General features: G+C 39.7%; 2 protein-coding genes across 2 annotated transcripts; both read left to right on the plus strand.

Moving 5' to 3' along the window:
* Window positions 1-5,019: 5,019 nt before the first annotated feature.
* LOC113029344 (C-C chemokine receptor type 3-like) lies at window positions 5,020-11,458 on the plus strand. Its single transcript, XM_026180176.1, has 3 exons — window positions 5,020-5,049; window positions 5,584-5,777; window positions 10,318-11,458. Exons 2-3 carry the CDS (start codon window positions 5,611-5,613, stop codon window positions 11,192-11,194), a joined length of 1,044 nt encoding a protein of 347 aa, XP_026035961.1. The 5' UTR covers window positions 5,020-5,049; window positions 5,584-5,610; the 3' UTR covers window positions 11,195-11,458.
* Window positions 11,459-26,091: 14,633 nt separating this feature from the next.
* Window positions 26,092-32,991, plus strand: LOC113029380 (C-C chemokine receptor type 3-like). The gene is made up of 2 exons (XM_026180219.1): window positions 26,092-26,294; window positions 32,136-32,991. The coding sequence occupies exons 1-2, from the start codon at window positions 26,131-26,133 to the stop codon at window positions 32,989-32,991; spliced, it is 1,020 nt and encodes a 339-aa protein (XP_026036004.1). The 5' UTR covers window positions 26,092-26,130.
* Window positions 32,992-72,089: the final 39,098 nt, after the last annotated feature.

Here is a 72,089-nt window from a genome sequence, read left to right on the forward strand (position 1 = left end):
GGTTTTGCCTCTTTTTAGCAGATAGTTCTGCTTCTTCAGCTGTTTTCGGAAGACAATTTCCATTACACGGCATTCACCCTGCATTTTCAGAAGAAACACAACTTTATCTAGTTTGCTTCTATTGTTGAATGAATATTCTGGTGACAGTGTGCAATTTTGGGAAGCATGGTCACATGGTGGTTAGCACTGTTGCTTCACAGCAAGAAGGTATTGGATCCTCTGGGATCTTTCTGTGTGGAGTTTACACTGCTCCTGTTTGCATAGGTTCTCTTTGGGAACTCCAGCTTCCTCCCACATTCTAAAGTCATGCACTTAGTAGGGGTAGGTAAACTGCTGAGTCTACGTTACCTGTAGGTGTGAATGTTAGTGTGAATAGTTGTTTGTTTGTTGCCCTACAAACACTGGCAACCTTTCTGGGGTATACAGTACTCTGCCTTTCACCCTGTGGTAGCTTAGATAGGCTCCAGCACCCCTGTAACCCTGAATTGGATAAGCAGAAGAGAATGAATCGATGGACACTGTGCAGTTTGTCTTCACCTACAAGTCTACAACCTCAGCCACAGGTGGTAGACAGAATATTTACTTTTTAAAATGAAGGATTTTTCAATTTTGTTCCAATTATATTTTATTGGGTCAGTTTGGGATGAAATTAAATTAATCAAAATTCTACGGCAAAGCTTTTTTTTTCTAAGAATTTACTCCTACAGTAAAGATTAGATCCTTTTAAATATCAAATTTAATCATAAATATCTGAAACTTGAAGAGAGCTTAAATGAAAAACTAAGGGAGCATAGAGTATAAGGTGCTTATGCTTGAACAGGTTTTCATTAGAGATGGCACGATACCACTTTTTTATGTCCGATACCGATACCATAAATTTGGATATCTGCCGATACCGATATGAATCCGATATAGTGTTTTTTAATCAACAAAACTGTTTTTTAAAATATCTTGCTGCATTTTGCAAGTCTGCAAGTTCATACTCAAGTTTAAAACAACAACTACACTAAAACTATTCTGTTATACCTGTATACAAAAAAAATATTTCATAGTTCAGCAATACTGATCAATCTAATAAACTTAGACCTACACCATCCTCCCTATTCTGGTATTTTAAAGAGTACTTAGCGTAAATATTAAGCAACCTAACTAATAGGGTTCCAACTCCCAGCAACAACAAAAATAAATAAATAAAAAATAGGGAACCACCCCTCACGCTCCACCTCATGATGCTTAATCGACGTAATCAACCTTAATTTGATGCAGTGTGAAAAAAATGCACAGAAATCAATTATGTTTCAAGAAATATTAAATAGATTCAACATCTTTCTTCAACAAAATTGCAGACTGCACAGATGGTACCTTCCCAAAGGAAAATGTACTATAGCTTACTAGGGTATATATATTAGACTTAATAGTTACTATATACAGTAATTGACTTCTATTCATTTTACATCAAATTAAAACTTTGTGTGTCAGATAATTATTTATTAAAAGCTCGACATTTTAAATGAGAATAAGAAAGAAAAGTATGTCTTTGTGCCCCCTTTTCCCAGTTAATGCCCTATCGGCCCCCCTGGCTAAACTTTGCTAGATCCGCCCCTGCACAGTTACCAGCGTCAGCTACGTAGAAAAAGATCCTGGTGTAGAAATTAATATTAAATAAATTCTAACAACAGCTGATCAAGCTTAAACGTGCTGCTGTTGTTCAGCCGCTGGTTTCCTCTTTCTGGTGCAAAGTGGGCCAAAAACAAACAAGAGAGAAAAGCCGATCAGCTGATTTAAGCAGTTTCAGGATTGAAGTAGCAGCCGGAGAGCGAGAGGCAGTCGTTTGTTAAGCTTAACGCAGGAATGCTTTACATTCAGAGATGGACTTACACACTTGCTTTACTTCTCTCGGGGATAACTTTGTCGGAGATGAAATGCCAGGTTGCTAGCGAAGCTCCAAATGCTATCCAGACCACCGACAGGTCCCGCATGCCACAGCCGCTCTATCACGTGATGCATACTGCTCCGACGTGCTAACGTGCTGAGGTGAGTTACGGCGTGTTGCAAGTTTTGTGAGGTGCTTTCGTGATATTTAATGGATCGGATTACATTTTTTATTTTTCTCCGATATCCGATCCAGTAATTTAGGTCAGTATCGGACCGATACCGATACGTAATATCGGATCGGTCCATCTCTAGTTTTCATAAATTAAATTATTCCTTGTCTTAACAAAGCACAAATTTACTGTGTGTGTTTGAATCAGTCTGACAGGATGTGCCATAATAAAAAAATAAGCTCAGTTTCCTCCATGCTCAGGGCAAGTGGCAACTTGCAGTGTTGTAAAATGAAGCCAGTGCACAAATAAAAAAAGGTCATTTCCTTTATTGGTCACTTGGTCACAACTGTGGCCAATAATGAGGTGAGTTAATCTCTTAGACCTACATGTTTAAAAAGCTTCCAGGACTTAGTAACTTAGTAATCCAGGCATGTTTATGGAAAGCTGCCACCTTTATGAGAATTGTAGACTGGAGTTAGGGGCATACATACTTTGATTAGCAGGTGTCAATATGGGCTTAACTCCCCTAATTAGTGCTGATCTCTCCAACTGTTTGTGATATTTTAATAAAAAATAATAATATGTCCTACTGTGTGGTACAAATTGGTTGGGTGATCTCTAAGTGCTCTTAGAGATCACCTAACCAATTTGTACCACTTCTTATCCAATATGTTGGATAAATAATATGTTAGCGTGATTACAGGTCTCTGTGCAGCTGCTGTCAAAGACAGCACGAGCAACAGGAAATGATGTTAGAATGATTGGGGTACAAACGAGGGGCCGACCAGTGTCACGAAACACAATCATTTTATAGACTTATTTAAATGTGTTTTGCGTTTTGTTGTACGTCTTTTTTGTGAATATTACTTCCACAGATCTATCACAGCTCATTTAAATATACTTTATATATGCTCATAATTCATGTGCTATTTTGACAGCTTACTCTAAATACATGTGACGCATGACAGCTGCAGTCTAAAGCCTTTCAGTCATTTTAAAATTACACACAGTGCTGCCCACTAAAAGTCAAAGCTGCAAAGTGTTAGTCAAAGATTTTCAGTTCAACAGAGATACTTGGAGTAAAACACTGTCTTCTTCTCCTCCATAGGACATGCAACGCACTTGTGGTTAACGGGTGATTGAAAAAAACAAACAAAAACCAAATTGAACTCTGACGTAGACGAACCCGTACATGAGTTTCCGTACATGAGGACAATTAGATGCTTTGAAATCCTGGAAAAAACTATTGTAGACGTTTGAGACTTTCTAAGAATTTCACAGTAACAGTAAAAACTTGGTCCTGGTAAAGAAAAAAGTTAGTCACAAAGACCTGGAGATTTTAGGTGAAATGATACTACCAGCTCAGCATTTCCCGTGGTTGTTGTTCTGTGGTTGTTGTGGTAAGTTTGCGACAAATGTGTGAGAAGCACCTGCAGACACACACTGCATACCAACAGCTACGCGAATACACACACCTATTATGTATACTAATATATATGTAGATAGATAAATAGATCTATATCTATGTATATATTTCCACCCAAACCATCTCTGTGCTAATTTATAGCTGGTTTATTGAAGTAAAGCACAGATGGGACAAATTTTGGTGCAGACGAAACCTGGCTGAAGAGAAAATGCAGAAGAGGCTATAATGAGATTGAGTGCAATTAGCAGACAGTAGAATATGAAAAAGAATGTGTAAAACACTCCTTATCGCTGAATGAACACGTGATTTTCATGTTTCAGGTCTGTTATTAGCTGTACACTGAATGTCCCTTCACAGTCTGTTTCCATTTTGTCACGTTGTTCTTCCGCAGCGCAAACCTTTGCAAGACTTTGAAGTATTTCTAAAATTATAATGTTTCCATTTTATGCAAAATGAAAATGTGGTGGATAAAAATAAACCGCAAACCACTTCAGGAAAATAAGCAAAAAAAAAAACAGGTGGGGGTGGGTTGATGGGGGTTACTCAGCTGCACCTGACTTCACATACCCTGACATCACGGTTTATTGAAACCTCTTAAAAAGGTGAAAGATGACATTTTTATTTTGCTCACTTTTCACTTACTGTTTGATCAGCACAGAAAATTACTTGGTTAATTTTAAGTTTGGTTTGATTGAACATATACGTCTACAAGGATCCACACGTCACGAGTTGGGAAACAGACCAGTGAAGCTTGGGTTGGAGTTCACTCCAGAACACATCATCATCCACGAGAGAGTGACACCTCTCTGGGGCGGAACAAGTGGTAGACGTTTGCGTGATTGAGGTCGACTACCTGCGGTCCCGATCTTATATATTTGTGATCTGCAAGAGGTAAAGGACAGTGTGTGCTTTGACATTACGTTTATTTGTTTTTCTTTCCCCAAATAAATGCTTATAGGGGAGCAATTTGTGTAAGATACAGCTGTGGTGGCCTTTATTTATAGAAGGGATTGGTATTCATATATAGAAGTATAACGAACCCAGGCCCAGTCTCGTTGTACTACGCAGTCTAGCTTTGACCATAGCTACGTGGGACCAGGGTTACAATTAATCGTACTTTACTCCAAGGTTCCTGAAGCAAAATTACATCACCAGTGCAGCTCACATGCATTGTGTTTTTGCAGTGCAGTTTTTAGTCTAAACACAGGAGAAGTGCTCGACTATGGAAATGGGGTGGGAATTGTTCCAAAGTACGGGAGCTTCTTGAACACACATTAGCAGAGTCTCATTAGAATACTGCTCTACCTTGTGTGGGTCACTTCTGTTCCAGTTGTATATCAAACAAGCTTGATCATTTTGCCACCTCATGACCCGATCCTTTGAAGTCTTCTCAGTCACTGCTGTGGCTTTCATGTCACGTCATAAACAGAACACCCTGCTCTGCTGCTTTGAGCACAATTGACAACAGCTCCTCCCTGAAGGCAGATAATGTAACTTCCTCTGGTGTTGGTAACTTAAACACAGATAACCAAACTCTATCATCAGAGTCGGACAGCAGCAGAAGAAATAGGACAGACAGTAAGTCAGTTCATGCTTACATTTGCTTTCATTCCTCAGGCTTCCTGTCTTTTTATTTTTAAAGCTTCACCTTCTTATATCATTCCAAATAGAGTTAACCCTATAATGCCCTCTGTATCATATTTGGTACATGAGTTTCTGAGACATATATCTCATCAAATTGTTTCAAAATGTTATGGACAAAACTTTGTTAACAGCAATGTTAAATAAAAGTTGCAAAACTCCCCCCAATGTCTCACATGCAATACAAAAAATATATAATTAAAAATATATCATACATAACACGATCTAGCAAAAACAAGTTTGTGGATTTTGTTATAAGGGTTAACCTCTTAAGCCCCAAGCCTACCTGATCTCCTGCTTTTGCCCCCGTATCAGGGGGCGTTGGGGCTTAAGAGGTTAATAAACATCTCAGTTCCAAAGAATAAGGATTTTCTGGCTTTTTTTTCAAGGGTTAAGACTTGATCGTTTTCTAATTTTCACGTCATTCTGAATGTATTGTAAACGGTGTTTTCTTACATTTCTGTTTGTCAGACTTTCCTTTAAGCATTTGACACAAAGATGGAATATACGACTGACCCGGATTATGACTACAGCGAATATACAGAAGCTGTACCATGCACCAGGGACAATGACAACAAACTGGGAGCGCTGCTGTCCATCCTTTACTACTTCATGTTTGCCTTCAGTGTCATTTGCAACGGGATAGTCCTCATCATCATCTGTCGGTAAGTTAGTCTAACAAAGCTGGATTATTTTGTTCTCTGCAGTGTTGGCATTAAATAAAAGATCTTGAATGAATTTCTACTGATTTAACTCTTGAGACTTGTGGCGGGTCGGTCACCCTCTCTCAACCTGCACAGACACCTGAGAACTGTCCACCCATCAGTGCAATGGGACGATAAAACACAGTCAGTTAATCAGTCAGTAATGAAGGTGCCAGCGTGTCTACTGCAACCGTTGCTGCTGCTTTTGCTGCAGTATCTACAGCATCATGCATATACCACCACAACCACCTAAACCAACCCAGAGCTCTATGAGACTCTGTGAGAACTCAGTGAATGAAGACCCGCCAATGATTGCACTTGATATCCAAGTGTTTTCAGTTGTGGATGATAAAGGATTCAGGAAGTTTATTCGTGCACTGAATTCTATTTTATATTGTTGTTGATAATAAATTAATTCAAGCAATAAAACAACTTATTGAGCGGCTCGGGAGCCGAAAGAGCCGGCTCTTTTTAGCGAGAGAGCCGGTTCTCTAAAACGAGCCGGAATTCCCATCTCTGCTGTGACTCACATTACTTTTAGGTGAAAATTTAAGCTGTAATTCCTAAGATGGTAATGCTGACTGATTTAGTAACACATGTGGTCTAGTCTGGTAAAGTTCTCGACTGGGTTCTTCATAAGATGTACGAGGGAAAAGAGTTGCCGTGTCTTAGAGTACAGCCACATTCAGCCTTTTCTTATTACACGAATACTGTAGAGTTCATGAAAACGACAATGTAAAAATATGACAAGTCTGTGATGGTTATGCTTCAGTGCAAGTTAAAAGTGGCTTGTTGCACCATTTCATGAAAGTTATAGGTGTGAAAATAAAATGAACCCAGTGGAGATGTCGGATCTGTCCTACAGTAAAACTAGTTCAACATCAGCAATCAGCTCATACAAAGGTGATTATCAGCTTAATTAGTCAGTCCTGAATCTGTGAACACGTTCATATGAAAGGTGGGACATTCTGACCAATTAGGTACATAAATAGATCTAGCAGTGTAACTGATTTTAAGACGGTAAGATAAGAGATATATTCACATATATTGGAAAGTGAAAGATTTACACTAAAAAGGAGCTGACTTAAACATAAAATACAAAATAGAGCTCCCAGTAAATCAAAGCCTAAATACAATGTCAAACAAGAATGCAGGTATTTGCTGTACGAGGCTTTAAAGGCAAAGCGGCAGCTCTTTGTGTGAGTGGAAAAGTATTTAAATGTATGTGAAGTGAGAAAGGAAAGGTAGCAAGAATAGACTAGTTAATAAGCCTATTAACTAGTAACCAGTATTAACCAGTATTACAGTTCTATCACTAAAAGGCCATAGTGCCAAATAACCATTGCTTATGTCATTGAGTTAACATTTGATTGTGTACGTAAGAACGTTTTGGCATTGTTGAGCTCAGCTGCAGCCTGAGTGGTGGTTAACATTTGGACAGCAAAAACTAATGAATCTAAAACCAAAACTCAAAGACGCAGACTATTTGCAAATCTCAAATTAGGTCAACAAACACCTGCAGGCCAAACGTGTTCAAGAACAGGCTGCGGCATAATTTACCATGGTGAAGTACACCAGTAAACAGCAAACTGCCTTTGAAACACTGAAACCTCAAGATTAACTCTAAAATGATTTCACCTGCCTGCTTTGTAGCAGAGGCTTACAGTGGAATCCAACAACAGCAACCAAACCAAATATATTAACCAGTCAAATTAAGCCGTCATAATTTTAATAGCTTTAAAAATTTGTGATAAGTGTGCCTTGCTCTTCTTTTAAATTTATGTTTTTAGTTAAAATCAGTAAAACTAAGAGTATTAGCCAACCTTTAGCTCTGTCAGCATGTATTTGGTGTCGTATTGTTTCCATACGTACAGCAGTGTCACCTTTATTTATGTTCAGAGTTTTAATAATTTTTTGCCAAGATCTTTTGTTGGTGATGATGCACCTTTGACTACACGGTGGACCATCCATGCATGACAACATCTCATGCTCTCTGAAACACTTTTTCAGATCCATCCATCCGCTGATCCTTATCAGGGATAATGAATGATGACATTGTTGGGATATATCAGCGCCATCAGGGGAGGAAAAAGATTCAGTGATGGAAAACCTGATCTTTCCATATATTCAGTTAGTCAGCTCACCTGTGTGTATGCATCCACATGTCAACACATCTCTTCCTCCCAGGTGTTGACATTTTGTTGTGCTTTCATGAGAAACAGTGATCATTTTGATTCTTATCTCTTCAGAATATGCTGATCTCATTTTTGTTCGTCGATGAAAGTGGCATTACATTTCATCATAGTTTTTACTTAGTTATCGTTTTGTTTTCATCAGAAAAAAAAGGTTGTTAACAAAAATGATCAATGAAACTAACGCTGGTGCAGTAGCTTGACAAAACCTCAAACCCCAGTCAGAGATAAGGGCTAAGTAAGTTTCCTGCTTCAGGCTCTGTGCAAATGCACGTAGGAAGGGGGATTTCAAACCATCCCACTTACTCCAGTCAGTGACAATTTCTGAAGCTGAAGAAAAATACATTTTATTAATAAAAATAAAATTAATAAAGAACATAATAACCTTAAAATTCAGCATTGTTTCTATAACGCAAAATATTGCACCTGAATAGAGTTATTCATCTTTGTGATGCTGTTTATTTCCAACATGATAGTTGCACATTGCAGCTCTGAAACTTTAAACTAGATACATTAAAGGATACTGTCCCATAGCCTAATTAAGATAATGTGAAAAACCACTTTAGTGTGTTTACTGTGTTCTACTAGCTGCAGTTCCAGCACCGTTACATAAGACATAGCAACAGATTACAGATTATAGTTTCTGCATACCAACTGAGTATATCTTATATAGATATGCACGGTTTGCAGTAACTCTACAGCTGGGCCTGTTTCATGATGTTACTGAGATACAGCTTAATGACTTGCACATATAAAATACAGTCTTCCAGTAGAGAATCTACACTGGCCTGAAAACATGTTTAGAATTGGTGAAAACGTGACACTGACAGCTAATTTTAAGCTAAAGCTTTGAACAAAACCACCTACTAAGATTACGTGCGTTATCTTTACCATGGTGAAGGCTCTGAGGTAAAAAGACAACAGTTTTCATGACTAGTGGTTTTTGCTGAGTCTAAACTCACTTTGTGTTACACCTCTCTTTCCAACTGATGCAACACGATAAAAGCCAGGTTTGTATGGCAGGCACTAGATGCAATACTTCTTACGCTGATGTGCTCAACATTCTGAAAAAGGGTAAAGCTGAACTCAAATGGCATGGCCTTTTTCCATCGTAGAGTTCTGAGAAATCTACAAAGTTTTAATAGAACTAGTTTGCAGTAGACAGAGTTAATTGATTAACCATCCACCTCTGTAGTGTACCCCACCTCTTGTCATATGTCATCTGAGACGCGCTCCAGGTCCCTTGCTTTGTTTGTCACACCTGCGTTGAGTCAGTTAATCACTGACCCTTGTGTATGTTCATATGTGCAGCAGTATCCCCAGTCTTCAGATTGTCTCTGTACTCACACTTTCCAGTGCCTCCTACTGTTGCTTCTTTTTGATTTCCTGTTTATGACTGCAGCTTGTACTTGACTTCTGCTCTTTGACTCGTCTGCATCAAGTGTGTCATTACTTTGGTTTTTTAGGATTTTTGTATTGTTTTGTTGTTTTTAGTGCTTTGTTAATGCCACAAATGGCCTGCAGGTCTTCTTTGAGTATTAAACTCTGGATTTTTGTTCTGCGTTTAGCTTGAACTCTTCATTTCATCGTGATCAGTGAATTGTGGTACATGCTGAGATTTGATTTTCACCCAGGTGTCATCCACGTACTTGAACCAATGACTTGAGTCATTGGTTCAGTCATTGGTTCTTCATGTACAAGTTGGCCACAATGGGTGAAACTGGGGAATCCTTGGCACACCCATGTTTCTGCCTGAAGGTCATAAGTATCTTTGCTACTGACCGGTGACAATGTTTTTCTTGTGATACTCTTTCTGGTTTAGCAAAGCCGTGCATCTACTCTTGTCTGCCAGAAGGATGATAATGTTGTTATTGGTTTTCTAATATAATATAACAATACATTTTAAAAGCGCCAATGGCGGAGGAGCATGGCGAAAGAGTTTGAAATATTACTCTTTCTGGGTCACAAAATAAACTTTCAAGACATTTTCTTACTGAGGGTACATCTGTGGACTCTCTAACATGCTTGTCAGGGGCACAGCAGCAGAAGCTTAGAAGGTGCTGTCCTACCAAGAAGTCAATGTACTTTCCACTAATTGTATTTGTGCATTCCAAAATATTATTTTATAATTTAATATCTCTGCTCAGACTCCATGGTAATGATGACATCCAGAAATGCCACTGATTTTAAAGATGTGCTGATTTACTTCACTGAAGGTTCCACTGATCTCTGTTACCTGGAAAACACCTGAGGTTAGATTGTTTCATGATGACTGACCTGTGAATCTTTTTATGTTGACTGCTTTCTAGGTTTGATCAGCTGACCACTGTGACCAACATCTTGCTGCTGAACCTTGTGATGTCCTCCCTGATCTTCATGATCAGCCTTCCTTTCATGGCAGTCTACATGCAGCTCTCTAACTGGATCTTTGGCGAAGTTATGTGCAAGATTGTTAGTACTGTCTACTATCTGGGTTTTTACAGCTCTGTACTCTTTCTAGCCCTTCTGACCTTTGATCGGTACCTTGCAATTCTGTACCCGTTGAATGACTCACAAGTGAGAAATCGAAAGTATGCAGGAATCTCCTGCACTGTTGTGTGGCTAGTCAGTGGGTTAGCATGTATCAGACCAATGATTATCTATAGTAGTTTCTTTTCTAGTCTTGATAACAAAACTTTTTGTGAGGAGTACCCTCGAAACCTTACCTATGTCGATATGGACAAGCTGAGAAAATCTGGGTTTTACCTTCAGCTGAGTGTTTTCTTGATTTTCCCACTGATTGTTATTTTCTACTGCTACAGTAGGATTGCAATCACTGTTATGTCATCCAGGATTGCAAGCAAATTCAAGACAGTCAGGCTCATCTTCATCATTGTGCTGTTGTTTTTCATGTGCTGGACTCCTTTCAACGTTGTACACTTGATGAACATTAACAATGAAGTTAAGAGTGAGTGTGAGGACAAACAGAAACTGGGTTATGCACTTCAAATTACTCGCACCATTGCCTACTTTTACTTTTGTATCAGTCCTGTATTCTATACTTTTGTTGGGAAGAAATTCCAGAACCACTTCAGGCATCTGCTGGTGAAACACTTCCCAAAGTTAAAGAGGCATATGTCTGTTAGTCAAAACAGCAGAAGCTACGTGAACACAAAAACGACACCAAATGATTATAGGGATATTTAGCGAACCAGCTTGCGGCCATACCACCCTGAGCACTCGTCTGATTTCGCAAGCTAAGCAAGGTTGGGCTTGGTTAGTGCTTGGATGGGAGACTGCCTGGGAATAACAGGTCAGCCCGGGCACCATGGCACGGTGGTTAGCACTGTTGCCGCACGGCAAGAAGATCCTGAGTTCAGTTCCACCAGTTCTCCCCGGGTACTCCCGCTTCCACCACAGTCCAGAGACATGCAATTAGTGGGGATAGGTTAATTGGAAGCACTAAATTGCCCATAGGTGTGAATGTGAGTGCAATTGGTTGTGTCCTGTCTCTGTGTTAGCCCTGTGACCTGTCCAGGGTGTACCCTGCCTCTCGCCCTACGACAGCTGGGATAGGCTCCAGCGCCCCCCATGACCCTGAAAAGGATAAGCAGAAGTGAATGGATGAACGAGCAAGTCATGGTTTTACAACCAACTGAAGGAAGGGATGAGTTCATCAAGAGTGAAACTTTCGGTTTCCAGGAACTAGCGTCTAGGACTCAAACTTCTATATCTTCATTATTCGAGCCAAAGTCCTTAAACCAAAAATCTAATTGCAGAAGATTTTTAAATTTTATTTCATGTAGCTCCTGGTGTACAAATTGTCTGCTATCAACCACAAACCTAGTTTGCCACCAAGTTATGTAACAAATGATATTGTCCCTAAGGAAAATATTTGTTCTCTGTATATTCTGTACATAGCCTTATGAAAGATGGTATATAAGCTTTAAAAGGTTTATTTTTGTTTTATTCTGACCATGGCTGCCCTCTTATGGTCAGAGTTCAGCTCCATTACTGATGAAGCTGAGAAACTTCAGCTTTGAGAACTATAAATACTGGATTTATATTTAAGAGCAACATATTGACAGATCTTTACTTGTTACAGAAAAAGACTTTGCAAGAGTGCATTCAGAAAGTAAAATTTAAGTAGGAATGAACAAATGAACACATGACTGTAGAATAAGAGATGATCCAAAAATCTGTTACGTTTAAAAAAAAGTAATCTATAGATATTATATTACATTACAACCTCACAATAGTTTTAAATAATGAGGTACGTTATGTAGAAATAACCTATTCGAGGTCAGCCTTCAGACTGATCTAAACACACTGATTCTGGTTTTTCTCTACACCGGGCTATTTGATGTTTTTGATTTGGTCATCTCAGGCACAACGCTCTCGCGGAGGCCCCACCCACCTGGTGGTTTTCGAAAGCCAATCAGTGTGTATAAAATTATTCATTTTTGTCAATTTATTCAGTTTTTAAAATTAAGCCAAATTTAGAATGAAAGGAAACAGATTGTAGTTAGAAAGGGTAATTAATGGATACTTAATGTTCATTTCTTTTGTATTAGTAAACACAACGTACTTAAGTAAAGAAACCTGTTTATGACCATGCATTTCTTCATGTTGTTCTGCACATAATAAACTTCACTTCCAAACATTTTTAAATTGCTGATGTGATTTTTTTACAAGCAGTATACATCAGCAGTGTGTGGTGAGTTTTACAGAAAGTTTATCAGAGACGATCCCCTCTTCTCCTGATTCACACAGCTTCAACAGCTTCCTTCACTAGATCAGATTAAAACATAGTTTGTACTGCTTATCTGAAATATACATCGACAGCTTCACCTTTCTGCTCTCCTATCCTGGCTGAAGAATTGTAAATATTAAATTTTTTAATATTAAAATTAAAAAATGTATTGGTTAAGAACCCGTGTGTTTGAAAAAACTGTTGTTCATATGGTCAGAAACACAGGCCTACAGCTTGATTGTTTTGAAATCTATTTCAAAACAAACCCTTTCAATATCTACAGGTATGATTAAAAATATTAATCGGAGTATAGTAGAGTGCTGGTGAAACAGCTGTTTAAAGGTATTAGATTTAGACACTCTCATTGGTTTCTAATCTGAAAATGCAGCTGGACCTGCACCTGGTTAGCTTGCCCAGTCGATTGAATCGGACATGATCAGAGCTGCTGTCCACTCTCCATTATTGTCAAAGTTTTTGTTTTTTTCATGGTACAAATTTCATTCATGTCCATTATTAGTTTTGACAAGCAAGCAGTGCTGGCCTTGCTTGTCCTGACGAAACATCACTGCCATACATACAATATCTACAATGCTAGCATCACGTTTCCCATACTCACTTGGGAAATCTCCGTTAGCAAGTTAACGCGGATCGCCCCGTGCGAGGGGCTGTACGGCGTCAACGTGTTAGTGCTGTTAGCTCGTTAGCACGGTTAGCTCGTTAACGTGTTAGAGCCATGCAGCTCCTCCATGCAAGACACTCCTTTACTACAGTGGAGTATCTAGATTCTTTTTCCTGAAGCTTCCTGCTGAGGCAAACAACTGAACGCCTTTCGCCCTCCACCTCCTGCAGCAGTTCAGCTCCTATGCCACACTCCAGAGGCATCTGTCTGCAGTGTGGAAGGCTGATTGAAATCTGGCTATGTAGAACAGAGTCATTCATGATGGCTGACTTAAGGTCATTGAAAGCTCTGTCACAGTCTTTTGTCCACTTGACCTGATTTGGTGCCAACGCTTTTGTCAAGTCAGTGACAGGTGCTGTCCTCTCTGCAAAGTGGAAGATGAATTTACTGTACCATCCCACTAAGCCTATAAATGCCCACACCATCCTCTTTGTTGTAGGTACTGGATATGCATGGATTGCTTCCATTTTCCCCACTACAGGCTTCACCTGTCCATGTCCAATCACATATCCAAGGTACTCCACCTGGCTTTGTGCGATCTTACAACTGTGAGGATTGATAGTAAAACCAGCAGATTTGACCAGCTTCAGAACGTGTCGCAGGTGAGCCACATGCTCCTCCCAGGTCTGGCTAAATATCATTACATCATCTAAGTATGCTGCAGTGAAGTCTGACACATCCATCAAGACCTGATCCATCAGCTGCTGAAACATTACTGGTGCCCCCTGGAGACCAACAGGCATCACCCTCACCTGAAACAGCCCAAACAGGGTTTTGAAGGCTGTTAGTTCCTTTGCCTCTGGAGCTAGGGCCACCTGCCAGTAACCCTTGCTTAGGTCAAGAGTGGTGTATGTACTTACTTCTCCCCAGCCTTTCCAAAAGTTCATCAATACGAGGCATCAGATAGGGATCAAACTTTGAGACAGAGTTGAGATATCTCAAGTCAATGCAGAACCTCAGTGTTCCATCCTTTTTAGGGATAGGGACCAGAACAATTGGGCTACACCATTCACTCGTCAATTTCCTTATTCAGCTGTGGCACCAGGCATTCAGGAATTCTGTAGAATTTCCTGCAGGGCTGAGCTTTGTCCCTCAACTGGATTTGTGTTGTACCAGTTTTGTAAAACCAAGTTTTTCTGGAACAAATTTGGATCCAGAAGACCCCTTAGATCATCCTGTTGGGAAGGCTTGAGATGGGTCAGTGACACTAAACGCTGCACCGATTTTCTTGTGGGAAAAAAATGTTTTCCCTCTTCTTCTTCTTCCTTAACCACCTGAACAAGATGTTGTTTTACCTGCTGCGTAGGCTGCATTGACAGCTGCTGCTGGTGTTTCTTGTGTATGGTGGGCAGCTGCTGCTGCTGGAATTCTTTTAACAGGTTAATATGGAAGACCTGATGTTTCTTCCTCCTGTAAGGCATGTACAGCCTATAGTTGACATTGCTGAGGCATTTTTTAAATTTGTATGGTCCTTGCCACCCCTGCTAGTAGTTTGCTGTCCGTTGTAGGAAGCAACAGTGACACCTGCTGTCCTGGTTGGAAAGTCCTTTCCCTGGCCTTCTTTTCATACCAAGTTTTCTGTTTGTTTTGAGCCACTTTCATGTTTTGCTGTGCCAGTATTTTCATTTGTTTTTGTCTCTCTATCACTTTCAGCACATAAGCCACCACATTCTCTCCATCAGGCTTTGGATTCTCTCATTGTTCTTTTAGCAGGTCAAGTGGACCTCTCACCTGGCGGCCATAAAACAGTTCAAATGGTGAAAATCCTGTCGAGGGTTGTGGCACTTCACAATAGTCAAACAGCAAGTAAGGCAGCCACTGGTCCCAGTCTAAGCCAGTTTCTGTTACAAATTTGCGCAGCATGTTTTTTAGTGACTGGTTAAAACACTCCACCAGTCCTTCTGACTGGGGGTGGTAAAGGGTGGTTTTAATACCCTTTATGCCAAGTAGTTTATATACCTGCTGTAGAAGTTTAGACTGGAAATTTGTGCCACAGTCTGTGAGGACCTCTTTAGCTATACCTACCCTAGAAAACAACTGCAGCAGACAATTAGCAACATGTCTAGTTTTCACTGATCTTTGGGGAAAACATCAGGATAACGAGTAGCATAATCACAAATGACCAAGATGTAATGATTACCTGACAAACTTCAAGGGGCCCCACCTACATTCATTCCTATTCTTTCGAAATGTGCATCTATGACAGGCAATGGCTGAAGATGGACGTGGGCCACTCCTTCACTTAGGGTGAGTTGACATATCTGACAAGACTTACAAAACTGCTGTACCTCAGTATACATGCCAGGCCACACAAAGCAACAAGCCAGTCTAAGTAGAGATTTCTGAAAACCAAGATGACCTGCCCAAGGTGCAGAATGACCAAGTTCCATGACTTTGTGTCATGCCCTCTGAAGTGAAGAGATATCTGGTGGTATATCAAGTTCCAGACGGTGTTTGGGACTCTGGTCTACAACATCTAACCATAAATGTATCCCTTCGTCTTTGTGCCCAGCCAAAGTTTTTCAGTGGGTCAATTGCACTCAATTGAGCTCTTGTGGTAATCAAACTAGGGATTGCGCTTTCTGGCTGTGCCTACAGAATAATTTCTTGATTCTGTAAGTTTTGCTTCATGTCCAGGAACTTCAGTAGAAACCAAATCTAGCAGTGTAGGTATATCTAAGCCCAACATGACAGCATGTGGTAGCCTGGGTGCTAACGCCACCGGCAAAAGAAATGTCCGTCTACAGTCAAATACACCTCAGCCATCTTGATGCATGCTCGATCATCCAGGTAAGTAAATTCCAAAAAGTTGATTCTCTTTATCTGGATGCAGTGTTTTCAGTGGGAGAAACATTTCGTCACTCATCCAAGCGACTTCTTCAGTCCCAGCTGAATAATGACTGAAACCAGCAGCACTGAATGAACAATGGGCTGCGAGGTCAGTTCCTTGCTAACTTCAGGCATTATGCAAATGTACTCTTTATAAGATTGAGGAAACCTGCAGTCAGCTGAGACTGAAGAAGTCACTTGGATGAGTGACGAAACGTGTCTCCCACTGAAAACACTACATCCAGATGAACAGAATCAACGTTTTGGGCCACCTCAGCCATGGGATAATCCTTCTCCTCACCATGTGCGCAGCTTATTTTAGTCCTGTGCCACTCCTCTTGGTACTAGACTAGCTAGAACCACTGACTGAAAAGTTCCCTGTATCTAAGCACTAGTACAGGTACTGTTCTTACTGCTTCATGATCAGGACCTGGAAAAGTGGGTCTGGGGGCTGAACACAAAAGGAATGGCTTACTTTGTGTTGTTGCTGGGCAGTAGTGATGTGTCGGTCGCGAACGAAATAGCTCTTAGAGCCAACTCTTTAAAGTGAACGATGCGAGCTGGATCTTTATTGGGAGCCGTGGTTTTTTTGGTTTCTCTCTCTCTCTCTCGCACCCCTCCAATAGCCAAGCCCTCCTGTTCTCTGATTGGATAGTTAAATTGTGATTGACATGACATTGGCCACTTGAGTGCAGAGTTTCACACGTATTTTTTGGCTAAGTCCACACACAAGTCTTTTTTACACACACACAAATTCTTTTTACACATACAAATCCTGATTTACAAGTTCAAAATATTTATGACCACAATTTGTGCCCATAAATGTGAGCCTGAGCAGAAATACGATTGCTGATTGGGTGATGCATGGGGAGAACTGTACCGCTGAGTAAACAGTATCACTGTATCATACACCAGAAAACACTGTGTGGTAAAGTCCTAAAAATAGAGCATGTAATGAGCACCGTAACGCAAACCGTAAATTTGAGCCGAGCTAAATGTTTAAATCAACGTCAATTTCAGTCTTTTATGCAGGAAATAGATTCAGAGTTGGCCAACATTCCTTATCATACAGAGGTTCGTTGGCTGCTCTTATAGGAGTCACAAATGCACCAGTGCAACTTGCCTCACTGTCCCTGTTGCCAAGTAATGTTGAACCAAGTCGGCACAACAGTGTTCCCAAATGCGCGCTTTGCTGATAAACTGAGCGCACTGCACACCAAACTTAAATGCACATATTAAACAAATATGTAAGACTGCTTTCTTCCATTTGCGCAACATCTCTAAAATTAGAAATATCCTGTCTCAGAGTGACGCTGAAAAACTAGTTCATGCATTTATTACTTCCAGGCTGGACGACTGTAATTCATTATTATCAGGATGTCCAAAAAAATTGCTGAAAAGCCTTCAGCTAATCCAAAATGCTGCAGGAAGAGTCCTGACAGGGACTAGAAAGAGAGAGCATATTTCTCCTGTTTTGGCTTCCCTTCATTGGCTTCCTGTTAAATCCAGAATTGAATTCAAAATCCTGCTCCTCACATACAAGGTCTTAAATAATCAGGCCCCATCTTATCTTAATGACCTTGTAGTACCATATCACCCTATTAGAGCACTTCGCTCTCGCTCTGCAGGCCTACTTGTTGTTCCTAGAGTATTTAAAAGTAGAATGGGAGGCAGAGCCTCCAGTTTTCAGGCCCCTCTTCTGTGGAACCAGCTTCCAGTTTGGATTCAGGAGACGGACACTATCTCTACTTTCAAGATTAGGCTTCAAACTTTCCTTTTTGCTAAAGCATATAGTTAGGGCTGGACCAGGTGACCCTGAATCCTCCCTTAGCTATGCTGCAATAGACGTAGGCTGCCGGGGGATTCCCATGATGCATTGAGTTTTTCCTTTCCAGTCACCTTTCTCACTCACTATGTGTTAACAGACCTCTCTGCATTGAATCATATCTGTTATTAACCTCTGTCTCTCTTCCACAGCATGTCTTTTATCCTGTCTTCCTTCTCTCACCCCAACCGGTTGCAGCAGATGGCCCCGCCCCTCCCTGAGCCTGGTTCTGCCGGAGGTTTCTTCCTGTTAAAAGGGAGTTTTTCCTTCCCACTGTTGCCAAAGTGCTTGCTCATAGGGGGTCATATGATTGTTGGGTTTTTCTCTGTATCTATGAAGCGCCTTGAGGTGACTTATGTTGTGATTTGGCGCTATATAAATAAAATTGAATTGAATTAAATTAACTTGTTGCCATAAGAAGATGGCAAGCATCCAGGTCTGACAAAATGGCAAAAAGCAAAGAAAACTGAACATTTTGATTTGTTGTTACTTTAACTTTTGCAGAAAGCAGAAATTTTATTTATATTTTTGGGATTTTTTTTTTGCATCATGTTCATGTTTTGAATTTGTATCATTTTGACAGGAGATATTTTATGAAGACCAAAATATTTTAAGTTTATTTAATTTTTTATAAAATGGCATAATAGCAACAAAATCTTGAAGTTATTTTAGCATTTACTTTAAAGCACAATTTTCATTTATTTCTTCTGGGGTTTTGGCAGCATGTTCATATTTCTAACTTGCATAATTTTGACAGGATATATTTTTATGGAGAGCAAAATATTTAAAGTTGAAGTTTATTTTTTCTAAACCTTTTCTGGAATAATAAAAATGTCTGTTTTTATTCATATTTCTAGTTAAAAAAATAATTTTGGGGTTTTCAATAAATGTTTATCTTATTTGGCCTGCAACCTAAAGTGTGCAATTGAGTTTGACACCCCTGCATTAGATTATAACATGATGTATTGCTTGCCTATTTAAATATTTTTTTCATTGAAAAGGCCTGGGTTAACCATGGTTACTACATACTTTTATGTTTATATCACAATTCAAAAGTTTGGACACACCTTCTCATTTAATGGTTTTTCTTTATTTTTACCACGTTCTACATTATAGATACATACTGACTACTTCAAATATATGAAGCAAAATATATGGAATTATGTAGCAAAGATAATTGTTTTGTTGACAGCGCTGCAAAACCTTGGCATTTTCTTAAAGAGTTTCATGATGTAGACACCTGAAATGGTTTTCACCTCACAGGTGAGCATGTCAGGGTTCATTTGTGGAATTCTTGCCTTCTTAATGAGGTTGGCATCATCAGTTTTGTTGTCAGGCAGTCAGGCTTTGCTGGTGCTGTTGGGGATTTATTCCAAATTGAAGGCACACTGAACCAGCATGGCTACCACAGCATCCTGCAGTAACATGCCATCCCATCCAGCTTGCATTTAGTTGCATTTAGTAAGGGCTATTTGACCAAGATGGAGAGTGATGGAGTGCCAGAGGGCCTGACCTCCACTGTCACCTGACCTAAATTGAGATGGTTTGGGATGTGATGGACAGCATTGTGAAGGCAAAAGGGCCAACAACTTCTCAGCATCTCAGGGAACTCCTTCAAGACTGTTGGACTGCCAAAGGCTCCCTTTTAACAGGAACAAACCTCTGGAAGAACCACTTCTCCTGAGTACCGGTATCTGGTGCCATTATGGCACCAGTTCTGACATAAACGGTAGTAACCAGACCGAAAAGCAGCGCATATTTCGGTGCTTTTTTCCCCCTGAGATGTCACACACTTTGAATTCTAGCCAATCATTTTACCTTTGCAAGTGTAGTAGGCGGACCCAGGTACGTATGTTCCTTTAGAGCAGAGCTACAGATTAAAAATGCCCAAGGCGAAGCAGTCAATAGTCTGGCTGTACTTCACAGCAAAAGATGCAAACTCAGCAGCCTGCAACAAGTGCTTTAAGCTGATACTGTGCAAAGGAGGTAGCACCTCGAATCTGATGAAACACCTGGCGACGTGTAGCATTTTTTTAACAGCCGATAAATGCACCATATTTGATAGCTTGCTGCGAGAACTCACATCGAGCACATCTACTGCGGGTGTGGTGCCTGTTATCGGACCCGGAGTTAGCAACATCCCCCAAAAACCCGAAGAGGAGAGTCCTGGCCCCTAGCCCTGCCAGTGTAGCAGAAATGATGAGGATGATGATGCAGCAGCAGCCGTTCTTCTCTGCGTGAGTAGCTTAATGTTGTTCGTGTGTAATTTACGTTGAGTAGGCTAACCACGTTATTACATTAATGCATGTAAGGTGAACTAGCAAACATCATCATAGCTACATGCGGCTGTCTTCTTGTTTGATGGCAGATACTCCCTTCACCCTGGCCAAAAAGGCTAAAATGACCAAAGAAAAAGAGGGAAACAGTTAAACATGAGAGGTTTTTGGACAAAGTTTGTGTTTTTTCCATTGTTTAAGCACTGCTTCCAGCCTAGAGTGATACCATATATGCCCCATAGCTGCAGAAAAGGCTAACATTGCTTCCTTTTTACAAAAAAACAGCTGAACATGAGAGGTTTTTGGACAAAGTTTGTGTTTTTTCCATTGATTAAGCACTGCTTCCAGCTAAGAGTGATACCATATATGCCCCATAGCTGCAGAAAAGGCTAACATTGTTATCTTTTTACAAAAAAAACCCAGCTGAACATGAGAGGTTTTTGGACATATTTGGTCGCACCTGTGCGACCAACTGTTCGGGTAACAAAAAAAAAATCTCTGCAACTCTCCGTGTGGTCAACAACAGACACACATTTTGCCCCTATCGTGGACTAAACCAATCAGAGATAGTCAGGGGTGGGACCTCTCTGATTGGCCGTGGTCCAGTTGAAAGTGCAGGTGGAAGAAAGAGGTGAGTAGCTTGAATAAAGTGATATCAATTCATTAACGGATTCCACACAAAGACGTAAACACAGAGCGACCCGACGCATCAGAATCAGCTTTGTCTTTCTCGGCTTTCTCACCCGACGGCCCATACACGGTCGGAGCTCAGCGATTCTGATGCGTCCGGTCCGCTCTGTGTTTACGTCTTTTTGCGCTGATTCTGAGCTGCAGGTTTTGTCTCTCTCCAACCAAAATTCACAGAGCCAACAGCAAAAGAAGCGGCAAAAGAAGCAGCAAAAGAAGCAGCAAAAGAAGCAGCAAAAGAAGCAGCAAAAGAAGCAGCAAACTGCACTTCACATTTGATCAATGTTGTCATGAGTTTTGTTGTTTTGCTTCCACCACGATAAAAATCACCGTTCCTGCACAGCTCTCTCTCTGTACTTCAAGAACAGTTTCCCGTCTCAAATCTGTTTTCTGCATTATTCATTCGTTTATTACCCACCAGTCTACCATTGTTTACAGCACTGTCTTTTTCTTTTTTCACTTAAATGACCTCGGACAAGAAAGCCTAATTTCTGCTGTTCAATACTGAAGAAATTTAAACTTCTTAAAATTATGCAAAATTGCAGAATATTTTTAAGGTTATCTGCTATAAAAAGCCAGACCAGGAAAGTCTCCTTCATGTTTTTCTGTGTTTTATTCTCAGTTACTTTCACACGAAGGCATCTGCTGTGATTTTCACAATTCTGAAGAAGTCTCATGTGTATCAGTACTGATAAATGATCAGAATTATAATATTTCTGACTGTCTGAGGCTAAATTGAATCAAATCAGGACTTTGAGAACCGGAATCGAATGGATTATAGAAATTAGTGATGATGCCCAGCCCTAGTGAGCAGCCTAGGCCTGAGAGAAGTGGATGTAGCTGTAATAAGAAAAGAACTATTGATAACTTTTCTGTTAAGTTAAGGCCTGATCCTTCTGAAATTCATAGCCAGCTCTGACACGGTGTCATCAATCTTTGAATGCTGAAAAAGCACAGTGTATCCAGAAAAACACATTATATGCTGCAACAAATGCACTGCCCCAGAAAAGTGCAATCAAACGATGAGTTTATTAACAGCCCAGAGAAAACATCAACACATGTCTTCTGACCAAAATACATGTTGTGGACACTTATAAAGCAGTGGGGTACACGCCCCCCCCCCCCCATGGCGTCAATGACAGATTAAAATAGGTTCCAGACATTAGTCACAGTTAATCGTACATCTTGTACATCTTTAATAGCTATAAACAGACATACAAGGTAATAATCTTAAGCCCTCAGGGTCTCTGAGGCTAATTCTTGACTCTGCTCATCTGTTACCAAGTAGAATAAAATGCAACAGGTTTGCAACAAGAAGCTGGAAACATTTGGGCCTCTGCTCAGGCCTATTCCTAGATTATATGTATTATATGTACTGTAAGCATGCATTGCAGTTATCCTTCTATGTTCTAGTTTCCCTCAGCATGTATCACCTGGACAGTCACGCCAGTGAAGCCTAAGACCCTTAATGAACCGAACATCAACTCAAAATAAGCACAGATATGCAATGTGTATAAAATACTTCCAACCGTACTTGTAATAAAAGTTAACATAATGGAAGGATCCTCAAATGGACATCTTCAATCAACAACTTTAATCCAATATCAATACTGTGAGAAATATTATTAGATGAAATAATGAGGATGGATGGTTGGAATAATGCTGTAAAGAATGTTATTAATGCAATTATAATGATGCAGATTATATGGCAGCAATAAAAGAATTTCTGGATCTCCACATTCCCTCCTTTGACATTCCAAAAGGAATGTCACCACACCTCGTGTTGTATCACTCCTCGGCCCATTCTATGGCATCTAAGTTCCTCAGGTAGATTGAATCCACCCGTCCAGGGTCCGCAACCCTAGCCATCATTTTTACCAACAATCCGTTGACACAGGGAATGACACAACAACCACAGGTGACCAGTATCCCTAAAAGTGTAGCGAATGAAACCATTGCTGACATAGCCAAACCTTTCTACCGTCCAAACACGGATGCCACCCAGGACTCCACTGGGTTTCCGATACCCGAGTGCTCATGCATCGTTTTAGACAAATTTCCAGGCCCTCCAGAGCTCGGGTTACTGAGCCATCTGGGGCAGAATTATCTTTGGGGATAAAGGTGCAGCACATGTCTCCGAACATAGCACAGACGCCCCCTTTTCTCCGCCAACAACATGTCAAGGGCCATTCGATTCTGCACTCCCATCAGTCACTGTTCTTATGTCCTTGGAGCAAACTGTGACCACATAATTTCCTCAGGGATTAATAACGTATTCAGATTCTGATAACTCTATTAATGGTATTTATGTGGACTTCACAGCATATTAGTACAAGTTTCCTACATTTGACAAAGGACAAAAAATGCCTGTATTTCAACTGCATTTATTATTGTTTATGACCTGTTTAACTGCATCACAGAATTAATTAACTGATGTTAACAATAATGAGTTCCAGTCTAACCCAGTACCTGGGTGAGTTGTAGAAAAACATAGAGTGAAGAAATACAAATGGAGAATATATGAAAAAACAAACATCTTAAATCGTTGTACACTAATCAGTAGTTCAAGGAGTTCCTGGACTTACGGTGAGTCAGAAAGCACTCACCTCTGTATTTTGCATCACACAGAAAATACACACTAGGCTAAAGGAACAATGGTGCAATTTTCTTTATTTTTCCTCATAGTGGTCATGCTTTTCTTATCCGCTGCTTTGGTCTGCTGAAAAAACTACCAATAGGGCAAATGTCACTGGAAAAGATTTAATATTTTTGTAGAAGTTGTTACAAACAAAAGAGTTTGTTTTGCTCCGCTCCCTGAAGACCAACACAGAGAGACTGAGGAGGAGCTTCTTCCCGCAGGCGATACGGTCTCTCAATCACACCACCACACAGTACTGACCCACACATATGGTTCTTACACACACACTGGACTTTCTGGACTTTGGTTTTGCACAACACTGGTCACTATATTCTTCATTTCCGGTTAATACTTGTACAGCTGCTGTTATTGTGTATATATTTATTTATATTTAGATTTCTTCATACATTCTTATATAGTTCTATATTGTGTATTGTGTATTTTGTTGTACAGTTATTTTATTTTCAACTTTAATTTATATATTTATCTTTATCTTATTCTTCCCAGTTAAATTTACCCTTCATTCTAATTTGTGTTGTACAGTTATTTCATTTTTAACCTTAATTTATATTTTATTCCTTCCTAGTTAAATTTACCCTTTTTAATTTTTCATATTTATTTCCTATCTTATTCATAGCCTTTTCCTTTTTTGTTTTCTTTAGGTCACGAGCAGTTGTCCAAGCATTTCACTACATATCGTACTGTGTATGACTGTGTACGTGACAAATAAAATTTGAATTTGAATTTGAATTTGAATTTGAACAAAGGTGGTTTGAAATTAGCATAAATAAGGACACTACACTACACTTTCCTCCGCATTAATCATTCCTGTCAACTTCTTACAGTTTAACACATGTCTACATACTCTTCTGTACACACCCTGAACACATGCTAAGATTCAGGCTCCACAGTGAGATGCAAATGCTAAACGCAGTCTCGTGTTTAGGTGTCACACATCTAAATAAAGTTAATCAACTGGTTAGCTGTACAAACCTAACAGTAACTTATACTAGACATGAACCCACAGTGAGGTGCCCTGCAGCCATCTACTGAGTGACATCTGACAGAAACATGTTTTATGTCTATTTGTTCATATTTTACAAAATCATGTTAAAATTTTTTTTATGGAAAATCCATATAAGAACTAAATTGTCAGTAATTCCACTGCTACACATCAAAAAATCAAATTATTTAGGAAAGTTTAAATAAGTGTAAACAAATATGGTGCTGCCCTGATGCATCTTAGAGTAACACAGTAAACTGAACCTGCCAATCAGTGAGGTGGTGTCATGCTGTAGTGTGTTCAATGCGACCTTCTCCCTTTTGGCTTCGCACTGTCAAAAGTCTGATTGATTTAAGCAGAATTTTGTTTCAAAAGCAGAGCTGTGTGCAGGAGAATGAATCTCCTACAGTGCTCAAAAGCAGATTTACTTTTGTCTTTATGATGCTTTGTGCACTTGGCTCATACCTGCACGTGTAGGTTATTGGATTTACATATAAAAAATCAACTGGCCAAGTGTCAATGAATGTCTATTTACTCATGGGGTGTGTTCTGTACTCAACTTGACAACCTCCTCCAGGCAACTTCCGGTTGCTTGATCATTTTGTCTTTTGGATTGCAAATGTTTGATTTCTCTTACTAAGATAAGTGGTTATAATATCATGCACACAGAAGTTGCCTCTGTTCAGGGAGGAGCCCTGGTCCGAGAATGTGCTGACCACACACACACACACACACACACACACACACACACACACACACACTTGTGATACTTCCTCTATCTTTGAGGATTTATGATAGAGTGACTTGAACACACTGAGTCAAGCAAGTCCTCTCCTCTGTCAGACGAGCAGAGGGCAAAGACAGATAAGATCATTAAGATCAGTAGTATGATTCTCACATCTGTTTAGATTCCTCAGGCTTCTTGTTGTATTCTTCTTGTAAGTCTTCCTCCTGTCATACACAAGTAATAAAAAAATGTTTGTCCTTCTAATGATTTGTTAATAGTTGGTCTGACATGATACAGAACCCACACACACAGTGTTGTAGGTTGAGTTAACCCTAACCAGGGGGATGGCCGGGCACTCTTTCTCTACTGTGCTGTACCCGGCCTGCAGCTTGGGTTTCGGCACCACTGCGACAAAATAAAGGACCCACGCGCACAGCGTTGTAGGTTGACTGTTTTTATTTTCAAACTGTCTTTGCAGCAGCTGCCCTCCCCCTGCTTCATGCCATGAACAGTTGTAACATACTCAAATGGGGAGACATGGTCAGATGATGGAAGTCAGCTGTGTGAATCAGCCTCCCCTGATACCACACCCCAAACCAACTGCTCCACCCCTACTTCTGCAGCTGAGCCACAAAGCACACTGCACCATAGTTGGGTTTCTATTTGTGACAGACTTTTCTTCAAGCATTTGACAGAGAGATTTCTCTGTTAACATTTGAGAAGAAGATGGAAACTCCAACATATGAATATTATGACAGCACTGGGCTTTTAGCTGAACCATGCATGAGGGTCAGTGACAATATTTTGGGAGCTCAACTGTCCATCCTGTCCTACTTCATGTTTGTCTTCAATCTCACTGTCAATGGCATAGTCCTCATCATCATCTACCGGTGAGTTGTCCAACAAAACTTCGTACTGATTTAACTTGCTTGATTATATGTATTCAGATAAGCTGTTATTTACACTAACTTTCAATATTAGTTTAGGCTCAAATTCCTACAGTTGTGGTCAAAAGTTTTCACTCACTTCTTCTTCTTCTTTTCTACATGTTTCTATGATATACAACAATCCTAAGTTTCACAAACTTTAACTGGCAATTAAAGAGGAGTGCATAGCTAACATGACTAACCTGTTAGTGTTCACTGATTTGGCAATATCTGTCACTTCTGGTAAAAAACTTCAAGCAGCTATTTTGTAAGAGATACAAGAGAAAAGCAGCTTACGTGTCTCACAGTCCAGACAAACGTCATCCAACTCTTTTTTTATCACTGCATAATTCACCTTGTGGGTGGATTTATGTACATCACTGCTTAAAAAAACATAACAAGTCTCTCAAAGTCTGTCAAACTGGACAGTCAAACTTTACTGTTTGACCCTCCAGACATTTTACACTGCATCTCACCAAAATTATTATCTAATCCAATAAATAAATACAAATAAGGGTGAACTATTCTTATACACAACTTCCTCATACTACAAGAGCAGATGACTATGATCTATATTTGTTTTGGCTATACCACGTTTGGAAAATCAGACACTTATTGCACCCGCTGCATCCACAAAGCCACCAGCGTTGTGGAGGACATCACACACCCCTCACACACACTCTTCACCCTGCTGCCTTCTGGCAAGAGGTACCAGAGCGTTTGGGCCCTCACTGCAAGACTGAGACACAGTTTCTCCCCCCAAACCATCAGACTCCTGAACATTCAGTGACTGGACTGACACACACACACATCACACACATCCCAGGCCTGGCGTAGATGGCACTGTTTATGTGATGCCATGCCACATCTGACCTGATTGTGGTTTGGTTTATGTGGCCCAGGCTCATAGAAAACAGTTCTGGCCCGGATCTGGCATCAAGCTGGCACTTCGGACTGACTGGTGTCATGGCACCAGTCAGTCTACACAGAGGTAATCCACACGTGGGCCAGCACAGGACCACCAGTGTGTCTGCAACTGGCCTTGTGCTGGCCCATGTGTGGGCCACCTCTGGCAGATCTGGGCCACCAAAGGGCCATCATTTTTTGTGGTTTGTGGGCCATCTTCAAGCACATTGTGTGGGCCAGATCTGGGCCATACTAATTTTGCTATTCGGGATATTATATACGTCACTACCAAGCACTTATTTGCACAATGTCATACACACGCGCACAACCACGCACATCAAGTTACTCTTTGCACACTGCTCAGTCTTTTGCACATTTCTGTTGCACTGTCTTGTGTCTGTATCGTTCTGTACCTCTGGCATTGCACTGTTTTTTTGTGCATTTTTTTTGTGAAAAACTTGTAGCTTGCAGCACCATGGTCTTGGAGGAACGCTGTCTTGCTTCACTGTGTACTGAACCACTGCACATAGTTATAATGACAATAAAGCCATCTGACTTGACTAAGTAAAAAGTACTGTATTAAAAATCATACCTTTCATAATGATTAATTATGAAGAATTATCATACAGGTTTAAAAAACACTGAATTTAGAATCACTCAAAAAATGTGACTGATTGAAAATATTAATACAATTTAGAATAAATTTAAAGATATGTGTTTTTATCTATGTATGACATATTTCTGAGTTGAAGTTTTATTTTTTTAAAGCCTACATTGGCTGTTTTACTGCAACTGCTCTGTACTTTGTAATGATACCTAGCATTTATTAAATGTTCTACTCTACAATCTTACCTGGCTAAATCTAGGCCAACTGAGTTGATGCGAGGTGATCTCAGGGTCATACATATTACTTCAAGCTAAACTCATACAGCTATTTATTGTAGCATTTATTTTAATAACATATTTACTAATTTGAACAAATGGGTTTTAAGGATGAAGGGAAGTTTAAACAAAAAGCCTAAGCCTAGACGTAATTCCAATTTCCGAAATTCAGCAGTAGTGCTACATGTCGCCAAGAGTTCAACATTTTCTCCCTCTGTACCTGGATAGAGCCTGCCTGCAGCACCAAAGGACTCCATGAGCGCTGGCTATCTCTCTTTAGCAGCACGTGTCCCTCTCGTCCTCTTTATTCAGTGGACGATGATCGTCGATCGTCCACTGAATGAGTGAGCACACGTGAGCCTGAGGCATTTATACAGCCGTGTTTCGCATGTTTCGTGTATTGCTATGACAGGAGGAAGAAGAAATGGTACCTATTAATCATTTAGACAATCCCAATAATATAGTTATTTTCCACTGTGTTCTTTTTTATGATCAACTACAAATTTACCCCAAATTATGAAAATATAAATATTTTAATATGATAATCAACTCTAGAATATAAATATCCAATATCGGAGGAATTGATATTGCAGTACTGAGCCATATGACCTACATTTTTCCCCTCGTGCCAGCCCATCACTCCCAGGAGGTGTTTTAGGGGTGTGGTACTATGAGAGTTGAGCTGCAGTTGTGTGCATAAGGTTTGAAACTAACTTTTGGGACCCAGAGCATCACACCTCTCATGGGAAAGGAATCCGAGCTAGTGTGATTGAGACAAACTGGCTAGACTGGGAGTGAGGTCACTGAAGCGGTTAAACAGCTCCTTGGTGGCAGGACCAATGGGGTGAATGAAAGCCATGCTGAGTTTCTCGCGGTTCTGGATGTTGTCTGACTATTTTGGCTGAGATCCCTCTGTAATGTTGCATGGAAGTTGGGATTATGTCCTTTTTTAAGAAGGGGTATTTGTATTGTATTGTATTGTATCTTTATTTGTTTCAGACATATAAAACAAAAAACAATATATACACACTACATATATTTTCATTTACAGATACGAATATATATGTAGATATACACACACACACACGTATGTGTTCAGATAAACAAAAAATATATAATGAAATAAAACAAAATCGTCTGACATAATGTAACAATGTTTGGTCTGAAAAGGAGTAGGAAGAAGTATGAACATACTTATTAATTCCTACCCCTGCTCAACATCTTATTGATCCCACATAATTCACCTAATTCCCATCATCACATACTCCACACGATACACGAGGAGAACCTATATAAACTTGGCTACCGGGATTGATATAATTTGGATATAATTTGATATTTTTATACATACAATGGGTGATCATCTTGATAATTGGTAATTGAAGAGTGTGATCTAATAGGGGGGATACCATTTCTCAGTCTCCATGGGTAGGTTTAAACCAGGGTACTGGAAAGGAGACTGAGGTGCTTTGGAAAACAGGACATTTAAAAAACAAACAAACGAAAAACTACTTTTCAGACTTCTGAAACAAAGGGATTTCACTTTTGTTTAGCTTACAATGGGAACTTTAAATGAAAGATAAAACTATAATATAAAAAAAACCAAAGAATTTAAACATTGCATTTCAGTTTCTTTCACTATAAACAACTACACAGTGAACTGAATGAAAACTTTTTCAGCCGTCATGATTCTTGATAATTAATTTAAATTTTTTATGAAGCACCAATATAATGTTATACTAGACTGTAAAAGGTCATAAGTGCATAATAAAAGGTGAAAGGACATAAAACAGACAAAAATATAAATAAAAATATGGTAGCAATTTATATTAATCTTTATATACTCCAAAAGAATTCCACTCGGACATTTTTCCCTGAAAAATGGACGAAGTATGCAACAAAAGCGAGGAGCATGACAGGCTTTTAGACCCTTTGGAGCAGAGGTGGATTTGACACAAAATGTCATGCGGTTGTCAGAAATACAACGACCAGGGTAACATGATGAAGCCATACTACTTCCACAGACAGTGGAAGACAGTGACAGAATACCTCAGGGGCTGGAAAGAAGATGCTCTGAAAAGCCACTGTCTACCAGACGTCTTTTTTCCAGTTCTACCTTTGTGAGCAGGCAATCTAAAGATGTTTTTGGTGTTCACAGAAAACACAATAAGCAATGTCAGGGAGCAATTCAACAAAATCTGCTTGAGTGCTGGATCGAAAAGAGCAAGAGCCCCAGACCCATGTTGCGTTTCTCTCAGGCTTCTTTGGTTTCTAACTGCTTCTTCAGCACACTGTTGAGTTGACAATTTTTTCTTTATCTATTAACGGTGGGTTGTTTCCAATGGTTAGCTATAATTTAATCTCTTTTCCCATATATTTACTGTCAGGCAGTCCCTAAAATATGTTGCAGTGGCATAATTCCCGCCATCTGCTATATTCAAAGACTGAGACAATGAGGTTCCTTTGATAGAAAGTTTACATAAAAGGGTTAATGGTCAAGGTACAATAGACTCCTGGGGCAGCAGGAGTCAGTGGTTAAAACAACTGCCTCACACCCAGAGGGTCTGTGCGGAACAGTGTTGCCTCTGGATCAAAGCAAGAGCAACAGAACATGCATGTTCTGCATGTGTGTGCACTCCAGCTCACTCCAGCTCCAGATTCCTGCCATGGTCTAAAGACATGCTACCCTATGGTAGCTGGGATAGACATGGTACAATGATAAGATGCCAGCTGTTCAACAAGGTCCAAGTAATGACATTTGCTTGCTAGTAATGATGCCACTGTCAGTTGTTAGTGGTGTTGTAACAAAGCAGAAGCAATTCGAATTGACAGCAACTTAGCCACGAAGTGGTAATCTCCATAAAATCACAAAGAAGGGCTGGTATGCATGGTGGAGTAAAGATCCATTTCTGTCCTTGAGGTACAATCTACTCAATCTACCGTCCTGTTAACTATTGGACCTCAAGATAAATATATTTCCCGTTTCTAGGGCAGTAGGGTTCATATTAACACCAATTCTCTTAGTTTTGATTACAGCCTGGATCTGGACAAATGCAAAGAAAAATTAGGAAAAGTAATATTTTACTCTTAGACTTTCCTTCAACTAACAAATAACACTGGCTGTCTAGACATTCTGCACAGGATGCAAAACTGCTTTTCACCACAAAAAGCTGCTGGTGCGGTACTCTCTCTTATTATCAAACATTTTCAAAAGCTAGAAATGTTATTTTCACCCCTGAATTTTCTTTGTGTTAAACTAACATTACACACATTGGTCAGCACTACAGGACACCAAGCTCCAACATTTTCGAAACTTATTGGAAAAAGTGGAAAAACATAGATTCATGTGTTCCTGTGGACTACAAATACGAATAAGGTGCTTTTAAAAAGAATGACAATGTTCTCATGCCAAAGAAACCCTCGAATGTCGGTCTGCTCCACAGAGCTTTTTCAAAAAATGACCCCCCCCCCCAACACACACACACACACACACACACACACACACACACACACACACACACACACACACACACACACACAGACATATATGTAGAGAGAGAGAGAGAGAGAGAGAGAGAGAGAGAGACCACACCTACACCAAAAGGTTTCTGAGTTTGAGCCTTTGCTCTTATAGTTGAATAGTACATAATGATGTGTGTATAATAATGTAATAATGCTGTGAACTCTGAACTACAACTTTGTGGAAGTCGACCGTACTTATTTTCCATCAAGTCGAGAATCTAGAAATATCGTCTTTTTCTGCTCTAATTCTATGCTCCCCTCATGAAGTTCCTACTGAATTTCTTTGCGGCCTCCAAAAATACACCTTTACTCAGATTCTACGGGTATGATCACCTCCAGAAAAAGGTTGATTCTAAAGACGTATCACCAAACAATCCACAGATCCCAGTTGCCTGTAAACTGCCTGAGCTCAGAGAGAATTACAGCTGTTTTATAATGCTTTACTTATGAGTCATTTTACACATATAATAACTTTTCATGTTGACTCCCTTTTAGGTTTGAACAGCTGACCACTGTGACCAACATCTTCCTGTTGAACCTGGTGGTGTCCTCCCTGATCTTTGCGAGTAGTCTTCCATTCATGGCAGTCTACATGCAACTCTCCAACTGGATCTTTGGCACCGCTATGTGCAAGATTGTTGGCAGTGTCTACTATCTAGGGTTATATAGCTCTGTCCTCTTCCTAGCTCTTCTTACCTTTGACCGACACCTTGCAGTTGTGTACTCGGTGGGTCTGTTACAAGTGAGGAATCGAAGTTATGCAGTATTCTCCTGCGCTGTGGTGTGGGCGGTCAGTGGTTTGGCATGTGTCAGACCAATGATTCTCCATAAAATTTTTACGTCTAATATTGATAACAAAACTCTGTGTCAAGAATATCCTGGTTACATTCCAAATATTGATGTGGATGCCTTGAGATTATCTGGGTTTTACATTCAGCTTTTCCTTTTCTTTATCTTCCCATTGGTTGTAATTGTCTATTGCTATGCAAGAATCACAATCACGGTTGTGTCGTCCAAGATTGTAACAAGGTTCAAGACAGTCCGGCTGATATTCATCATTGTGCTGTTGTTTTTCATGTGTTGGACCCCTTATAATATTGTACTGATGTATGATGAACCAACAAGCTGCGAGGAAGAACAGAAACAGGCCTATGCGCTTCAAATCACTCGTTACATTGCCAACATTTACTTTTGCATCAGTCCCGTCTTCTACACGTTTGTTGGGAAGAAATTCCAGAACTATTTCAGGCAGCTCCTGGTGAAACACTTCCCAAAGTTAAAGAGACACATTTCTGTTAGTCAAAACAGCAGAAGCAACATGTCCACAAAAAGTACAAGAAACGAGTTTTAGAAATGTTATATATCAGTGTTTGCAAATGTTTCACGATTCAAGTTGGAGATTAGTAAAGTTTGATTACATATACGGGTAAATTCATACTATGATTGGAATAGAAAAATGGATGTGATGTATAAGAATTAAATCAATCTCGAGATTTCAAAGAACTAGTGTCACCAAAATGTTCCTGTGGTTCAGGTCAAAGCTGTTGTCAGATTCATATTGATGAGATAAAACTCTACATTCTATTACTTCAGTCACAATCTGCCAAATAAGTCATATTTGACCAGTGTTCAGGCCTAACAGCAGAAGTTCTTGAAATTTGACACACTAGTTCATGGTAGTCAAACTAATTTTAGTAATACACAAAGATAATCAGAGTAAATAGAGATGCAGTTTTTTTAATGATAATGTAAAATATCAGAAAAATTGTTGTTTTTTTTTTAACTTAACGGTTGTTTCATGTCTATCAGTCTTGAGTAAATGCACTCTTCTTGATTACTTGATGAAATCAACACTTTTAAATCAAAAGGCTGTAACTTTCTCCATTTCATGTCCCGGATATTTTTTAACACAGATGCTTTCCACTTGTTATTTGTTGCTGATGTGCTTCTTTTTTTCTGGTTTATAAACAATATACACACTACCATCGGCTCTGAAGCCAGCATCACTGTTCATATAGTTTCTTGAAAACTGTACATTGCCTGTATTCTTACTAAATAAAGAAAAAAGAATATGCTGTTAGAAACAGGAAAACGTACCATTTTAAAGCATTAAACAGAATTCATTATGACATTTACAATAAAAATGAGAAATGTTTTGTGCATCTATGTTCATTTTCAATTCCATTCAATGTTATTCATACAAGGCACCAAAATACAACAAGTCCCTCAAAGCCCTTTATATTTTAAGGTAAAGACCCTTCAATATTTGAGAGAAACCACAACAATCAAATGACCCCATCTAAGCAAGGATTTGGCAACAGTGGGAAGGAAAAACTCTCTTTTAGTGGAAAGAAACCTCTGACGAACCAGGCTCAGGGAGGGGCCATGTGCTGCAAATGGTTGGAGGTGATGGGAGAAAAACAGACTGTGGAAGACATACAGAGAATAATGATGATTAATGATTAAATATAGACTGGTGGGAACCAGTGAAGAGAAGCCAGTATGGGAGAAATATGCATTCACTTTCTGGTTTCTGTTAGTAAAACTGCTGCAGTATTTTGGATCTACGGAAGGCTTTTCAAGGAGTTTTTAGGACAGCCTGATAATAATGAACTATAGTAGTCCAGTAAGAAATGCACAAACTAATTATTTAGCATCACTCTGAGTCAGGATGTTTGTAATTTTACAGATATTGTGCAAATGAAAGAAAGCAGTCCTCCATATTTGTTTCATGTGCACATTGAAGGAGATATCCTGGTCAAAAAGGACTCCAACATACCTCAGTGTTACTGGAGGCCAAGGTAATGCCATGCAGAGTAAGAATCTCGTTGGATACCAGGGCCGAATACAATAACCTCAGTTTTATCTGAATTTAAAAGCAGAAAATTAGAGGTCATGCAGGTCTTTATGTCTTTAAGACATACCTGCAGTTTAACTAAAGATGTTATCACATCTGCAGTGTTTAGTCTGTTTAAGTCAAACTGGTTTGTTTCCCCCCTTTGCACAGAGCAATTGTGCAAGTGTGAACATAATAATTGCACTATGGTGTAGACACTGTACAGTTCCATAAAACTCCAGAGTGCTTTGTTTATGATCTAAGCGTGATCTAACCTCGACTTAACTACCAGGTGTACATTATAAGTTTGAACTAGAAAACATTTCACTCGCAGGGACCACTCCCTTGGTAACAATGAGCAATGAGGGATGAGGAAGTGTGATTAGTGCTGCGGTTTGGGGAAGGCATTGAAGGGGACTGGTGACGGCTCTCGGGCCGGGCAGAACCCCCTGTACTAACGAGAAATAAAGGGAGGAAAGGAAGAGAGGAGAGGAGAAGAGAGGAAAGAAAAAAGGGGGGGTAGGGTGGAGCATGAAAATGAGAACAGCGGGTATTGGATATTGGGAGCTTTTATAGGCTGAGGCCAGAGGGGGCGTGAAGGAGGAGTGGTCCCGCTCCTGAAATTCAGATGATATCTCCACCATATGCTTTGAATTCTGGGATGTGGCAAGTTACTATAGATGTGCAAGGGTCTGTACAGGCTAGCAAATATCCGTGGAATGAATGTAAGTTCTCCATGTTCTTCAGTAGTCCAGAAAACTGCACTTCTTCCTGTATTTACTTCAGTTGCTCCTGTCCCAGACACATCTGACCAGTGAGTGGACTGAACATTGGCACGTGGTTTGTAGTGACGTATGGAGTTCACTTAGACTGTTGTCTGTTTGAAAACAAAGCAAACTACTGATGGGCTGGTGTTCTGGTTGTGATAGAGCTGCCTGATGATGTACAACATACAGTCTCAATGATGCTGTGTGGCAGGTAGGTAGTGATGTTACATCTGACACTGAAGCCCAAAGGGGGTGTGTCCAAACGAAGTCTGTGTGTGCATGTATGTGTATTAAATTATGCAGGACCATATAGAGCGGTTCAATTGCTGGAGCTGCTGAACAGCTGCTTTTTGGCAAAGCAATTGTCTGGAAAGATTGGACACATTCATGGGGCTTCGTCACACTATCACTACAGGCAGGTAATATGCAGGACTCCAGAGGCAAAGAGTAAACTCCAAAGGCCGCTTATAAAACTTATAAAAACACAAAAACAAACTATAGAACACTAGAACTATAACCTATGGGGAGAATGCAACAAAGAACTGATGAAAACTGAGGCCTTAAATACACACAAGGTAATTAGAAAACAGCAGGGAACACAGTGAACTGAATTTGACATATGAAACAAGGGAAGCAAAAGTGAACACAATGCACACGGGATAAGAGGCCGAGACACAAATCTGACATAGACAAAAGGTAAACAAACATAAAGACCAGACTGCCTAAACACGGTAGAAAAACAGACTAAACACAGGCAACATGGGACAGGAAAACAACTGAAAAGGATAACTATAAATATTGAATATGAGCAAAATCCAACCTAAACAAACGTCATATGAGATAAACTCACTTGAGAGCCTCCTTGCATGAACATTTTGCAGATTAGAAACTGGAACCTTGCACCAGAGCGTGTGACTGAGATTGAAGTAAAAAGAGGCCAACATCCAGAGAGCTTTGGAATATCGTTCAAGAAGCCTAGAAAACTATTCCTGAAGACTACATTAAAACTTTACAAGAAAGCTTGCCTCAGATGGTTGATGGGTTATGCTGAATAATAAGCATGATTTCATACTGACTGTGAAATTCATTAGAATTATACAAACTCTGTTATTGCCTCATATACTATATTTCCATGTATTTTTTGTACATGTTTCAATAAATCATTGCACATGTTTCCGTTTTTGAAGCCAATGAGTCAACACTTTTGTACATTACTGTAAATGATGACATTTCCCTTTACAATAATATTGCAATAGTCCGACCCTTTTGCAGATCACAATACCATTGTTTTAAGAAAAGATCAACATCAAAAGAACAACATCATTCTGTCCTTAAATACTGTTTTAGACTTTTTCAAATTCATTTAGAGCAACACAACCTTGTCTCTGTGAACCTCAGTTCTGTTTGACAAATCCAGTCCAATAGCAAATAAAAACCACCCAAATACCGGGAACTAAATGCCAGAGAGCAGTACAGCATTTCAATAAGGAGAAATTACTTGGATTTATTGAGAGAAATTAATGTATTTGGTGATTAGATGACTGATCATGGCATCGTGTGTTGTTTAGATGAACAACCAAATATTTATTCTGTTTATTAGCTGTGCAGTTTAGGCTCACGTTAGGTGTTAAAATCTTCATGACAGAGATCACTCTTGCTAAATATTACCAAATCAACTGAGAACTGAATGTGCTGACACAGCTCTACACTCAGCTCAGAGTGCGTGTTGATGTGTTGAGCTTTCTTGCAACACTCTCTTCTCATTCACACACACACACACACACACACACACACACACACACACACACACACACACACACACACACACACACACACACACACACACGTCTATTCATATCGTTGTGGGATCTCATTGACATAATGCTTTGCCTAACCCTGACCTTACCCTAAACATAACCTAACTGTAAAACCTCCACTAAAACTACATTTTGGGTCTCTAAAATGCCTTCAAACTCGTGGGGAACAGGATTTCTCCAGGGGTTCTCCAGCTTGTAGAATTTTATTGCTCATTTATACTTTAGGCTTAAACATTTTAACATTTCAATTTTATATCGACCGCATCGTGAACAGTGTTACATTTGATTCACACTTCTCTGCATTTCTCTGACACAAAGATGGAAACTACATCATATGACTATGACTACAGCACTGGGTCGTATCCACCACCTGAACCATGTAGCAGGGACGGGGACAATATTCTGGGAGCTCAACTGTCCATCCTTTATTACTTCACGTTTGTCTTCAGCCTTTTTGGGAACGGACTGGTACTGTTCATCATCTATCGGTGAGTCGACCAACAGACTGCATGACAACAATCAGAACATGCAGCAAAATTCATGGGATAGATTCAGCTGAACAATAATTTGATAACTTCCTTTAGTTCTTACATTTTAAAAAATAGTCCTAATGGGAATGACTTTTCAAAGTATAAAAAAATTAAATTGAAAACTACAAATCAGAGTCACATTGACAGATATTGTTGTTACTTTTTATTTTAAATGTTTAAATGGTCCTAAAACTGTTAGTTTTCTTTTTTGAAATTATGAAAGTGCTCTAAACATATGGAAAGAAAATAAACTGATGCATAATATTGACCATGAAATCTGATCTTGATAAAAAAACCTGCCACTGAAATTAAGACTGAGTGGTTTAAGAAGTCACCTCATAGTTTTAGTCGATAATTCCCACAGACCTACTGAACTCTCCTGATGGGCACATTTTAAGATGTGTATTTATAAAATCTGTAATCTCTGGTGGCTCTTAGATGATGGTTTCCTTGTGGCTGTGTGCAGCAGGGCTGAGGACGTGGGTTACTGACCTGGTAGCCTGGCTGCCCCGGGGTGGGTTTGGGGCGGGCGTGGGGTTCTGGGTGCTCTCTGTCTCTGGGCTGGGCCCCGGACTGGGCTCAAACCTGGCGCGGGGGGCCTCTAGTGCATCGAGCCAACTGGGGGCTATGCAACTGGAGGGGAGGCTGTTACATCATTGCAGAAGTTCTCTGGTCTTCAGGAGTTCACTTGGTGTCTATTGTCTTGTGTAGTCTGGGAGATGAGTGAATGTTGGGGTGGGTGCAGTTATCTCTGTGGTGGGGTCGGGTGGGCTGCCCCGGACTCTGTGAACCGGGCGGTGCTGCAGCTGTGGGCCCCGGTCCGGATGGGCCTGGGCCCCCTTGCCCTGGTGGGTTCCAGAGTGTAGGGGTGCCTACTGGGGTCAGCGGGGGAGCTGGCCCCAGGGAAGGGTCTCTTGTCCCTCCCTTCCTTCCCTCCCCATCTCCAGCTGTCTCCCTCTGGGGTCCAGGGTATAATTGGGCATTTTAACTACTTTTGATTTTCCCTCCACATTTCACCTTTAAAAACTATTTACTTTGCCTTGTTTGGTATCATTCTTTTCAGCACAACCTCACGTGTCTGAATTTACAGTTATGTTTTCATTTTGACATACTGTATTAACACAATTGATCTCAAATCAATAGAAAAAGTGATATTTTCACTGTAACAACCACAAACATGTTCATTGAACCATATTTCATAACTTTAAATGCAAATATAAAGTGTGAATTTTAAAATCCTATGCACAAGTTTTGCAGCCATTTACCTTTTACTCTTATTTATAACCATTTCAAACAATTTACATAACAATCAGCAGTTCTGCATTCAATAAGATGCCACACAAATTGTTTGTACCACTCCAAAAAAATAATTTCTGTGCACAGTAAAGGAAAACATCACAGCCTGATACCTGCAGGTCTGACAGCAGCAGGTGTATCACTCCTGTTTCTACCTGGAGACAGCAGTCGCCTCATTGTTCTGACACACAACACAAAACTATCCACAACACTACACAAGACAACACATGAACTACACACTCCAAACACGCTAAACGTCACAAATCTCTCAACATCTCAAAACTCTCTCTTTTTCTGCTCTCTCTCTCTCTCTCTCTCTCTCTCTCCATCACTCCTAAAACTTCCCCCTCTTCCTAAACAACCAAATTTCATGTTGCCATATGATTTTTGATTGGTTGACATGGTGCATTTTTCCACCAACACGAACGGGCTGTTTTTTGTTTAATTTTTTTATTTTTTGCTCATAAGCAGAGAGCGCTCGCTGCGCTGTCCTTAGACAGTAAACGTGACGAAACTATTGAGGAAAAAACGCCGCGTATATATTGTTTATCATGACGTGGCCTATCAACACAATTTATGAACTGGTATATCACCTTGTTGCTTTATCATCTTGAAGTGGTCATGTGATTGGCTTACCACGACTACTTTATTCTTCCTCAGTCAAACAGCAGCACTCATGCGATTGTAGTTCAAGTGGGTTGTGCCAAAATGTGATTTGTCTACCAGAATGTGATTGCCGTCCACGGGAGCGCGCGCAGCTGCTTAAAGCTGTAGCGCCCAGACTTCTTATACAGACAGCTACGTGCAACTGATATAAGATGCAGTAAACTGAACACAGCTTTAACCGTCTGTTTGTTGAAAAATAGTAACGCGACCGCATTTTCTTGTTAGTAACAGTAACGGCGTTGTAACCATAGGACTACATTAGGTAAGACTGCACTTTTTTTACTACGGTTCGCAAAGGGACCTCCGGCTAATACGTTGGGTTCCGTTGGGCTCGTAGCCAAAAACTAGCTTTACTTTGCTTCACGTCATGTGGGCCACAAGTAGGGGTGGACATGGGCCGTGAGATTGAGACAAAGGCATTAGAGCCTTGTTGAATCTCTAGGCAAGCTTCCTAACAATTCCAAGGAATTGAACTACTGGGAACTGGGAACCTTGCCCTCCAATTCCCATTCCTATTGTTCGTACAAGAATTAGAAGGCAGGGTTAGGCAGAAATGATTTTACTCTGAAATGTGGAAGAGGAGTCAGTCTTACTGCTGTCAGGGGATTTGGTGGAGGAAGGTCAGACATTAGAGTAGGAAGATGAGAGCTCAGTGGAGGACATACCAACTTTTAAAGCGGGGACAGTGTGACTGCACCTTTTGTCCATAATGACCACTGTTTAATGTAGGGCTCTGAAGTTTTTAGGCATTAAATATAATGTATATTAAATATGTATTAAATAATAAACTTTCAGTTGAATTCACACACATACAATCTATCAAAATAACAAATGTCTAAAGAATAAAGCCTTTGGGAAATTGAGTACACTCTTTAATAGAATGGAACGATGGCTCCCTTCACATGCTGTCGTCCTGTAAGGGAGTCGATAAACCAAATCCTGTATATTCAGAGCCCTAGCTTACACAGTGCTTCGTACCAGTAATGAAAAATGGGTGTTGTCATTTTACCTCATGCTCAGGATCCTAAAAGATGACATGCCATCTGTCTGAACTTTCACCTTTAGGCTCTAATGTCTGTCTTTCTTTCACCTCACCTCCTGAGGCACAATTTCCCCAAACATCAGTTTTCCTGGAATTCAACGAGCACACTAAAAGTATCCATAAAGACCAAAATTATCTACAACATTGTTTAATCGCTACCACTGACTGCTCTTAAGTGCCCATTAAGTGTTGTTATGCATTGGCAGCGGCCCTGTTGGAACGTGCATGTAATTCCTCAGCTATGGCAAATTATTCCTGATAATGATTCAGTAAAACTGCAGTATACCAAAAATGAGGAGAGATAAAAAAAACAACAACAACAGAAGCAACTAGAGAGAAACAGAAATAGATAAAGAGACGGGGCTACCATAACAGTAACATATTCCACTTGGCAAGGGCTTGTGAAATGTGAAAAAGTGCACTTTTTGAAACATACTCAGTGCAAGCGAATGAGCTTCTGTTTTGTTTTGAAAGTTTCTCTAATATTTGGTGAGTAGTTTGTGAGTATGTGCAGTCAAGTCAGCATCTTGGAAAATGCATGGACGATACCATCACTAAAACCACTGTCCGCATATATCCAAATCAGAAACCCTGGGTAAATAAAGACGTTCGTGCCAAGCTAAAAGTGCGGACCTCTGCCTTTAACTCTATTCTCAGCCAGGTATGACAACACAGGCAGTGTTCAGCCCACGGCATCTCTCGCAGACGAGCTTAACAACTTTTATGCTCGTTTTGACGCAGACAACAGAGAGCAGATCCTCTACCCTCAGGAGGACAGTGAGGCTGCAACTTTAACTCTCAAAACAGAAGCTGTGAGATGGACTTTCAAAAAGGTCAATCCTCACAAAGCTCTGGGACCGGACGGCATCCCAGGCTGGCTTCTCAGACCGCATGCAGACAAGCTGGCAGAGGTGTTCACCAAAAGCAAGACCTACCATAAATAACTATAACCATCATTTTTCTCACAGAGTGATACAAAAGGAATCAAACCTTAACTACAGTTTGTGTGATTAAAGTAGTTTTGGGAGTCACAGAATCATAAGTGTGTCTAAGAACATCTTTTGCAACATTTTTCATGTTAGTCAGCTATTTTCCCATATGGAAAAGATATATATATATATAAATTTTATAAAGTTTGTATCTGTCTTGTGTGAAACTTGTATAAAAAGCATACAAAGGTGAAAACAGATATAAGATCCCTTGAAAAATTATATAATGAAACTTGTATGTTTTGGATACTTACTAAAACAATGTATGAAAGTAATGAGAAAGTGGCCACTTTCATGAGTAAATCATGTAAGTTTTTACTATTTCTTTTCCATATGGGTTGTACCACCTTTGTGAGTAATTAATTTCAGCTGGAAGTATACTTTGTGTCTGCAGCACCAGATTCTTCTGTATTAGTGTCACCATGGGAACTAAGAAAATAATTTTGAAATAATGGCAACCGTTTTGTTTTTGTATTTTAATAAAAATAAATAATAATAAAAATAAAATTAGCAAAGGTTTTGTGCCATTTTGTGAACGTTTAGAGACCCACTGTTTGAGGAAAAAAATGCTTATGCAGATGGTTGTTGGTCTCCAGGAGGATTCCATGTGACTGCTTCCTCCTAAAACACACGTTAGTAATGAAACAGTAGATGAATATCGCATAGTTATGGGACTTCCTGTAAAGACACTAATGGTAAGAGGGTCTTATTAAAAAAAGTCTAACAAGCCAGCATGATAATCCAACCAAGTTTCAAAATGTGTAAACGATACGTTGGGCCACAATAAGCAGCCACGGGTTAAATGCCATTCCTTCTTCCTTTTTTTAAAGGTTTGTCACCAAAATTTGCAAAGTTCAATTTTCAGCTTTGTTTTGTTGAAACGTAGAGGAATATCACACCCGATAAACCAAAGACACATTACAGTTTTACATTTTTAGACTGGACTGGTTTTACAGTTTATTGTAAAAATATATATTGCACCCTGAACACATCTTATTCTTCATTTTTCTGTGAGATTACCAAAAACAAGAATGACAAAAATATGAGGCTGGTGGTCAGTCTTTCTAAATATGGAGCATTCCAGTGCCGAATCAAATATCCCTCTAACATTTTCACCAAATGATTACAGCCCTGTTTCCAAGGGAGCCAAGGCGTTTATTTTTGCCGTGTAAGCAAATGTCACCGGAAAATTAATAATAATAATAATAATAATAATATGTTGGTGAGATTGCGTTTGCTTATGTGGCAACAAGAAAACACATTGGCTGAATTCTTTACTCCCTGTATTCCAAATTCTAAAGGATATTAACTTTAGGTTTACTTCACTGCCACAAGTCAGCATACAGGTTACATCTTGGATTTATTAAATATAAATGTCTTTAAAATGCAATTTACGTGTAGGATGTTTGGCAGCATCTACTATGTGGGCTTTTACGCCTCTGAAAATGGGGAATTATGTATAAAAACAGTTGTAATTCTGTCATGGTCTTAAATGGCAAAGCCATTAAACAGACACTGAAGCAGGACCCAGGCATCAGAAACTTAAAGTTCCCGTTGACACAAAAGGACATCTCACAGGTGCAATATGTAACAATGAGGACTTGACAAGATTTGACTGGCAACTCAGGATCGTGGTCCTGAAGGAGAGGAGACGGGCATTAGATGCAGTAATAACAGCAGTCGAGCAATAAAGTCACTGATTGATTCTGACAGTCACTCAATTCCTTTATTTGTTAAAAACTGGAAGAACACTAAGGGAGGTGTCACTAACCAGGTTTCAGAGGTGAATCAGACCCAAAGGAGGGCTAGTATTCAGGAAAATACTTGACCAGCCCATAGGACACCAGTTAGTGAGTTTGGAAACAACGCTGCTCTTCGGCCACACAGGAGGTAGTCCTTAAATATCGCAGGTGATGAGGTTAATGCAAAACAGGTGTGCAGGCAGAAGAGCATGAACCAGCAACCCCACCACTACCATCATCATCATCATCATCACTCAAAGAGACAAAGGCCCTCATAAATCTGATGTTTACAAAAAAGAGAAAAAGAGGGTGTTGAATAGCCATGGATAGTAAAAAAATATTCACTTGTCAGTCTATCCCTGTGTATGTATAGATGTTACACCCCTGAAAACAGGGGGAAAAGAATCACGAGAGTGATTATGACTTGCGTCTCTCATGAAGTCATTTATTGCAGTAAAAATGAACAGAAAGGTTTCACATTCTGTACTGCTTAATGTCACATGGTGGAAGAAAAACACTAAATAATAAACCAAAATACTAAAGTGCTTACTATACATATACCAGAGCAGGTTTCCTGATGAAATGGCTGACCATAGCAGCGTTTTTAACTCCTGCCGTTATCTTAATGGCCATTACACAGTACAAAACGGAGGCTCAAAACCGCCACGTATATGTGCACAAAACTGTAATATAATGCTTCTAAAGCTTACAAAACAATGAAGGGTTACCTCTTAAATATCTTAACAGTGTACACATTGGAAATATATCAACTTTTAAACACTTTTACCTGAAAAAAGGGTCAGGTCAGATAGAGGAGGTGGCTGATATCCAGAAATCCTACCATTGGCTGGACAAAGCTGGACTGAAAGACAGCACAGAGGCACTAATCATGGCAGCACAAGAACAAGCACTAAGCACAAGATCCATAGAGGCTGGGGTCTATCACACCAGGTAAGACCCCAGGTGCAGGCTGTGTAAAGATGCCCCAGAGACAATCCAGCACATAACAGCAGGGTGCAAGATGCTAGCAGGCAGAGCATACATGGAACGCCACAACCAAGTGGAACATCTGTGCCGAGTATAACCTGGATGTCCCAAGGTCAAAATGGGAGATGCCCCCAAGGGTGGTGGAGAATGACCGAGCTAAGATCCTGTGGGACTTCCAGATACAGACGGACAAAATGGTGGTGGCTAACCAACCGGACATAGTGGTGGTAGACAAACAGAAGAAGACGGCCGTAGTGATCGATGCAGCGGTTCCGAATGACAGCAACATCAGGAAGAAGGAACACGAGAAGCTGGAGAAATACCAAGGGCTCAGAGAAGAGCTCGAGAGGATGTGGAGGGTGAAGGTAACGGTGGTCCCCGTGGTAATCGGAGCACTAGGTGCGGTGACTCCCAAGCTAGGCGAGTGGCTCCAGCAGATCCCGGGAACAACATCGGTGATCTCTGTCCAGAAGAGCGCAGTCCTGGGAACAGCTAAGATAATACGCAGGACCCTCAAGCTCCCAGGCCTCTGGTAGAGGACCCGAGCTTGAAGGATAAACCGCCCGCATGGGCGTGCTGGGTGTTATATATATTTCATGCCAGCTTCATGGTGTCCCACACGCCTAGACTCGATCATGACTCTCTGGAAGCAAGTATTTAAATTCATGTAGAAATATGATAATAATTAACCACATTGTAAATCATCTGAGATATTGTCTTGGATACAGTTTGGATAGTTTTCCAGATCTTCTCTTTTCTCCCCATCTACCATTTGCACTTGCTATACTTGACTAACCCTAATTTAACCCTCACTCTCAAATTATACTTATAAACTATACTCACTAGCCATTTTATTAGCTTCACTTGTTCAATGGTTTATTAACACAGGTATTTAATCAGCATTAATCAGTTTCAAGTAACTAAGTTTATTTATTTATCACAATCAATAAAAGCCAGCCCATAATAGCAATGTGGACACACATGAACATGGCAAAACAACGGAACAGAAAGACAACCCAAATCGCAGTCTTAACGGGTAAGTTTTGACCTCCTTTTTAATGGATGCCACAGAGTCAAGGTCTTCATCGGAACGTCTGAGAACCTGGCTTGGAAAAAGGGTTGAGGCCTCACGTAATGTGTGTAAGGCCATCAAAGTAAGAAACAAGATTTTAAAATGAGGAATCAATCCAATACAGGGCTCCAAGTCCCTGGTATGTGCTTTAACCTGTGAATTATGTATCAAAGGCTGAGCTGAGCCCCAGCAAAACAAGGAATGAACAGTCACCTGTACCTGCAGCAATCACAATATCATTTAAGACCTTTCAATGGAGGGCTGAAACAGGAGGGCTGTTACTGTCTCTGTTACTGCGTCTCGGTTCAGATGTCGGGTGAGAATTTGGCGTTAACAACATGAAAGCACAGGTGGTTTCAATGGTTTATTGCTTCTGGTGTACTATCTTAGCACTCGTTGGTTCCATGCAATTGAGCATTGTTTAAAGGGCTTCTTGAGTATTGTTGCTGATTGTGTTCACATTGTTCACAGTTTACCCATCTTGTAATGGCTGCTTCTAGCAGGATAATACACCATGTCATGATCTTAAACTGGTTTCTTGAACATGACTGGTCTGTCCTCACTAGACATAGAGTTGCCTTTAATTACCCAGTTAGACAGACATTGAACAGAGACTTTCAGCTAATGTCATGTTACTTTGAGTTTTCTGTACATGGCATCTTTTACTCACTTTCTCAATTTGTTTTGGTAAAACTAAATGAACACAAGACAGATCATCATTTTCTCGTTCACTGAGCACACATAAACATATTAGTTGAGATTGTTAATTGTCAATATAAACAGCTGTTGCCTTCATCGAACATAACTTTCAGGGAAACAGCATTATTCCACATAACAACAGCATACACATGCTAACGTATACTTGCTAGCATTGAATATACAGTACAAATGATTTACAGCCACACGCATGTTAACAACTCCATATATTCGCATTATACATGCGTTAAGTCAATTAGCAAGGTTACAATACAACATGGAAATTTACTGTGTTTGGGCCAAGATTTCACTGCTTAGTTAAAATCGCTACAGCACCTCTTAACTGATCACTTCTACTAAACTATCTGGGTATAACAAATACCAACTGTGACCACGAGAGGGAGCAAAGCCATAAAAAACCACCAAAGATTATGAAATATTCAAACTACACCAACACAATGACAGTTAGTTCACTGTACTCATGTGGCCTTCACAGTCACCAGATCTAAAGTCAAAAGAGCCTTTGCGATGTGGAGCTATGAGAGATTCACGCCCAACAAATGTGCAGTGACCGTGCGATGCTTTGCTAATCTGTACCATGAAGTTCTGAATGGAAATGGTGTTCGAAAACAGCAAAAATTAAGTGACTTTCCAAGCTAACTAACTTAGCTAACTTAGCATTTCACTACATCAACACATGGCTCAGGGAGTAGAGCAGGCCTCCTACTAATCCAATGGTTTGATCTTTAGGAAGATCTCCAAACTGCCCTGGATGCATTCATCAGTGTGTGTGTGTAGGTGTGTGTGTGTGTGTGTGTGTGTGATAGTTAGAGTGCTTAAAAGCAAAGGATAGATTCCAAAATAAAGAAAAATACCAACGCTTTAAACTTTAGTATTTCTTTTGTTAATGATAGAATGTTTTCTGATGTCTTACAGATTTTATCCTTTAGTCACACCAAATGCTCAGTTTTTTTGGGGTTGCTTATTAGATTAGATTATTAGATTTAGACTTTGAATATTAAAACTTCACAGTTTTCAGGAATATTCAGATATTTGCTACCAGGTGGACTTAAGAACCTTTGGAATCAGAATAATTTATTAATCCCAGAGGAAATTATGCAATCACTGTGGCTCCAAGTTACAAAATACAACACATTAACTACAATAGATAAAAATAGCTATGATTATAAATATCTCACTATATTACAAAAAAATAATTATATATGGTTGACAGTACGAAGCCAATGAAGAACAATATTTTTTTTTTGCCATGCCTTATTTGCTCTCTCGATTACTGACTGTTCGTTACATTCTTTGAGTTTGTTGTGAACACTGCTCCTTTTTAAAAGCTAAGGCAGATCCCCTGCCAAACTATTCTCCTCCTTCACTGCCTATTTTTTTCCTTCATTGGCAAAGACAAATTTCCCACTCTAGACTGCTCAGTGATAAATTGTAACCTGAGCTTAAATTCCTTCTCTTTCTTCCATAGGAGAAGAGAACGAGTGGGGAAAAAAGACCAAACCGTTGGGAATAATTAAAAGGATGATTTTAAGTAAAGTATTTCTCATTTTCCCCAGTACATCATGAGCAAAATCAAAGCCATGGCACAACACAGAAGAGCCACCTCCACAGGACAAGACTCAGCAGTCCATCTGCATCTTAAGGATAAAGGACACTCTTTCGAGGATGCCAACGTTCACATTTTGGACAGAGAGGACAGATGGTTTGAAAGAGGAGTGAAAGAAGCATCTATGTCCACTGTGAGCGACCATCTTTGAACAGAGGCGGGGTTTACGACACCAACTCTCTGCCATCTATAATCCAGTTTTGAGATCCTTCTCAGACGCCTTAACGCCCACTCACATCCTGGGCCATCTGACCTCAGGAAATCACATGATAAGGTGGGGCCAGGTTTCACAATGAGCTCACCCGAAACTCTGGCTGATTGGGACCCACATCTATTTTCACACCTTGGCTCAGGCGATTAGAGGATCATCAGGGGTCCTTTTGTCCCTCTGTGGGGGGTCACTCCCACTGGGTTTAAAATTGGCACTCTCCGCCATTTGACCTTAGAACTGAAGAAGCTTCTCGGATGAGAGGTGAAACGTCTTCAAGCAACATGTTTTTAAATGATTAAAAGCACCTGTTAACCACAGCGTAGTCCAATATATTATTAATGCTGCAGAAATCGTATCCGAATTTGATTTATAGGTGTTGAAAATAACTCAAACTACAGGTCAGCTTTTCTGTATGACCTGCATGTTAACAAAGAGCAACCAGCTCGCTGTTACAGCTGCTAGGGTTGTCACTGACATGATTAATGATATTAACCAAACAAACAAACACGCACATGTGCGCACACACACACACACACACACACACACACACACACACACACACACACACACACTATATCTTCCAGGAAAGGTGTACAAGCGACAGGAGCTGCAGTGTAACTCTCCAGTGTTCACACACACTATGAAAAAAGGAGAGCACTCTCAGAGCACCAATGAGAAAAGATCATTAAAAAGTAAACAAGTGAACAAATGGGCCAATTATACAAATGACTACTGAAATTAAACTACTGATGTTTTTTTAAAAAAATGAAATTTTATCCTTTCTGCTCTTTTTATTAACTGATCATTTTTGATAAAACACAGATTCATACTTTTTAAATTTCACTTTATACAGAAATTAGGACCAAAATGTGTCTGATATCTTTGTTACTGCTTGTGTCACCAATGGAGTCACCAACCGCAGTCTGAATTTGTTGTTGACAGACCCGAACCTATCACTAGATTTTGATGGACTGTTTTTATGTTTGCCTACTTGAACCTTTCCCTTTGTGTTACAGTAGACAGTGTACGTACACAGGAAACACACAGGCTGATCATGTACATTAACTTAAAATGATGAGGGTCAGCCAGTTACTCCTGTACAGGATGTCTGAGTGGCTCTTCTTCTAAAGGCTCCACGTTTCTAGGACTAAGGTGTGTCCCCTATCAGGTAATCCAGAAACTGGATTGAGCTGTGGATGAGGAGACACGCCCAGCTCCAAGTGTCGATCCCACTATCCTCGCTAACGAAACACTTCCCTGAGTAACCTTATCAGTGAAGATGGACAAACTCAAATTAGAAGTATTAAAAACAAAAACGTATTAAACGGTTGAAGACTCAAGTTACAACCTAATGCTTTGGACCTCACTCTGTCTAGTAGTCTAGACAAAGAAAGGGTGCCACTCCCTAGTGGACAAACTTTTGATAATGTCAAACTAACCTGATTGGTTAAAAGTTGGTGAGAAGCCACGGCTTAAACTTAGCTCTCCCTGTTTGGCAGCTGGCCTGGTTCCTGGCTCATCGTACATCTTCACTCCAATCGGGGATCTTCTCCTTTGAAGAGAAAAAAACTCCTCCCTGCTTACACACACACCAGAAACTACGCCCTCTCCCTGTGCCCAGTAATTTTCCACTACAGGAAAACTACTTTGAACAGTCTATATTATCCTACAAAACATAAATGAGGTTAATTCCCACCATCAGCCACACCCGTCTATAGCAACTCTCTCTAAGATCTGTGCATTTGGTAAAATTGACTGCGTTATACTTCCGACGGCAGGAAAAGAATAGGCCCCAAGGAGCTGTTAATTTTAAAGCCTAAAAGCAACATGTAAGAAGCATGCAAGTGATGCAATATTCATTTTTATCTTTAGTCTTCCACAAAGAGTTAAAAAGGGAACGTGTCTAATAAACTTTTTTTAGATTTTTGAATGCAGGATAGTTTATTTAAGCAATTTAGCAGCGACAAACCAACAGCTTAATGAAATAACAGGAATCACTTCAGTCTAACTGATCTACTGTATGCTGATGCTGATTCCTGTTATTGGTCTTGGGTTGAGTGAGAGAAAGGAGAAGCTACAAGGAGAAGAAAAAGGGAAAATCAAAACGTTTTATTTAAAAATGCAAACCTTATTTTCCTTAAAATGAGGAAAAGAAAAAGGACACTGATACTGTTGCCTATTTAAAAATATATTGCAGTGGATTATAATGCATGTGGAACTTCATAGTATACCAGAATTCTCTCTAACCGGACCTCCTTAAATTTCAAGTGAGTGTTATTAATAACCACTTTCACATATTTGTCCAGATGGGCCAGATGCCTCAGCTTGTTATTTGTGACCTAAAAATGTGATTTTTGTGCCAAGAATCGTTTTTGTAGGTCTGCGTATACTGTCCTCAGCAGCACTTGTAACTGCATTCTCTAAACCATGAAAAGTTTCTCTTGATTCCAAAGACATGTTTGTAGAACTGTGGTCGTAAATTAGTCACTGATGTGAGAAAGATAAAGTGCAAAGATTAAAGCATTTTATTAAATTATGACTAAATGTAATTTATAGGTTCCAGTTCAGTTCAACACACCTTTATACACTGTGCACATGGCTGAAAGTTCTCATTCATACCATCTTTAGCTGCAAGCACTGAATGATCAGGTGAATGTTCAAATGGGTGCAATTAGTGAACAATGGTTTGCAATGATCACTGAACAACACTGAAAACACCATCAATGCACACCGCAGTAACCCAGACATCACAAAAACATAGTTAAGGAAAAATTATTTGAAAATGATTAGAAATGATGAAATTATCAGGTAAACCAACAACAACACAAATGCCACATTTGTTGTATATATGATGTAAATACAAACTAAAAGAACAGTTGACATGTAGTGACACAAACATTCAGTTTCTTCAGACTACTTCAGGCACTTCCCTAACCACGGCTCTCTGCTTCATTAATCTGCTCGTATGAACTGATCTGGCATCCCTGTGAACGCCTCCCCAGCTACAGGAGTGAAAATGAGTATGTTGTGTATTTTATGATGTAATAACGCTCTAAAACGAGAGAATCATCTGTTCTCTCGCATTAACTGATCATTTTGAACTGCGCACTGTCACTTAACACTGATCATTATCAGCTACTCTGTACTGTTGTACTATGTCACATAAATGTAACTCGATGTTTACTGTGCTGTTTTTGTTGTTAAATTTGTTTTGTGTTATTATTTTTTTTAACATTTCTAATTCCTTTACTTTATTGGGTGTTTGTTTGGGCGTGTTGTATACAGTTCTGCCTGCTTAAAGCTATTTATTATCTGACTGCATTGTTTAACTTAATTAACTGCTGTAACAAAAGCATTTCCTAGATTATTTTAGCTAATTTAAAGGCAAAGACAACAATTATTTTCAGCCTACAGTGATAATTCTGCACATTGACACTAAAACACCAACAAGTGTGCTGAAATGTCTCGGGATTTGTCCACATGTTGAGTTGAGCCTTATTTGAATGGAGCTTGGTCTGTAGCTGTAGAGGAAAACAGGACAAAGGACGTGCTGTGGCAAAGAGACACAGAGTAATAATAAACAACAAATATATAACTAATAACTATTTTGGGGTGGGGGAGGGGTTGTGTGTTTGTTTGTATTTTTTTGTTTTGTAAAACTGTATAGTCTGTGGTATTTTAGCAATCAAAATCAGTTGGATGGTAGTAACAACACATGCTTTATTAATATATCTCACGCTGGACTCGGGAGATCAGCACTGCACTGACTTGTTGCTCCATCTTGTGGTTCAGAGAAATAAGCCTACTGCGCAGTGCATAACATCACACATAAAGTCATAGTTGTTTTTTCCTCTATGTCGAGAGGTTTTTTTCATGAGGGCTTTTTTTTTCTTGTTTAGAAAACTACCCCCAAACATCACATCACAGGTGATTGTACACTAAGATAACTTGTGCCTAATGCCATGTATGTGAAGTGACATCTGTAGCTTTGCCGATACCGATCCCGATACTTGTAACCTATAAAGGCAGCTTGTAGGGGAGAGCGCTGCGCCGTGACTTATGAGATGAATCATTATCAATTTGCAAATTCTGAACTCATTTTAATGACCACTGTGATTTTTCCAAAATAATTGGTTAAAGCATCAAACTATACCTTTTAGATTTTCATGTATATTTGAAAACTTGTTTTGGAGAGCTGGGATGTAAATTGCTTGTCTCTAAAGCATTTTGGCCTAGATCTTGTTGTTTAAATGTTCTGTAGGCTATAAATAAAGGAGACTTTAGTTCTCAGTCATCCAGGTCATGGTATCGTCTAACGAGCTTAGAAATAACTTAGCTTTTTTTTAAAAATTATATCTTTATTTGGAATGGACAGGAAAAATCCATCAACATAGCAATATATGAATGACATGAAAACAGAGTCCTTCCAGGTTTTTGGAGTTAAGTCCAGGATAGCAACTATCATGGAGGAAAAAAAAGTAAATAAAATTAATGAATTAATAATGGTCAGAAATTAGATTAGATTAGATAGATAGTAGGTTACAAAAGTACAAGTACCAATGAGATCAAGTAAAGTCAGCTCTTGTGGGGGCAATGAATAGGATCCATTTGTTCCAAATTTGGTAGAATTTGGCCTTTTGATTTCTTAACAGATATGTCAGTTTTTCCATCCTAAATATCTCTACAATGATCCCAAACCAGTCATCCAGGGTAGGCTGAACTGGGCTTAACCATCTTCTTGTAATTGTTTTCTTACTTGGCACCAAGAGTATTTGCACCAACTTAATTAATTACAATATACATAATTATCACGTTCGTACAATATAAATATTATATTGTTCAAACGTGAAAGGTATATTGTACTAACATGACAGTATATTGTACAAACATAAAAAGTATATTGTTAGAACAATATACTTTTCACGTTATAACGTGATATAGCTCTATTTTTCTCTTGCCTGGGTGGCAGCTCTACGCTTACGTACTCGGATGAGCTTGCCTCATCCTACAAGTTGTGCCTCCATCTCTTGTGTCCAGATCACACGCTGCACTGCCGTGCTGCTCCACCTTTTCTCTTTCATTTCTGTGTTTGTGCGTGCGCAGTGTGAGAGGCTGCGTTGAGGGGCGACAGGATTTCAAACAGGTTTGATTATCTTGCGACCAAACGATTGATGATTGGGAGCTGGTCGTGAGGTGTTAACTGCTTTTCGTTACCCCACTCTTACTTGAGTAACTTTTTTGACGACTACTTTTCACTTTTACTTGAGTAATAATATTTTAAAGTAATGCTACTCTTACTTGAGTACAATTTTTGGAAACTCGACCCACCACTCCTCTCCTGATATGGTGACTTGAAGTATCTAATAATATTCTTGTAGCCATGTTCTCTTCAGTTCATGGAGCTGGATATGGACCACTGGCAAGACCAAATATTTTCCCACTCCCCCACAGAAATATCAATCCCAGATTCCCTTTCCCATTTAATGTATAAAGTGTTATCCTGCTGGCACTAGAAAGAGCTTGGTATAGTTTGGAAATGGATTTAGCAGGGGTCATGGTTGTAGGATTTTTCAGGATGTGAAATGTGTAAAGTCGGACAATTTCCACTCATGATCAATATATGACCTCAGCTCTAGGTATCTCTGAAAGTCCTATTGTGTCAGGTTGTGTTTGTCTTGCAAGGTCTCAAATCTGAGCACAATGTTTCTATGAGTAAGAGAGAGGAATGTTGTAAGGTCATATGATACCATGATTTAAAGTTAGAGTCATGTCTGTTTGGAATAAAATCTGAGTCAAAAGCAAACCACCTGAAAAATTGCTGTGTATCCCACAAATGTTGATTACCTTCTGCCAAACTTCAAGAGTGTGGGTTAACCAAGGGTTCCCCAACTTTTCCAGCTGACACATAGACCCTTATCCGCCATTACAGCTTGGAGGAATAACTTAAACTTATTAACGTTTCCTGTTTCCTCTGTCTGCGATGACAGAGGAAACAAGCTTCTTCAGTTCTAAAATCAAATGGTGGAGAGCCCCAGATATTTGGGCTAGATACTCAACTTGGAGGAAAACAACAAAGGTATTGATGAAGTATCAATCCAATACCAGTACCAGTGTTGGAATTGATATTGTTGATATGTAGATGGATCTGCACATCTTGAGACACAATTTCTCTAAACTTGGCACCACATCATGTTTTTCTTTTAGTAATTGTTGCATTAGTCAAAGACAAGGCCATGCAAAAGTTGTATTGTAGTTTCTTTTTGATATTCAACCAGTGCTTTACAAAATGTATTGTGCTCTCAACAAAAATAGTTTCCCCACTTGAGAAAAGAAAGAAAGAAAATTTGCCAAAAGTGTTGTAAAACTTTGCTCTCCATGGAGATGGGCTAAAGAAAGGGATCCCTCTTGCTTCACCTTCATGCTGTGTTTCATTTTTACTTTTTAATAGAAGTGTCAAGAAGCTCTCAGGGGTCCTCCACTTGTGGGGAATGAGAATTAATTGGAGGATTAGAGCTACATGCACCCTGCGCCCTGGCTTGACTTATAACATGGCTTTAGGGTTTGCAGTTCTTCTGACTGCTGACTGTGTGTTTGAGTGTGAGGCAGAGTATGAAAGAAGGAAAGAGAGTATTAACAGTCCTTTGATGTGGTATCACTTGTACTGTAATTACAGTACATGATTCTTCTTGCTGCAATATTTCTGTGTTTGATTGATGTGTCTCGTTTATACGTCTGGATTCTGGAGTTTGACCCACTTGCTTTGTGCAGGTATATAGCATAACACATGAAGCGCATGCATTTCAGTACTGATACACCGATGTCCTTACAGCTTTGCAACAATGAAGAAGCATCAGGTTTTTAATCTTGTTGTAAAGTATACACGCTAATAAAAAACCCTGTTGAACCTTTTTGGGGTGTTTGTGAAAAGGTGTGTGAAAGTCATCAGCTCATGAATGACCATGTTCCTATTTTCTCAGAAATAGGTGCACAGAAAAGAAGAGCCACCTTCTATCCCTACAGGGATATTTTACATGAATGTATCCATTAGGGCTAATTATTGAACTATATGTGCCTTTTCAGGGGCCAGCAAGGTAAAGTAAAGCCTCTTTTCCACTAGTAACTATTCGGCTCGACTCCAATCTGCTCTGTTTCAGTCATTTTCGATTACAATTGTGTTTGTCATTAAAGCGATGTGGTTGAATTACCTGTGACGTGATTTGTATGCGACACAAACACATCATGTAGAGGGAGTACCACACTTGCTGCTATTTGGCTTTTGTCAGACACATGGACCACAGCTTTGAGTTTTCTGCAGCAGTCAGCTCAATGCATGCAGTCTTGTTGACATCACATTTTCAGATTGACTCGGCTCGCTTGGAACCCTGGCCGAGCAGGTACTCGCTAAAAACCGAGTCGAACTGACTAAGCGCTAGTGGAAAAGGCCTTTAAGTACGTCCTTACTGTGCTCATAGGAATTAAGAAGGTAAGTATGATAGTTTTGTATTTTCTCATTTTTGCATTTATTGTCATTTATTTCATTTTGACTTCCTAATTGTATTTTTTTTGTTTCCATTAAGTTTTTATTGTTTGAAAATGTCTGGCTTGAATTTTATTTATATTAGTTTCAGTGTTTTAGTTTTTTTAAATTCAGTGTTCTATGCAAGGCATATGTCAGACGTAAGACGTAGATGTAGACTTCCAGGGTCTCAATGAACACGTCCATCAAAGCCTCATCAGGCAAAGTTGTAACCGATACTAAAGCTAAGGATCTTTTGAGTGTATTTTCAGTCTGTTTTCATTTTCCAAGTTCAAATAATCAAGTTTTTATTTTAATTAAGAGATGCTTTCTTCTTGTCTTATCTAGATGTAGTTTAGTTTAAGTGAACTAAAATAATCTTGGTAACCACCAGGTGCTGCAGCAAGTGTGAACACCTCTATAAAAGCAGACATCCGAGCAATTTGCTGTGTCCATGTGTGCATTAACACAGTACCACAGGATCGCTTCGTCCATCGACATGCCAGCAAATTTAACCCAAGGTACTAATAAAAATATACATTTCTCTTGTACCTAATTTTATACCTGTTTAAAGGTCAATTTCTTTAACATTACATTAGGGTACAAAATTGCATCAGTGATTAAAGACAGATCTCTGTAAGGTGTCAAGGATTCAGCAGTTTAGTTGGTACCGCCCAACTGACAAGACATTGAACTCCTCAAGGTGCAATAATTACACTCACTCCATTAATGAATCCATTATCCTCAAAGCTTTGAAGAACTACACTTACTTTCTGAGTGTAGTTCTTCAGAGCTTTGAGGATAATGGACTCATTACCCGGCTGCAGTGTGAATTCACAAATACGTAACCAAAGGGTGGCGAATGCTTTTGAAGAATGAAGTGCTACTTCTCCCTGGTCAAGGTGGAGACAATTTGCTGCAGGTATCCAATTCTAGATTTCATTATTTCCACCACTGTGTTTCACTGTGGATTTTACCCACTGCAGCTTTATTTTGTCTCCTGTTAGTCCTATATATACACTTCTTCCATCATCATCAGTAGCTAGGACTTTTGCTCTCAATATTCACTCAGAAATTATGGTATGTTTAGCCTCCCTCAAATGTTTGGCCTTTTTCCTTTGCCAAAAGTTCTTTAGATAAAATGTAACCACTATTTGACACACAACATTTCTGTGCTCTTGACTGCTTGGTTGGTTACTGTTGGTCTGCCCAATCCTGCTTTGGATGCAACTTCTTCACTTCATGGAATGAAATATTTTTGCTTTCCCAGACTATGAAAATTATTTTATGGGGACAGACACTAGTTTAAGTACCCGCGGTCAACCATCCAAAGCAAAGGACAATGTACAGGAAAGGTGCAGAAGACAGTGCAGGCATGGTGGAGTGGGTGGAGACCAGTATCGCTGGACAGAAGATGTTAATTATGGAGCTTTGTGTTGGTAGCAAAGGAGGACATACAGAGGGTTGGTGTGAGAGTGGAGGATGGGGATAAGGTGAGATGAAGGCAGACAGCGACCTCTAAAGGATGTAACTGAGAGAAGTAGAATTTAGGGGTACATATACGGGTATGTTACTTAAAAATGGAAAAAAACAACAACTGTGAAATAATAAAGTGCATAAAGTTAGTGAAAATAAAAAAGTTGATGTGATATCTGAAATCAGCACCATTTATTATAGTGTAATCCTTCATTCAAAAAGCATGCTCCTTTGTGGGTGCATTTGTATTTTATCATATTCATATTCTGTGTGGCGGCACAGAAATGCAGTTTTACTTATGGAGACATTGTGTCATGAATGAGGATTTTGGCTTTGTTACCAAACAACACATGCAGCACATTCTCTATCCGGTCGTTAAGTGATGACATTCCGGGCCTAAAGTAGTCTGCGTTTAATATGGCTTTTGTGTTGTTAACATGTTTAATGTTTTGTATTTTCTTCTATTTAATCTCAAAAAGCTCCTAAAACAGTCAGTGATCACTGTTGACCTCCCTCGGCTTTTATTACCACTAATCATTTATTTAAGCTCGGTTTTTAAAACCTTAGGATGTAACTACAGCCCAGCCCATGCAGCAGTATATGAATGACTAACCTCGTATTGTGGATGGATGATCTCAGTTGTTCTCCTGGCTGAAGTTTGGTCCTTTTACAGCATCCTGCCATGCGATTACATTTGTTCCTGACCACCGAGAACACTCACGGTAACTTTTATCGAGTGGAAAAAAAGTTAGCTTGTTTATGTTATGCTAACATAGCTGTGTCGCTAGGGGTCACCTAGCACATCATTATATACCAGCTAGCCCAAACTTCAGTAACCCTACAAACGTCACTGCTGTTTAGTTTTCTGTCTTCATTTATGCTGGAAGTGATAAGAAAGCTGTACGTTTTAATTTGTTTCCAAAACCCCGCAGTCAGGACATGCTATGTTGTACTTAGATAGAAGCTAGCGAGCTAACTCCCTGCTAACTTCTAACTCCGTTAAATGTCATAAATTCCGTTTTCATGGATGCCTGGATGTTAAACTCAATTGTTACACCTGGTAGAGTAGAACGCTGATCATTTTATTAAAGATGAAAGACTTTAGACAGTTTTTCAACTCTCAGTAATGCCATAGTGATCGTTTGATATATGGACCTGCAGCGGAGTTTAGGCCCAGACATGGCTAGTGACGTCAGACTTAACGATCGGATGCAGGAGGCATCAACGTACTTCTTATATAAACCTTGACCTTTCCTTTAGTGCCGATCACAGGCCAAATGTGACATTGTGAACAGATCAAGTGTATGTTTTTCTCTGCTAGAATGAACGTTGCCATGCAGTCCATTGAGCCTAGCCTTATTTCTGCAGACTCACAGGATCTTGGCCATTATAAAGTCTATCCCTGTGTGGAACAATGTATTGTTGCTAACACAACAGGCAGTTAAAATGATTCTTTCCAGCTTCCAGGGCACCTTATTCTAGAAAGGGTTAATTTTGTTTTGGACTTTGCATCTCTGTAAACTTTGTCATGTTGGATGATAAAACTTTGTGAGACACGCATTGTTCCAGCGGTTGATTTGATGGCCTCCTGCAACATTCAGAGAAATTCAGAAATATAAGCTCAAATTTTCAAAGTGTGACTGATGCTACACAACGCTTAAAGAGAGCAAACAATCAGAATTTGAAATGAAGTGAATACACCAGCTGGTGCAACATGCTGCACATGCCATTTTTGAATAAAGAACAAACGCAGGCACAAAGAAGAGCGGAGGAAGAAGAAGAGGGAAAAAAGTTTGACTCAGGAAAAATAAGGAAACTTTGTGGAACTGCACTTTCAAAACAGCTTTGCACAAACTGATGATGTGCATCTGGTTGTAAATAAAGCACTCTGAAAATGTTCCCCACGGCAGAAGTGAAGTGAGGAAACTCTTAAGAGTAATGCAACTATTATCAATTAAGACAAAAACAACATAATGTTGTCTGAGATACTTGGCAGGTACATTTATCCAGGCAGTATCTGATGTTTCTTTATGTGATCCCACACTGAGTCTACCCTGGAGGGGTCAGGCCATCTATAGCAGGACTCCTAAAAGATGAAGATTGTGTTTTGGCTGCTGTTGGGGGTCACAGACCTGCTGCAGAAAGAGTTTGGGAGAGATCAGATGGCTCCCTGATTGTTGTGATGAGAAAAAACAACAACATCTCTATGGTGTCTAAATTTTAAGTGTAGGTATATATATATATCTATATATTTTATGTTTTTATTTCCATCATATCTATTTAATCTATCTAATAAAGCTTGCTTGTTTGATATCTGTAGTATACCTTGATTTTCTTAACTTCCCAGCTGACAAGAAGCTTTGAACCAGGAATCTCCAAGTGTTAATCACTGGACTTTTAAATATTTATTAATTTCTCAAATTATTATTTGCTTTGTTTTTACAAAATATCATGTGTCAATTAATCGTCAGACATAGGGTTCGAGTTGTATCTTCAATTTCATCTTGAAGGTCACGTTGTGTGTTTTCCCAAACACCATGTAACGACTACACGGATAGATTATGAGAGAACAGGCCTGAGGGTAAGGAAATGTAAAAGGCCACACACCCCATGCAATCCAACTGAAAAAGATCGATGCTGCTCGATCCATACTGGAAACCTGCACCTACTCCCGGTCAACAAAAGAATCCTTTTCTTGTCAATCTGGCTTTAAAATGATGTAATTTCATTGTATTTAAATTATTAAATGGATATCAATAAACCGTGCTTAGTGTGACTTTTAAAACCAAATTATTATAAATATACATTAAAATACTATGTCTTCATAATTTAATTAATATTTTTAAAATATAATATGAAACATATACATATAATATACACATATTTAAGCCCATGTAACTATTTTATAGTTACTTTCTTTAAAACATGAACTTCCTTCCCATCCATCGATCCATCCATCAGACAGGCATATGTGAGGTGGAGGGCACATAGTGGCAATGGAGGTGAGACAGGTGTGGGGGTTTGGTGGGGTGCTCTGGATCTGGCTGCCACGATTATTGATGAAAACAATGTGCTGGGAGTTTGCTGTTCAGAAAGAGTAATATTTAAACTAAGTAGCTGCTGCCATTGTTGGAAACTGGAATTGGCTGGGCCGCACTATGAATTCTGGGATATGGTGGGCCACGAAGGATACACCCGACCCATCCTTCAAATGTGTTAGTGGTTTAACATCTTTTTGATGGTCTTTCAAACATCAACTAGCAGTTACTTTATAGGTTATGGTCATGTTGGGGTCAGGACCAAGGATCTGTGTTAGTGAGTTTAGAAGGTGATTTAGACTAAACCCATGTGAAGCACATGTTTCTGAAGCATTATATAACCATTATATAATGTTAGTCTTTCAGTCATTACTCAATACTGGATTACTAAGAGTATACTAAATTAATTAAGCAATGTTTATGACTAGAAGTGGATGTCATGGGTAAGTAATGACCCTGTCACCTTCAGTCTACCTCGGGTTATGTAATGTTGTTTGTCTGTGTTTGCTTGCTTGTTCCTCTGTCTGCAGCACATCATCCTTGCAGAAAGAAAGACTTGTCATCATTTTAAATGCCTTTCTATTGACTTACTCTTCCACTTCTCCGACATTACTCCCAGCACATCAACTCCAGGCATTCTGTCGTTTCTGTTGTCTGAAGATGAAATGGAAAACACTTTGTGTTCACTGAGTTCATGTGAGGCCGTGGCAGTCTGTGAAGTGAATATACCTGCTTCTCTCACGTCTCTATTTTATGTTCGCTACCTTGAAATTCTTTCCTCTCGTCTTCTAATCAGTGATTTTATAGAAAATGTTGACTGATTGTTTAAGACCTGACAACACTGTAAACAGAACACCTCCTTTTAGACAGCACTATAAAAATCAGAGACCTAAACAATTCATTTTCCTTTTGCAAAGTCGATGTTTCCAGAAAAAACCCTGCTCTGCACAGCTCTATATTCAGTGTTTAATGATCAGCATGCTATAAAATAGATCTGTGTAGCAATTAATGGATAATAATACTACAAACAGCAGCAATGATAATAACAGTGATACATTTCTGTTGAAAACCTGCACTTATAAACATCAACATATTTATAAAGTTACCACCCAGTTCTCAAAAATTTTGATGCTTGTAAAATGTAAAGAAAAGCAGAATGTGATCACCTACACCCACCTGCTCACAACAGAATATAGAAAACATCAGACATTTCAAGCCAGAGACTTTGCCAATTAAGAACAGGGTCATGTTTACCGCTGTGCACCGCTCACTCCTGTTCAGTCTGTAAACATCTGAAAACTGAGGCGATCGATTACTGGAATTTTTAGGGGGGAGGAATCTTTCCTTTTCTTTTCCAACATGGAGTCCTGGGTCATCTTTGTCATATTTTATGTTGCATGATGCACCAAATGTTTTAAGTGCATGAAAGGTGTGAACTGCAGGCAGGCCAGTTCAGCATCCACCTTTTCTAAGATGAAGCCATAGATGCATGAAATATGCAGGACGTGCCTTGAAAAACATGTAATCTGAATGGGAACATAACCTGTATATACATTTGACATTGCCTTTTTAGATTCTATAGGGACTAATGCACCTCCATACCATCAGACATGAATGCTGATAACAAAGCGGATGGTCCTTCTCTTTTGACTCATCTGACCACAGACCACAGTTCTCCACTTTTCCTCAGTTCATTTTAAATGAGCTCTTGTCCAGCGATGATGACAGCCTATAGCTTTTGATTTGTGGATGGCACAGCTTTCTGGAAGTGTTCCTGCACTGCAGTGATTTTTACGACAGAATCAATCGTGACTGCTTTTGAAGCAGGGCCGTGCAAAGGCCCAAAGACCACAGGCATCCAACGTGGACGTGCTGTGGACATATTATCATAATATCAGCTGTAGAACCAAAACAGGACTTTTACCTTTAGTTAGTCTTAAATGTATTTTGGTTTAGTTTTCTGTCAAAGTTGTCCAGAAATAAGCTCAATTAAATGGAATTTTACAAAATTTCTATAATTCAAACCAGTGAGTTACATAAAAATATTTAAAATCTTTCTTTTGGAACCATCCTAATCACAGTCCAGGATCTGCAGTTGGTTCTACTTTGCTGTGTCTTAGTTTTTCAGGTCCATGGGTTGCTGCTTGCGAAATTATATTTATAAAGCACTATAATATGATTCACTGATATAATTTCATCTATAAATCCACTTCTGGTTTACTTCCCTCTTATTTATCACATTATGTGTTACATAAACAGTTTAGTCATAGTCTGCAGTCTCAGGACGTCATTATATTCACAACATGCAGTGAAATGTGTTTTGTCCGAGCTGCGGACGTAGCCGCGCCATTCTAGGGCTTGGTGTTTTGGCATGGAGGGCCTAGTCAAGACTCTTACTGCATATTGGGAGGGAATCGAGCTTGCGACCTCCGCTCCAAAGGTGTGTGGTCTTACCACTCAGTAGCCAGCTGCCTACACAAAGCAATGACCAAAGACGGAGTGATGCTAAGAACAACACTTGTCAGCGTTAAAAGAGAGGCCAGGTTAATTTTTGCAGCGGTTCTGAGCTATGTGCTCCAGCAGTACAGTACTTCATCAGTTTCAATCCAGCCAAAAAATAGAAAACTACACAAACCAATAATGATTTGTAACGAATATTGAAATTCATTGAACCAGTCTGCTTTTTCCTAGTACACTTTAGATAATATCATTAATACCAATCAATAAATAGCTGGAATGGATTGTCTGAATATTGGTGCTGATCATGTCCATTCTCTAACATCTAACAAAACAAAGCTTCCCTCAAACTACATCTAAATTCTGAAAAGAAAAAGCCTACACAGACAAAAAAAAAAAACCCTAAGAACTGTGATAGAAGTGGTAATTGGCAGCATGACTGCGTAGCTGACAAATCTGCAGAAAATGTGATGCAGTCATGTCAACATGCTCCCATATCTCAGAGGAGCATTTCCATCGTCTTTTTACAGCAGTGCCATATGATCGTTTTAAGAGAATAGTGACGACAAGAGATTTAAAGGCATGTTCGCCCATCACAGTCCAAACTCTAGTAATGGTGGTACAGGAGCAGGGCTTGATGACGATCAACGAAACTAAAACCAATATCCTGAAGACAGGATACATGAATGAATGAATCTTTGTTGAGCTTCGGTGGAATCTGCTCAGAGACGGGAGAATGGTTGGACTCCAAACAACTTCAAAAGCTTTAAATTAAATCTGGCTTTGAATGAAGCAAAGCGACGTAAAATTTATTATGAACTGATGTGTTTTCTCTTTGTATGACACTGGTATTTATTTATTTATCCTTTTTTAGTATTGCTGTTTAATGGTATGTCACTATCATTCATAGTGTCATTCATCAACCCCCTCTCTAACCAACAGTACATGAATTCTGGTAGTGTGTATCCTTTGTACTGAATATTTCATGAAGCTTTGACAGTCTTGAGAGGCCAAAAGCAGTTACAGGGGAAAGAACAGCAAAGCTTTGAGCTTTAGCCTAATGGGTTTGGCTTAGACAAGGTTTAAACTCGAGATATATGTGAAAACCAACACCACAAACTGACGTTTTGTTTCCTATATTGTCAACAGAGTGTGCGACAGCTCAGTGAAATGCACACAGGACTGTATTTTTTCTATGCTGCAATAAATTATTGCTTAGTCCAGTTTGAATTGCAGCTCATTAAAAAATAAGCCAATAATAAATGCTATAAATCAGCATCAGATGATTGGATTTCTTTCAGAACTCATTACATGATTACTGTATAGCATATAAAAATAGGAAATGTCTGTATGAAATTGTAATGGCTTAACATGTTATATCATAAAAGAGTCTTAGAATGAGAGGGGTTTATATTATTAGGACTGATCCATTTATCACTTGTAATATTGTTCAATGCAAAAACCTGGTCACTAATTAAAATATTCATTATCCCTTCTAACATGGCTAATAATTAAACACAGACTTTCAAATTTACATTTGCTCATAATTCCATAATTAATTGATCTTGTGTACACAAAGCCAATTAGCTACGGGGTTCTGGGATACTAATTTGACAGTGACGGTGCTAACCACTCCACAAACATGCTGGCCTTACTGTACGCAATGCTCTCTTTGTCAAAGAGATCCTGTTTACATTCAAACACTGCACAGCACACTCCCCATCAATAATCATTTCTGTGCCTCTCACACCTAACACCTTTTAGAATTTATGGTGATATTTGTGGTGCTAACATAGTGGCTGGCTGGCACTCCTTTGTAAATGAATTACACCACATATTTATAAAATGCTCTAGAGTTGGCAGCATTTGAAAGAGCCATTACAACTCCGAATACAGTTTTCACAACAAGTTGATATTGGAGACTAGAAAGGTTTTTCTCTCTTACCGATTATGAGAACAGAGGGACAGTGGCCTAGTTAGGTGGAAAACTCACTGTAGCTGCATGCCCAACCATTTATCTTCTAATGCTTATCTGGGTCAGCAATCTAAGCATAGATGCCCAGACCTCCCTCCCCCAAGCTAGTTTAGATACCAAAGGCCTCTTTAACTGCTACCTGCTCCACAAACCACAGGACTACATCCTGTGCCCGCAAAACTCAAGTGGGCCGAAGTCCACAGGGTGCCCAGCCCAATGTCCATCGGGCCCATTGGCTGCTTACAAGCCAATCACTAATGAGCCGCTCCTTTAGTAGGGTGACCAGATCCCAAAAACCTACATTTAGAGCAAGAAACACATTTTTGCGGAATAATATGGGACGTGTTAATAATGATGATAAGGGATTTGAAGTTTAGGTTTAAGCAGATTAAAAGAATAATAATATATATTTTATTTGAACACAACCTGTGAGCATAAATGAACATGTAAAGTTGTGTTTAATGGTCCTTTGTGATATCCTTACACCATCTCTTCCAATAACATTTTAAACTGTTCTGTGTTATAATGGAAGCTCTTTTGTCTCCTAATCAGCTTCAGGTTTTAGTATAGATGTATCCTACATCTCTTTCTGTGCCATGTTTCCTGTGAGACTCTCACATTGACTTTTGTAAATTAGAGCAAATCAAAATGTGGGAAATGGTCTCAATGGCACAAGCGGGGTAGGGGATAAAAATGATGCCACATAAAGTGGGACACCTGGTCACCCTATTCCATGAGTGGAGCCCAAGAAAGCCCAGACACGGAGAGGTTTCTTGATACCTAGCTGCAGTCTTTATAGTGACATTTAAATCACATTTAATCTGGTCCCTCATCCAAGAATAATTTTCCGTAGGAGACCGTAACAGGGAAAATAAGAGTTTAGTTCGTATATGTGTTTGCTGGCCAGGGAGATAGAGCTGAAACATTTGTGCAGCAGGTTAGAGATGGAAATGTGCTAACAAATGAAGAGATTGTGCTGAGAAGATTGAAGGACATTGAGGTGTTGATAAATGAAGAAAATGAGAAAGAGTGGGGACAGATGGAGGACAAATAATGAATCAGGAACCAGTTGCTGCATATGGCCCCGCCCCTCCCTGAGCCTGGTTCTGCCGGAGGTTTCTTCCTGTTAAAAGGGAGTTTTTCCTTCCCACTGTCGCCAAAGTGCTTGCTCATAGGGGGTCATATGATTGTTGGGCTTTTTCTCTGTATGTATTATTGTAGGATCTACCTTACCAACACAATCTCATCTCAAAGCATAACATTCAACGCCATGTGACAAATCGTCAGTACGTTATGCTTTCGGCCGCCTAACTCGTCTGTATGTTACGTGTTCGAAAACATGAGAACCGTTTGGAATCAATCTACACATGTACATTTCTTTTACTTCCTCATCATGAATTGCTTTGGAAAACACTATCTAACATGATTAAGAGTGTGGTTAATGTTATGGATAAGGTTATGGTTAGGGCTGGAATACATGGCTGGAACGTGTGTTACCACCGGGAGCATCATTCCATTGGATCCCATCCATCATCAAGCACGTAACATAGGGATGCGGAACGTTACCATTTGCTTGGGACGTGACAAATCGTTGGTATGTTATGCGTTCGGAATGAGAACGGTCTGACCTTACAGTATAAAGCACCTTGAGGCAACTGTTGTTTTGATTTGGTGCTGAATAAATAAAATTGAATTTAATTGAAGTGCATTAGTAAGGAGGAAGTAGGGGGCAGCTATGAAGAGTGGAAAGCCAGTTGGTCCTGATGACATATTGTACCTGTGGCAATATGGAGACCTCTACAAGAGAGGACAATGGGTTTCTTGACTACCTAACTTAACACAGTCTTGGATAGTGAGAGAATGCCTGAGGTACAGGAATGTCTGTACGATGATCTTTGAAATGAATCTGGAATTTTTGTCATATTCTGTATATTTTACATACAGTTCCTATGATGTACACAGCTGCTATAAATCCAATCTATATCATTAAACCTGTGGAAAGTGAAGTGTGAAAAAGTGTTTGCCCCCTTCCTGATTTCCTATTTTTTGTTGTTTATTTTGTCAGTGTTTTGGATAATCAAACAAATTTTACTATTAAACAAAAAAAAAAAACACGAGCATTTCACACCATCGTATGATGAAACATATTCAACTGATTTTGTACCTCTGCTACTGCAGGCAAGTTATAAATGTGTGCCTTACTCTGATGAACCTGATTTTTAAGTATTTACTTGCTATGCAAACTTTCATGTTAAATAAACTCTGAAGTAAAACTGACATCTAATTGGCTGCTATTTAATGCATTTAAGTTCATAATTCAAGGAAAATATCCTGAATTCTGATCTGTTATTATAGATATGTATACGCCATAGAATAATAAGCCTGATTTTGATGTCACGACCTTTTGTATGAATTTCCATGCCACTGAAATTACCACTCTGACACCTAATCATTTTTATTTTAAGGTAGCGAGTACTTGAAATGCACAGCTAGGTCCTGGCTGTAAAGTTTGAAAAACACCATATTTTCTTTAAGGTTAGGGGTTACGATGGGGCTCGCACATCACACATGTTGATACATGAGCACTGGCATGCTTTTTTTTAAGTCAGTCTCTAAACTAAACTTATCATAACCTCTGGCTGTACAGCTGGTGGAGAGCAGTTGATCTAAAAAAATGAATGGCCCCTTCTTCTCTTGGTAATTCTTATAGCCATTACTGGTGATCAGTTATGTGCAGGCCCTGCTTGAGTATTTGTCACATTATTTACATAGATATATACATTTGTCATATTTGTGAAATGCACATTTTCAGTAGATTTTCTAGGTGATATCTCTAATCTCAAGTCTGCCACCTCCAGCTCGGCCTCCTGTCTTTTTGTCGGACACCCTGTCCGAACCATACATCATAGCACCACCGTCCTGAAAATCTACCCCTGATTAGGGATGGGTATTGATAAGATTTTCACGATTCAGATTCCATTTTCGATTCTGTTTAACGATTCGATTCTTTATCGATTCTCTTATCGATTCTCTTTAAAAAAGGAGAACACTAAGGTCGATTAGCTTAGAACTTTGTTTTATTACTTTGTTCCCCCTACCACCACTTCCTCCCCCTACCACCATTTCCCCTGCCAGTGGCGGACTCCCTCAGGTGTCGGTGCGTTGGTGGTTCTTTGTGTCTGGGGATGGGCGTCCAGGTACACACCGGCTCACTCCTTGGCGGCCGCTTATCGGGGCCTGGAGCCTGGGGCTCGCTCGGGCCACTTCGGAGGTGGGGTGCCTCCGGCCTCTCGGCCTGGGGCTCGGTCACTCAGGCACAGCTGGCGGCCGGCGGAGCTCACGGGCGCGTCACTGCAACCCCCCCTGGCTTCTGCTCCGCGGCTGCTGAGTGAGCCCTCATCTAGGACTCTCCTCAGCTCTTTCTGGGACAGTGGCGCGGCTGCCCCTCTGTTGGTCTTCCTTGGTCTCTTGTGTTCTGGGGGCCTCTGGATGTCTGGAGTTTTGATCTCCTCCACACCTGCTTCACGCCCTGGAGGACGGGGCTGTGGCCCCCCCACACCCTCTAGCAGATTATTACATGAAGGAACCTTTTAAAAAACAAAAAACAAGCGCGTCCATGCTCACAGGTGTACACACGGGTGATCACACCCACAAACTACACCCTTTTTGGCTCCTACCTCAAAGCACACTGTGTTCTGTTGATCTTATGTGCTGCACAATAATGTTTAACATTTAGTATTTACTGTCATATTCCCATATATCATTGTGATGTTGTTTATTCTATTACTCTTGTTCTCTTCTGCTTGTTTTCTTTTTTCTTTCTCAGCAGGTGATCCAGGTTATCGATATATGCATTTTTTTTTCTCTGCCCGTTCTGTTGGTTTATGTTTTTTGCCCTTCTCCCCCGTCCCTCTTCTCAGCTGTTTCTCTTTCCCTCTTTCTTTCCCCCAGTCACGTCTGTCCCGTATTCAGTAAGTGAAAATAAAATAAACAATAAAAGGTGAATCAAAAAAAAAAAAAAAAAGAACTTTGTTTTATATCTTCTCTTTGAACAAGATAGAAATTTAGGAGTAACATGGCCTTACAAACCCAACAGTGAGATCTTAAGAGATACACAGCCTACGGCTCTTCAATGGGGTGTCAAAGGGGCCCCAGGAAAAAAAATTGTAAATGTAAAATAATAAAATAAATATTCTTCTGTAGCAATTACACAAGAATATCCAGTAATGTCTCTGCCTACAATTAAACACATTCACTTACCAAAGTGAAATCGGGGCATCTGCTGTGGCAAATGGGTTCAAGCCTTTGACCACAAACTTAGTCACTGCTCGGTGACATTCGTCTATCCTGGCCTGAAAGGAGACGCTACCGGTAGACTGCAGCGAGAGCTGCCAGCATCTGAGCCAGACTCTGTCTCATCATGGTCACTAAATGCACAGTAATGGCAGGTTTGTAATAAGGCAGATCGCGCTAACATAATATGCACTGTTAGTTGATTATTTACCTGCCGCATTAACGGGAGAGGACGTGCAAACGTTACCGATGCTGCTGGGTTGAGATTCACGAGTCCGGAGCGGAATTAAAAACACGACATTCATTTAAGGTCATCGCGTGTTTTGTGAGCAAATGCTTTTGCATATTCGTAGTGTTTCCTCCCTTAAATGAAATATCTACTTTGCAAGTATTGCAAGTTGCCCTGTTGTCATCCGTTCTCGTAAAGTATAACCAAACTTTTGAGCGTTTGAGCCGCTTACGCGCCGTGTTTCCTGCCAGGTAAATGACGCTCCGCAACGTAGTGACATAATTCGGGGCGACTGGAATCATTAAAGGGAATCGTTTGCAAAAATGGCAAACGATTCCAAGGAATTGAAACAGTGGGAACCGGTTCTCAACAAGAACCGGTTTTCGATACCCATCCCTACCCCTGATGCTCATCTCCACCCACTCCAACCTGCCTTCACCTAGCTGGTGCATGGTTGAACCCAGGTATGTACACTCATCTACCTTCTGCTCTGCTCCTTGCATCTTGAGTTCCGTCTTGTTTCTACTGACTTTCACTCCACTTCTCTCCAGAAGTTACCTCCACCTCTCTAGACTCTCTTCCACCTTCTCTCTGCTCTCACTACAGATCACAATGTCTGCAAACACCATAGTCTACGGATCCTGTCTGACCTCATCGGTAAGCCTGTCCATCACTGTTGCAAATAAGAAGGGGCTCAAAGTAAATTCCTGAGATAATCCCAAACACACCTTGAACTCATTTGTTACTTTTACCAGACACCCCACCACTGGCTCAACACATTCAAAGCAAACGTCACATCTGTTGTGCTGTTTCTCAGCATTAAAATAAACTCCATTCCATAGCTTGACTCGTCAACTATATCCCCTCCTAATTACTACAGCTCTGCACATTACCCTTATGTTTGGAAATCAGTGCCAGTACACTTCTTCTCCATTTCTCGGGCATCCTCCTAATCTCCAAAATTGCTTTAAATAATCCATTCAAAACCTGACGTCCTCTTTTCTCGACATAGCCATATCTCCACAGGTGTTTCATCTGGACCAACCACCTATCCACTGTGATTGGAGCCATCCAGTCACAGTGGCTGAGGCCTCTCCATTAAAGAAGATTAATGCTGTGTGCGAAATACCCTCACCTTTTGATAACCTCCTCTTCTTAGCAGATATGGTTAATTGGTGTTCTGAAAGGCACACACACGGACAGAATCCTCTCCCAAATCACCAAACAGCAGAAGTGTGTGTTACACTTTCCCTTCTATACATTGCTCTACAATTTCTCAACTAAGACATTTTTATAACACACACATACAGTGTTTGTAATTCAGCTTAATGACAGTATGTGACAGGTCAAATCAACAAGACTCACCAGATCTCAGGGTTAATGTGTTTCTTCTGCATAACAGCAGCTTTCCAAACCCAGGGAGTAGCACGGGTCTGCACACAAGAAAAAAGCTCTGACTTTCTTAATTACTTTTAATAAATTATTTCTGAAATAGTGACAACATCAATCAGGAACTAACAGCGAATAATGCAAATAATTAAGTAACATTAATGTAAAAGCAACCCGTTTCTAAATGATAGAATGACATAACTGTATTATACATACCTTCTAATCTAAAGCTGGCTCTTCTCAGTGGATCTGTGGTCTCCTCCTCTAATCTCTAAGGTGCTGCTGTGCATCATTGATGTGAATATGAAAAAGCCAAGATGAACAAATTTTCCTGACAACAAAGTTAGGGCATGCAGGCAAACATAGAGTAACAAAACAGAAAAAAAAGAAGAAAAAACAACTTCTCTTCTTTATCGCCTCCGGCCACTTAGCAAGACTGTAGGGCGGAGACGATCTGACCTCCATGCCTTCCTCTCTTTTTTTCCTACTACCCAGGCAGAAGAATTTATCACAGATGGAACAATTTAAGTATTTTAAGGTTGAAACCGAACCAGTAATTTATTCCACAGAGTAAAAATACATGTGGGATTTAAGTCCACATACAACAAAAAGAAGCTGATTCATTTCTCTGTAGAAAATCTGAAACCTCTAATAATGTGCAGCTTACCATCTCATACATGTAAGAAATTATCTGTAAAGGTATAAGAAGGAGGCTGCGGGGGCTGAGGGTAGCTGATCATCCATCATTTGACTGTTTGGGGTTTTTCATTACAGCAAGCTGTTCGTCGTTTTGACTTGCACCTGCTCGGTGATGTGTCTGCATGGTGGTTTTTGTCTCGTTTCTGCTCTGGCCTTTTCCTTTCACCGTGCTGTGCTGTTAATAAAACGTGATAAAATAACAGTGACAAGTCAGCGTGGGACTGAATGGTGTTAGATACCACATGAAAGGCTGAAAGGACATACTAAGACAAACATGACATACTAAATGTTATTAGGCTGCAGTGTATGTACCCTGCCACTATATCAAGTCACGTTGAGCCCTGCCACCTGTAGGGGCACTCACTTTGGAAATGCGAGGGTAGGTGGATGGAAAAAGCTTATAATAACGATAACAATTCCTCCATTAGACTGAGCCCAAATGAAGCACAAGACAAATGACTGTAATAACTTGCAATAATAACTTGGTTATGATATATTATATATATACAGTAAATATTAATATGTTAATCATTCGCTAATGATTGCACAGTTGACTGGCAAAGATTATTCACTGCTACAGTTTTGTTACGTTACAGTACAACCATGTCAGCCGTTTTTGCCCCTAGTGACAAATCATTTGTGGCTTTGCTGTCATGCAGTAATGACCTGAAGAACCTGCTTCCATGTAATGTGACCTGGTCCATGGAACTGTGAACCAGCCACCGTGAAGCTTATTTGAAACTGGATGTTGCAATGTTCCAAAAACAAAATTGACGGGAAAATTGAGCAGTGCTTTGGCAGCGGCTGCACCCATTAAGTCATCGACCTACTGGGTTTCTGTGTGTTATCATTATCAAATGAAAGACCTTGTTTCATCAAACTTTCTGCACTGCTTTGTCATTTTTAGTCAAAGCTTTATATAGAATAGAAAGGAATGATCAGAGCATTATATTTTAACAAAGAAATCCAAGTGTTTTAAATATTACAGGGAATAATCTTAAAATATATAATTTAAATTACATGTTTTTCAGTTAGTACTTTGTAAAATATGTGAAGTGTGAAGGAAATGCAGCCAAAAGAACAAATGAAAGAATGCCAG

Source organism: Astatotilapia calliptera, chromosome 9 (genome assembly GCF_900246225.1).
Source record: "Astatotilapia calliptera chromosome 9, fAstCal1.2, whole genome shotgun sequence".
Classification (NCBI taxonomy): Eukaryota; Metazoa; Chordata; class Actinopteri; order Cichliformes; family Cichlidae; genus Astatotilapia; species Astatotilapia calliptera.

What these genes read in the sequence shown, in the direction of transcription:
- LOC113029344 (XM_026180176.1), top strand. Translation starts at nt 5,611, where the DNA reads ATGGAATATACGACTGACCCGGATTATGACTACAGCGAATATACAGAA. An exon ending in GTCCTCATCATCATCTGTCG is followed by an intron (nt 5,778 to 10,317) that starts GTAAGTTAGTCT and finishes ACTGCTTTCTAG; the next exon opens with GTTTGATCAGCTGACCACTG.
- LOC113029380 (XM_026180219.1), top strand. Translation starts at nt 26,131, where the DNA reads ATGGAAACTCCAACATATGAATATTATGACAGCACTGGGCTTTTAGCT. An exon ending in GTCCTCATCATCATCTACCG is followed by an intron (nt 26,295 to 32,135) that starts GTGAGTTGTCCA and finishes ACTCCCTTTTAG; the next exon opens with GTTTGAACAGCTGACCACTG.